We start from the raw sequence: 72,089 nt of genomic DNA, 5'->3' as shown, positions 1-72,089 counted from the left end.
CTTGAAGGGGGTTTACTTTTAAAACTTTCGAGTTGCACCCAAAAATCTTTATTTTTGGGGGACATTTACATTTTTTTATATCACGAAATTAAACTTCCTGCTAATATTGTACGACCACCAAAAGGATATATCTGTATAATTACTTATGGGGCGGGGGGTATTGGCCTTTTATTCACCTGTACAACGGTAACACCTATTCGTATAACAAAACTCAATACAAACCATTTTGGGAGCAATTTGTCAAAGTAACCCAACAATTTTCTAATGATCAGCTTAACAATGCTGTATTTATTTTTTTTTATTCTCCAATCGGTTAATTGTATGTCAAATTTACTCAAACTCGTGACAAATATAGCCACCTCGTCACCTAAGCCCATAGTACCAATGACAACTTATCTTCATGCACCAAGGTAAACACGCCATATTTTCTACTTGACGCTAGTAATCAGATGCATTGGGGATCGGTGCTTGAATGTGCGTTAGCGTGAAAAGCTCGGCGGCTGCGGTGGCGTCGTTATCGGTGCCTGATGGCGCCGACATCTCACCCCCCCCCCCCCCAACAACCCCCCCCACAACCCCCCACACTGACAACAACACCCGTCACTTGTCACTGAGACTCACGCCCCGAGCCTCACTCTGGGTCAAAACAACCCTCTATGCACGTTCTGTTGTCTGCAAAGTTGCGCAATAACATTGTTGACATTATTGCTTGGGAAATTAATTAAATAAAAAAGGTCTGTATGCAAATAGAACGGAAATTTAACTAGTTGTGTTGTAATAATAGTATATTTCATAACAAGAGTAGAAAGTGAGTAATTACATATTTGAGACCATGTTTGAATTGCGAAATTTATCGAGCACTTTTAAATGGTCGAGAATGCTATACCATTGACTATATGTTATACCCACTTGCACTCGTGTTTTGAACGTTACTTTTCGCTACAATGCAAAGAATAAATATTTTCTTGAACATTACACTACTCATAGCATTTTTCAGGTTATAACATAAATATTAAACAAACAGTTAATATTTACTTTGGTTGTACAGTTTTGGCTGTCGAAAATTAAACCAGTTGACAAAAAAAATCTTTGTCTACATCGGCATGCTGTTTTGTTTCTTATATTATACCCAACCTGTATAGCAATGTAATGCTGATCGGTTAATACATTGTAAAAAAATCCAAAAAATATAGTAAACATTATTTTTGCATAGTTAACATTATTTTGCCGTAGCAAACAATGTAATGATGAATTTCGCAGGTGTTAAACGTGTAACGAAAACTGGTAATTTCACAGTAGTGTAGCGAAAAAACATTTTACTGTATGGGAAATGTTATTCAAATCATTGGCCAGGTTATTCACTCGCCTTTAAATATGAAAGTCGCTGGTTTGATTCCAGCAAGCAAATTGATGGCTGAAACTTAATACCATTTGTCATAAGGCTAAAAACTTATTTAAGCTATACTAGCTGTTGTACCCGTGCTTTGCAACGGGAAGAGGACACAAAATAGAAAAATTTAATCTTTACATCTGTTGCATATAATAGTTACACACCCGCCATTGCTTTTAGAAAGAAAATTCAACTTTTATAGCCTTAATAGAAACGTTTAAGTTATGACTTTTATATCTGGTAAGTAGTGGATACCACCATTTTGGTTTTGATTAATTTTGAATCTTGTGTAGACTGATATGAGAAAAACTGAACAAATCTTCGAATAAAACTTTGACATACATGATTTACCTTCATCTCCCTTAATTACTTATCTTTTAATTTATTATTGACATTTTAAAATTTATTATTGACATTTTAAAATTCATTTTTGAAGTTGCAAAAATACTAATTATTGAATGTAAATGAACATTTTTTTTTCTTTCTTCTTTATATTAAACTAGCTGTAACCCGCGGGCTTTGCCCCGTTTAACTTCTTAATTTTCAAGATTATGTCGTTCGCATGGCTCAATCACGTCCTGGTTGAAGTTTGTTCGCTACGCTCACTCACCTTTAGGTTGGAGCTCTTTCTCTACGCTCACTCACCTTTAGGTTGGAGCTCGTTCGCTGCGCTCACTTGCCTTCAGGTTAGCTCGTTCGCTACGCTAACTCACCTCCAGGTTGAAGTTCGTTCGCTACGCTCACTCACCTTTTGGTTGCAAATTAGCTGTTGTCATAAATGTAAAAGAAATAATAGTGCTGCACCCTGTTGGTAATCCTTGTAACTTTAATGCTATTGAACATCATAGAACAGAACCAACTTGTTTAATTGAAACAGCTGTTAAGATTCAATAATTCCATTTCTCATAAGGTTAACATGGGAAACTCCAGAGCCACTGGGGCGGAGCCCGAAAGGATTTTTGAAATAAGAATATGCCTATATGTTAATCGGGAATGTGAGCTATCATCATGCCAAATTTCAGCCCAATCCGACCAGTATTTTTCGCGTTCACTTGTCACAAACATACATCCATACATCCAATTAAATCACAAATCCTTCTTCAGTTTCTTCACTCACAATAAATCATTAGCAAAACTAAGTCAGCTGTTATAAACTTTAGAAATATTGCTGTGCCTTATCAATACAGTCTTTTGAAATATTAAAGAAACTATATCTATAGGTACTATAAAAAATGTTAAACAAATAATTTAGCATTTAAGACAGCAGACAAAACTAATATGATTATCAAAGAATCAAGGAGTAAAAAATGTAATAGCAAATACAGTTATGTTTCATTGCATCTCTGATTCTACTCTACAAAAATATCAACAAACAACTTTATATACAAATCAGTTCTTTTAATCAGTTCCATCGTCCATTGCCATTAAATCTTCACACTTACCATTAAGTAAACATAGTAATAGATATTTCATTGATTTTAGAAACAAAAGAACACTGTGTACTGCTTAGTTTTATGATATTTTCCTTAGTTTAATTTAATCAGTGGTGTGGCAAAACACAAATAATAAATGTATCAAATAAAGGAAATGTGAACTGAAAGCTATGTTAAGATAAAATAAGAGTATTTTGTATTACCGTTTGATAATTAAATATAGTTACACATATACAACCGATTTTAGAAAACAAAAATCAACGACGTACAATTTAGTTATTGGTGATATTCTTTAGTTTAATTTAAGCATTAGGTTTAGCAAAACACAAAAACTTAATTTACCTAAATATACATAATATAAAACACAATGTGATGTGCAAGTTATGTTAAGTTAATCCAACACATGTTAAGCAGTTAGAATTTATTTAAAGTAGCCTCAAAATTCATACAAAACATCCATACATTGTAATTTTCATACTGTTTCCATGAAAACATATCAATAACATTATTTTCATAACTTAGACGCTTTAAAAAAATCCAAAGCAGAGCCGGAGTTGATACAGCAACGGTTATAGAATCTTTTTTTTCTATAACCATTGACATAGATATAGAATAAATAATCCATGATAAAAGGTTAGATTAAAATAAACCTACTTCATAGTGATGGAAAATATTATATTTAATTTCTTTGTATCAGCTGTCTGAAATTGTTAAATGTATGCAGTTTAGCAGTTCTTCTTGTTTACATTTAAATGTCAAAGCAAAGGTAAACAAACATTGTTAATGTTCTCATCGCAGCCATGGAGACCAATCAATATTTACTTTTAAAATCCTCACCTCTGAACTTTTAAAGCCAAAGGGGCAAAGCCTACGGTCAGTATCAAAATGTGAATAGTCCTATAATGGTCCTTGGTATGGTAGCTATATTTTTGTAAAATTTAAGCCCAGTTGGTTCAGTAGTTTTTGCACCTATTAGTAACACACATACAGACAGACACCATTAGATTTTTATATAATAGTATAGATATAGATTTATATCTAGGAAAAGATTGTTGGTAAATTATTAACATGACTAGGGTTTAAACAGTTCCCTTGCAAAAATAAGAAAATATTGCGTAAACATCCAAACAACTAATTGAATCACCAATGATGATTGGGGGTGTCAAGAAATCCATAGCAAGTAGGCCTTTCATGTATGATGATTTACGAGTCTCCGTGAATTTGACTCATTTTCTGTATAGGCCTGATCAGTTTATATTAATTTGTTTAATTGGAAAATTGTTTTATGACTATTATATCATTATAAAGGTTTATTTTAAAATATGAGTGAATAGGTTTTAGCATTGGTTTAGTAATGAACTTATAGAAATGTACCATATTGGGCTAGATCATACGGAGCGTTGAAACGTTCTAGTGGTCAATACTGACTTCAGTGACTCCTTTGCTGGCCACTCCACACATTACAATCCAACGAATAAAAAAATGGTACAGACTTTGAAAATTATCATGTCTAACTTTACTTTACTTATACTTTTATACTTTTCGATGAAATGGCAACCATACAAAGTAGGTATAATAAACCAAGTATGAATTGAGATGAGTGTAGGATGAGTGGCACGATCTTGTAGTCTTGTTAGTGACTAAGACTAAGGCCGACATATTCCTTAGACACAGCTGTTAATTAATAGCCCACACAGCTACCTACAGTTTATAGTGGAATCCGAACCACATTTTTGCCTTGGTATATACGAATTGGTCTAATTATCAGGAAAGTACTGCGGATAGTCGTAGTACTCACTAGTGCGGACGTTAATCCACACCAGAGAGTATCGCATCCACAGTGCATGCCTATAAAAATATCCACAATAACGTACCTTCAACAAAAAAAAATTACGTTTACGACATTTTTTGGAAATTTGCAAGCAATATCTGATTGCCTACAAAATGTATTTGGACAAGGTAGGTACGTATACTGCCATTGTAACAAAATTAGTAACAATTTCTTGAATTTGCATTCTTATACTATGGTAATTCCTACAATTCTCTGGGAAATCCCCTAACAATTGAATATTTCAGGCAAGATGCAATGAACTCAACTTCTCATACAAGGAAGACAGTACTGTACCGTGGTCTTTATTTCATATTTTTCGTTGTTTGCTTAAAATTTAGCATTATGTATTTACCATTATATAGGAGTAACCTAGGGCTGGTCTAAGGATAGAGCGCGGGAGCTATATCCAGAAGGCCCTGGTTCGAGTACAGCAAATCACCAATGACATGACTTTGAATTGTGTAAGCGTACTTCCAATTTTATTGTAAGATCTGAAGAATGTTTACCATGAATTACTTACATTTTGTGATCTATTTTTGGCCAAAATACCAGATAACCAGCGATATTTTATGTATAGATTTTATTTTTTATTAGAAATTGTTTAAAAGATGGCCGATTAACAAGAAACAATAGTAAACAACAACACGCTCTCTACGATGTACGAAAAACTTTACGAATAAATATTAAACTTCATTGTTATTTTGTTATATATATCCATTTTGTTATTATTATTATTATTGTTATTGTTATTACTGTTTGAATTTATGCTGTTATTTAGTCATCAATCATCAACTCAATAGTTGTATCACAAAAATTGTATTATGATCCTGTTATGTAATGGTTAGAGCTTGTTTGTCCGTTAAATAAATAAATAAACATATTAGCTCAAAACTTACAATAATATTATTAATTTATGATACATCAAGGGAGTACATTATGTTTTATAGGTTTGTCACCCTTGTAAGTTGTATAGTTTGTTCATACAAAGAATGCGCATACATGATACAAGTATTGAGATCTATCATAGCTCAATAGATAAATACAAACCTTGACCATTGGCCGTAGGTAGCCCCCATCCATGACTGCCTTAGTTATTTTAACAAACTATAGTACCTTTAGTTTGTTACCTATCTACAGAAACAGAACAGAATAGAACTTTGGGCGATGAAAGATTTTTCTTTGTTATAAATCTCTCTATAAAAATCTGTAAATTAATAAAGTGTCCGTCATGCAAAAATCCGTATTTGGGATGAGAAAAGAAAAAAAAATCCCAAGTGAAAACACTGCCAGCGGCAACGGCACGCGTCCACGTTGCTGGCAATATTGCTCTCACGGCTCCCACCCCCCCACTCACACCCTCACTCCCACCCTGTCTCTCTCTCTCTCTCTCTCTCACCCCCTTTCTCACCCTCCTGCGCTCATCTCGCATCTCTTCCCCCAACCTCCCTACTACAACTCCCTCGTTTCCACTCAAGCCACAGGTTTCCAGACTTCCTCGCTTTCCCAACTTTTTCTTAATTTTTCCTCTGGTACCCATAAACAATGTTTTTCAATGGAGCTTAAAATTCAACCTGAAAACACTACACTATTCTTACACTAGGTTGTCTTTGCAATTGACTATAGATTTACTGTAAAGAGTCAATAGTTAAGTTGATAAGAAGTAGAAACGTAATAGTAGTTATTGTACTTGTATAGACAATGGGGCTATAATAATATACTCCCGTTGCAAAATGTGTATAGGTACTGTAAGAAAACTTAGAGCTGTTTAGTAAAAAAATCCAACTAGGTTAAAAGGGAAATTGAATTTTCTTCTTCCTCTAACTTAACTAACATTTTGCTCAATGCGCACTTAGAATCACTGCTAAGAGGGAAAGAGAAAATAAATTTTGTTTTGTGGCTTAGATATTTTAGGGTTAGCGAAAAGCAGAGGCTAAAACGACCGGTGGAGCCTTTGATTAGAATACCTCCATTTTTAAGAGAGTCTGAAACTTAGAGGTGCCATGTAGTGCCTTCGGAATGGGTATTTTATTTTCAAAATTGGTTTTTATGCACGGTCCTAGCAACTAACATAAAATGAAAATTATTTGAAGGATTTAGATTTAACCGTAAATTGTATTAGTCTGAGAAAAATACAGTGGCAGCGACAGAATGAAATTAGCAATCAAGGGAGCAGTGGTGTTGAGAGGGGAGCTAATATGGAGTGCGGGTCAGAGTGGCGCGTGTCGCTTAAATCTTGCTGCTTACCCCTACTGCTTACCGCCTAGGCGTTTGGTGTAGGCCTACTGCTTTCTGCTTACTGCTTACTGCTTACTGCTTACATCTTTCTGCTTACCACTTACTGCTTATGCGTACTGTTTACCGAATACTGCTGATTGCTTAGCGCCTAAAAGCCTACTACCTACTGATTACTACTTATTCCTGCTTGCCGCTTGCCTCTTACTGCTTGCCTCTTTCCGCTTTACGATTTAACGACTTGCCAATTTACTTAAAATACTTCATCCCGTTACGCAATTCAAGTTCAAGATTATATCAAATGAAGATCTATCCCCTTCTTGTTTATGCAGTGTTAATCTATACTGAATTTGATACAATGTATTGAACTGTGTAGTGTGTAGCCTGTCTGTATTTTTTATTTCGACGTTTGATCGTTTGGTCTTTAGATCAACACCTTCCTTTATTGTCTTATACTTGGACAGTATTGAAAAACACTGTTAACCATTTTTAAAATTGTGAATTGCGAAATGTGAAATGTCTTGAGATTTCATTTCATTTATGGTCAAAGTAACGTGTCACCCTGGGACACTATTAAAATTAGACATTTTCGATGCGTCTATGTTGCACAATGTCCAATGAAGATTTTTCAGAGTGAGAACCTCTTTGCCGACTGTCGCTTGGACATACATCATGGTCACATCATTGGTACATCACTAGCAGATTTTGGACGCGTTGGAACATCAATAATCTGTACTGTCCTGGTTTTTGAGGGACAAGTTTTATCTGGAGAATATGAGAAGACTGAGTTTTAACAATAAACATTTTAGACATTGTGGTGGACGTCAAAAAACGCATTGGTATTTAATTTAGGATATTCTAACACGGATGTTTCACCGTTGAACCAAATTGGAAACTCAGACACTACAGCACTTTATTGAATCATTGAAACCCCACAATGCTCTGTCCTGTTTTATGAATCCAAGTTATATCCGGAGGACTAAAACACTTTCGGACATGTTTTAAGCGTTTCGAAATTTAATTTCGCAGATTGTAACACTGACTTTTCACCCTTGACTTGGCCTAACCACAAACCCCTCCACATTCGTAGATGTGGAGCGGGTCGCCGGAAGACTGCCCCCCCAACATCTACCCCCCCCCCAAGCAGGTTCCTACGTCATATTGACGTCATTGACCGTGGGGGGGGGGCAGTTTTCCAGTCACACTCAAGTTTAGTTGTCAAAAAATTCTAAACTAACCTAACCTAACCACTGTACTAACCTAAACAAACTTGCTGTAACATTAAATTCTGTTTTATATCCCCACATGCCTTTTCTATTATCCAACGGAATTACTCGAATTACAATACAATTACAATTACATTGAATGATTTGTCTAGGGGGGGGGGGTATTATTCTAGTCACGGGCAAGGTTTCCATATTGGTTAGTTGGCAGATTTTGTGACGTCACGTTTCACTTAGGGGGTGGTTTTCCGGGGGATAGTATTCCGCATCCCCTGTGGAGCGACTAAGCGGTAGATGGAGCGATGGAGCGATGTTGGAGGGTTGGAGGTGGCGAGCAATGTTAAATGAGGGACATTATGTCTCGGCATCAGAGGGAAGCTGTAACGGCTGTATAAAGGGACGCTCGATATTGAGCTGCCACGCCCGGACTTATCGTTGCATTCGACGAATCCTAGGTTCACTCCGGACTTCGGAGCCGGGTGTTTAGTTTATCTATAAACTATACTGTGTTCTTTATAGTTTAGTTGTAAAGTAATTGCTTTATTATGCTCCATGCGTGTTTGATTAATCCTGCGCTTAAGAATATCAATGGCTTTACTTATAAACTATACTGTAAGCTTTATAGTGTAACAAAATTATAAAGTGATTGCTTCATCATGATCCATAATGGGATCTATGTTACACTGGACCTAGACGTTCAGTTGATTTGTAAGCTATACCGTAAGCTTTGTAGTTTAAAAATATAAATCAATTTCATTAATCTTCCATTCTTGTTTGGTTGTTCAAAAGTATCAGTATGGGACAAATCCGTACTTTTGTATTCATAAATAACACTGTTGTTCTATATTAAAACTTTTATTCGTTGTGTTGAAATGACTAACTCGATATCTTCCGCGTCAGTACTACATACATGTAGTTTTTGTTACACAGTATACATGAAAACGACTCAGTGAACATTGTTTTTATTAAAACAAAGTGGTAAAATAGCTATCTATTACTAGAATCTTTAGTCAAAGAATTTTTTTAAATTTAAATAGTGTTGTGCCGATATCAATTTTTCAGCAACGTACAGTCTTTGCAGACGCAAAGTTAGACGACTATTCTGGTTTTTGAGAATGCCTTAAACCTCAACAATATAGACAGTCAATGGTTAGATGGCATTTTCGGATAGGGAGGGATTATTATATTGGCATGCAAAATTGAGTTACAAATCATTTCATCATTTAATTTTGATACTGTACTGTACAAAGATTCCATGAATATTTATTTTTGTAATAACTGACGTTTTGACGTTTCAAGTTCAGTTAAGTTTGAGCAGTTGTGGGGTAAAATATTCGTTATCTTAAACGAACTCTTAAATGAACTCCCGAACGGTCTCTTTAATAGGTCATAGTAAGCAAATAACTCAATTTCTTGAGTTAAAATAGTTCAAATCATGGATATTTTCGTTCTAATATCCATGGTTTGAAACTATAAAAAATATAAGGAATAAATAATAAACGTGAAACACACTCTACACCAAAAAGAGTGAAAGATAATTTAAAATTAGCTTATCTATACGGATAGCAAATTAGTAAGGCAGGATGTTTCGCATAAGGGTTGCTATCGTAGGTTTGATAGCGACTTTCAAAAATCAATTAAGCACAAAATGATGATATATTCTATAAGAATTACTTAAAACTGCATCGTAAATAATAACATATCTGACTTAAAACTTAAACACATAATCCAGTTAATACCTCATGAGAATGTAAATCCCTCGAAACAAGAAAACCACTCTTAATACTCTTTTACTCCATTGTTCAAAAGTTAGCGTTGTTATAATATTTACGTTCAGTAAATAATACCAAAGGTGTTATTTAGCAAGGTTTACCGAATACTTTTACAAGCCATAATTTACAAATAAAAGTGGAAAAGTGGACTGATTAAATTTAGATCTTTATGCTAATAATAAGTGAGTTTCATTCTTTCCTTTATGAAAATCGAAAGAATCAAAATTCCTGATGTGGTTTTATATGATGTAGTAGAAATAAATGGAAGCTGAGCCATCGAGCGTCATGATAGTACCAAAGACATTTTTCTAACTGTTCTGATACATCCTTCACAATTACATTCAGGCCAAAGTCCTCCTCTTTCCCCTTGTTATACACTTTTATTCTGTACGGTGGCGACGTCCTGTAATCCAGCAGCGACTCCAGAGGTATCCAGGTGTAATCCAGGAGGTCACGAATTGTGGATATTTATAGGCAAGCACTGTGGATATGATACTCCCTGGTGTGGATTAACGTCCGCACTAGTGAGTACTACGACTATCCACAGTACTATCCTGACAGACCAATTCGTTAATACCAAGGCAAAAATGTAGGTCGGATTCCACCATAAACTGTAGGTCCTTAGTTGCAATTAGCTATATGGGCTATTAATTAACAGCTTTGTATAAGGAATATGCCGGCCTTAGTCACAAACAAGACTACAAGATCGCGCCACTCCATCATACACTCATCTCCATTCATACTTGGCTTAAAATACCTACTTTGTATGGTCACCATTTCATTGAAAAGTATTAAACAATGATTTTTTTCCATTTAGATGCTGGCAAAGTCGATGTACTGACATGAGGCTATGTAGTCAAAGCAGTATTTTACGATTCTCAGTACAGAGCACAAGTCTTGGAGTCTGTCAGTAGGATGCTACCTTCATCTGTCTTAATAGCTTGAGTGGAGGTGCCGTGACAGTGCGGTGGAGGTAGGTGGAACGTTTACAGTCAATATTGTTTGGATTCGAGGCACCGTAACAATGTGGTGGTGATAGGTGGCAAGTTTACATTCGGTATTGTTTGGAGTTGCCATGACAATGTGGTGGAGGTAGATGGCAACTGTACAGTCAGTTTTGTGTGGAGATGCCGTGACAATGTGGTTGAGGTAGATGGCAAGTTCACAGTCAGTTTTGTGTGGAGATGCCGTGACAATGTGGTGGAGGTAGATGGCAACTGTACAGTCAGTTTTGTGTGGAGATGCCGTGACAATGTGGTGGAGGTACTGTAGATGGCAACTGTACAGTCAGTTTTGTGTGGAGATGCCATGACAATGTGGTGGAGGTAGATGGCAACTGTACAGTCAGGATTGAGTGGAGGTGCCGTGACGATGTAGTGGAGGTAGATGGCAACTGTACAGTCAGTTTTGTGTGGAGATGCCGTTACAATATGGTGGAGGTAGATTGCAACTGTACAGTCAGGATTGAGTGGAGGTGCCGTGACGATGTAGTGGAGGTAGATGGCAACTGTACAATCAGTATTGTGTGGAGTTGCCGTGACAATATGGTGGAGGTAGATGGCAACTGTACTGTCAGGATTGAGTGGAGGTGCCGTGACGATGTAGTGGAGGTAGATGGCAACTATACAGTAAGTTTTGTGTGGAGATGCCATGACAATATGGTGGAGGTAGATGGCAACTGTACAGTCAGTTTTGTGTGGAGATGCCGTTACAATGTGGTGGAGGTGGATGGCAACTGAAGAGTCAGTTTTGTGTGGAGATGCCGTTACAATGTGGTGGAGGTAGGCGGCAAGTTTCCAGTCAGTATTGTGTGGAGGTGCCGTGACAGTGCGGTAGAGGTAGGCGGCAAGTTCACAGTCAGGATTGTGGTGGCACGCGCGGCTCGATATCACCTCCCCCACCCTCTTTTTGCACCCATCCCCATGTCTCCCTCTTCAACATCCCCGCGCTCTCTATCTCAGCATGATTACAGCCATTAACTGATAACAAACGTCTGTCTGTTCGCTGCTGCTCATTTGCTCTCTTGGCGAAGACTGTGATCGTTCAACACCGTGGTTGATGTTTTAGTTGATTTAGAAGTTTCACTGCTATACTACTTTTTACTTTTCCCCTCTGTTCGTAGTATAAGGAGAAAGTATTGTCTTTGTCAAAACTTTTTCATTTGAGTTTTGGGGGATGTTGTACATTTTACATTCCCATAAACACAAAAAAGTAGTTTGTGAAGTAGTAGAAGTCATGTAGTAGTAGAAGTCATGTCTGTCGTCTGATTTTGATGAAATTAGGTATCTGGGTACTAAACTAACTCATATTGGTACCTCCAACTTTTTTGACATTTTGATTTAATGCCGATTTGATATCTTGGCTGTTTTGATTAAAATGTTGTATGTTATGAAGCTTTTAACTCTAAACTAAATTATACAGCCCCTAGTGCTGAATAAATTACGGATCATAAACTATTGCAATTGTTGTGATTTTACCCATATAATATCATTGTTACTCACACCGCTTACCCACGAAAGGGATGGTACAAGCTATTGAGAGGAATTATGTGTTAATTTGCTGATACTGTTTACGTCTTTATACTATACCTACATAAATATATTATCACGACAGTATAATCTACGATCAAGCTTTTATTAAATTGTATATTTTGTTAATAAAATGCATAGGCTTTTTGAAGGAAAACATTTCAATATTAGATCACACGTCTACAAAGATTATTTTTAATACTAATACATAATTCACGTCAAGCCTTTTCCTTTCTACTGTACTTCTTGGATTAACAATGAAGAAGGAGCTTCCTTCGATATCCAGTTAATTCAACGTAATTTAATTGTTTAAAATAAATATTTGTTTACACTATTTTATATCGAACTACAGTATCTTATAACTTTTGATTTAGCCTCTTTGGTGTTCAATTGTTAATTTTACTATTGAGTGTTCCGTAAGTTTGTAAATAAGTTACATTTTCAGTTTGATAACAGACAATGGTGACGATCTCATAGATACTTTACCGTCGAGTTAGTTGCATGCATACATTGTACAATGTACAGTATGCTGAACATTTCCATACAATGCAGTTGCCAAGCTCATAGTATAACCGGGCTCAAGCTGATATCTCTGTGGTCGAGCGGTTGTCAGTTACTACGCTGTCTCCCCCTCCACCTTACGGCAAACTCTCACAACCTCCCCCCCTCTCCCCCTCACAACAATCATCTGGTCGCAGGTTATCAGACACGTTGGACAACCAAGCTTTTGTTTTATCACCACAACTCTTAAATTTATAAACCGGTTGTCTCCCTAAGCTACATCAGACCATGAATAACCTGACGGGATTTTAAAATTGATAAAATATTTTTATTTAAACTCAAATTTTACAATTTTAAGACAAATATAATTCGTTGTAACAACTTGCATATTGCTTGTAATTAAGTAAAAAAGAATTTTAACTCGAAATATTTTTTTAAGCTTTTTACTACCTAGGCAGGTTTATAATGTTAATCTTTGAAGATTCTAGCTGAACCAAACTAGTAGGCTATACAAAATATGCAGCTTTGCAAAGTCTAGTAAAGTTAAGTAACATTGAACTTTTTTCTTTCCTTATTTTTATCGATAAATGAATGGTATATACAGTTGCAGGATGATTACGAAAATGTTGATAACTTATCATTGAATTTAAAAAAAATGATATAGTTTTAGAAAAATGTATAAAATACTCTCAATAGTATTTTTTAAATGGTGGATAACTTATAGGCTGTATTTCTTGAACAAAACCTTAGTACTTAAGCATCCAAATTTTCTAATAGCCAAAAACGTGTGTTATATCTATCAAGGAATATATTTACCTCTTCTTACGTTATGTCTCATAGAATTGATAAAACGTGTAGGCACTTATAATATAAAGTTTGGTATTTAAAGTGACTAAATATATTTCAAGAGCCAAACCAAAAATAAAAACAAACTTAAAAAAATATTTCTGTAATATAGATAATAAAATTTAAAAAAAAACCTCGAGATCATGAGATGACACAACCAAAAGACCTTATTGTAATTTTTGATTGACTCCATCAAACATGAAATATCTTAGTATTTGTTTATTGCAAAATACATCACCTACCGTAGCTGTAACTACCGTCGTGAAAACCAGGGCAGCATAAACGAAATTGGGATCGTGCCCTAGCGGTATAATAAAGGTGGTTTGCCGTTAACCCTTCCCATCCCTACGGCCTGTCCTACCATCCTGCTACCCAACTACCCTCGTCACCAGACCGAGTATAATCTTCCCTCTTACTCTACCCACCTTCCTTCACTACCTGCTCTACCATCCTGCTACCCAACTACCCTCGTCTCCTGACCAAGTATAATCTTCCCTCTCACTCTATCCACCTTCCTTCACTACCTGCTCTACCATCCTGCTACCCAACTACCCTCGTCTCCTGACCAAGTATAATCTTCCCTCTCACTCTATCCACCTTCCTTCACTACCTGCTCTACCATCCTGCTACCCAACTACCCTCGTCTCCTGACCAAGTATAATCTTCCCTCTCACTCTATCCACCTTCCTTCACTACCTGCTCTACCATCCTGCTACCCAACTACCCTCGTCTCCTGACCAAGTATACTCTTCCCTCTCTCTCTATCCACCTTTCTTCACTGACCCTATCCACCTTCCTTCACTGACTCTATCCACCTTCCTTCACTACCTGCTCTACCATCCTGCTACCCAACTACCCTCGTCTCCTGACCAAGTATACTCTTCCCTCTCCCTCTATCCACCTTCCTTCACTGACTCTATCCACCTTCCTTCACTACCTGCTCTACCATCCTGCTACCCAACTACCCTCGTCTCCTGACCAAGTATACTCTTCCCTCTCCCTCTATCCACCTTCCTTCACTGACTCTATCCACCTTCCTTCACTACCTGCTCTACCATCCTGCTACCCAACTACCCTCGTCTCCTGACCAAGTATACTCTTCCCTCTCCCTCTATCCACCTTCCTTCACTGACTCTATCCACCTTCCTTCACTACCTGCTCTACCATCCTGCTACCCAACTACCCTCGTCTCCTGACCAAGTATACTCTTCCCTCTCCCTCTATCCACCTTCCTTCACTGACTCTATCCACCTTCCTTCACTACCTGCTCTACCATCCTGCTTCCCAACTACCCTCGTCACCAGACCGAGTATAATCTTCCCTTTCACTCTACCCACCTTCCTTCACTACCTGCTCTACCATCCTGCTACCCAACTATCCTCGTCACCTGACCAAGTATGATATTCTCTCTCACTCTACTCTACCTCCTTCACCACCTGTTCTACAATCCTGGTACCCAACTACCCTCGTCACCTGACCAAGTATAATCTTCTCTCTCGCTCTACTCTATCTCCTTCACTACCTGGTCTAACATCCTGCTACTCAACTTCCCTCGTCACCTGACCAAGTATAATCTTCCCTCTCACTCTACCCACCTTCCTTCACTACCTGGTCTAACATCCTGCTACCCAACTACCCTCGTTATCTGACCAAGTATAATCTTCTCTCTCGGTCTACTCTACCTCCTTTACCACCTGTCCTACCATCCTGCTACTCAACTTCCCTCGTTACCTGGCCAAGTATGATCCTCCTTCTCACTCTACCCACCTTCCCACACCACCTGCTCTACCATCCTGATACCCAACTACTCACGTCACCTGACCTAGTATTATCTTCTCTCTCACTCTACTCTATCTCCTTCACTACCTGGTCTAACATCCTGCTACCCAACTACCCTCGTTATCTGACCAAGTATAATCTTCTCTCTCGGTCTACTCTACCTCCTTTACCACCTGTCCTACCATCCTGCTACTCAACTTCCCTCGTTACCTGGCCAAGTATGATCCTCCTTCTCACTCTACCCACCTTCCCACACCACCTGCTCTACCATCCTGCTACCCATCTACTCTTGTTACCTGACCGAGTTTGAAGTTTCTACCTATATAAACTACATATTTTGGAACCATCAATAACTGCCACTGATACCACAGTTTTTAAGTTTACAATATACCTACAAAATTTATCCATCTTGCTTAACAACTTGTCTCATCGTGAGGTATAATTCCTTAGTTATCTCAGGTTCTATTAATAAAATATCGAATACTTAATATGAACATTTTCGTATAGATTCCCCTCTTTTTATGTTGAGATAATACAAAACTGTTCGAAAATGAATTGAGTTATTGGAGTAACTGTATTGTTTTTTATAATTAAATTTTTGTTTTTGTGCAGTATTGTATTTTAACAGTTTTTAAACATGGTAAAAGTATTTTTCCCTTTTATTACATGGTTTTACCAACTATGCAAAGAAAATAACATTGTTTAAGCTATTTTTATCAATTTCCTTAATTGAGTTCATCAGTTTGAGTACATTAGATTAGAAAAAGTACGTGATGCGAAATCCTCTTGTTTTTGTAAAGGGAATTGAAGTGAAAAGTGATAAAGCGTGGTATCGAAGTTCGATCTGGACAATACAAGTCTGAAACTGACGCAGTCGTTGGTGACAGCCACAGAAATGTCTGAGCCTTTAAACAACAATGGCGTGTGCAGAAAAAGTACATGTCATAGGGAATTAAAAATAATTAATCCTTCATTACATTAAATATTGTATGTATAGGTTATGTACATACAACGTATACATACAAACTGATGTTATTTCCGTTACTGCAGGAGATATTCAAACGCTGTTCTTATTGAAGACTTTCTAAATTAAGTACTGATCAGTTTTCATCGAAAGATAATAAAATCTATCGTAGTACCTATTACTACAACAGCAACAGCAACAACAGCTATTACTGTGGTTGAGGGGGCAGATTCTAGGATTTGAGAGGACTGTGTCCAGATGATTATTTTAATTATTTAGTTTATCGTATGTTTTGTTTACATTTTTCTGTTACTATTTTTCTTTTGATTTATTGAAATATTTACTCTTGAATAAATTATGTTTTATTAAAATTGGAAGAGTTTTTGTTCTATGTTTTGAGTTAATCGAAGTAATTTTGCCATCCCTTTTAGATGAATCAGTTTTGCGTTCTAACAATTGCATTATTTTGCTTGTTTTGATTTCACAAATGTTGTCCATTTCACTATTCTAAACAGCTGATTACAAAAATAGATATTTTATTGAACCACGTACGTGTATTTATCATATGGAAAACTGTTGATATAATGGCGACGATATAATCATTAGCGCTCGTACAGCTGTTAAAAAATAGGTTTAAAAGACTATCTTTTCTTATCGTGATTATGGCTCAAACTAAAATTATTCCAGTGTAATATACATATATAACATGTAGTGGAAAAATATGTACTAATGACTAATCAGCTAAACTAGAATTACATATAGTTTAGAATTACACTAGATGTACGGTATTAGAATTACCACTAGAATTACAGCTAAACTAGCAATACAACATGGTTGTAAAATTGATTGAATAAAACAAAATGTTCCTATATCCAATTCTTTAAAAAATGTTCACACATAATCTCATATTCCAGTAAATGACGCAACCATGTTAATGAAGGTCTTTCATCGATATTGAACAAAGAACAGAGGATAGGATGCATGGCTTGAAAGTTTTTTTGTTTAAAACTAAACAAAATTTGATCTTAATATTTACAAATGTCGCGTACTCTTGTTATTTAATCACCAAAACACATACATCTTTTAGAATAAAAACATTTTAAATTATTAAAATACTAAACATTTGAAATTTGTATTTCTTGTTCAAACTGAACGCCATTTCCGTTAAAAGACTACCACTATAGGGTTTTCAGGTTGAAATTTTATTATTATCTCATCCTTATTACTCTTGCTTATTGTTATGTTAGGTTCAGTTTGGGAAAACCGAGACATAAATACATACAATACATAAATTGCTTATTTAAGCTATGTAGTAGTATTTAATATAAAGGAAAACGTCCTAAACAGTTATAAAATAGTTCCCATTCCATTATTTAATATTCCACCCTCTCTCTTAACTCTACTGAGCAAATGGTAATGTCAGCAATACGCAGTGGACGTTAAGTGTAAAGGGAATGTTAAAGTCAGCAAAACGCAGAGGACGTTAAGTGTAAAGGGAGTGTTAATATCAGCAATACGCAGTGGACGTCAAGTGTAAAGGGAGTGTTAATATCAGCAAAACGCATTGGACGTCAAGTGTCAAGGGAGTGTTAATATCAGCAATACGCAGTGGACGTCAAGTGTAAAGGGAGTGTTAATATCAGCAAAACGCATTGGACGTCAAGTGTCAAGGGAGCGTTAATATCAGCAATACGCAGTGGACGTCAAGTGTAAGGCCAGGCGCACACAGGCGATTTTGAGTCGCGCAACAGTTGCCCGACTAAAATGTTCAACATTGTTTTAAATTGGAGTGCGCACACGAAGGAAACAGTCTGGGGACAGTCGCGCAACTGTTGCAACCGATGTTCCCGGACCCAATTTGCCAGCGACTGCTCTGCGACTGAATTGTTGCGGGACTGTCGCTCCAGGTTTGGTATCCATTGAACCAAGTGTAGATGCGCACACATGCAACTAAATAGTCGCTGTGTCGCTCAGTCTCACCCCAGGAGTTCAGCTACTCGTGGCCAGAACTGCCACTAGTGTTTGCTCTCTTGTTGTGTGAAGATTTTAGAAAATTACAAGTATGAGTGTGCGTGATGAGGATGTCGAACAATTAATTGATGAAGTTGAGAAGAGGCCGACTATATTTAAAGTCATTGAAACTGTCCTTTCACAAGTCGCTCACTATATATATGGGATGAACCCAGTATCTTCTCTTTTTCTTTCGCGCGCGAAACTTCAGCAACAAAGCACATACTACGGCTGTATCATTGAAATCCATTCGGAACGCTGTAACGAATGTATTTCCAACACGTCTCAAGACTAGATCCGCGACTAAAAAGTTGCCTGTGTGCGCACTCCAGCTCAACTGTCGCTAGACTTCAGAGTCTCCGAGAGAGTTGCGCAACAGTCCCCCGATTAGTCGGGCAACTGTTGCGCAACTCAAAATCGCCTGTGTGCGCCTGGCCTAAAGGGAGTGTTAATATCAGCAAAACGCATTGGACGTCAAGTGTCAAGGGAGTGTTAATATCAGCAATACGCAGTGGACGTCAAGTGTAAAGGGAGTGTTAATATCAGCAAAACGCATTGGACGTCAAGTGTCAAGGGAGTGTTAATATCAGCAATACGCAGTGGACGTCAAGTGTAAAGGGAGTGTTAATATCAGCAAAACGCATTGGACGTCAAGTGTCAAGGGAGCGTTAATATCAGCAATACGCAGTGGACGTCAAGTGTAAAGGGAGTGATAACATCAGCAATACGCAGTGGACGTCAAGTGTAAAGGGAGCGTTGCTATCTCGTGACGACTGGCACAGATAAGCAGACGCGACGATCCCAACCCACCTACCCACCTACCCACTACCCAACCCTACCCACCCTCTCAACCTCCTACCCACCCTCCGCTCATCCCTCACCTCTCAATTACCCACATCACGCGCAGTAATTGCCCCACCGAGAGCGTGTCGCTGGTTTTGTGCCAAACGACCGCTGCTCCGCTTCAGCCCTTGTACCCGAGCGAACAAAACAGTACGTCGCACCTTTCTCTCTCTATAGGCCTACAGTATAGAGTATGCTATACTGTACGTATGGCTCTACATATAGCGTCAGTTTTGCCTCCAGCACGTCACACTTCAGATTGATCTCGAATCAGTTCGTCGCAATTCAGTTTGATCTCTACAGTACGTCGTGCTTTTGTCTCTATGTTATGTTCTATGTTCTATATAGCACACCAGTCAGTTTTGTCTTTATATGTATAGAACGTCGCTCTTCACTTTTATCTTTATTGTACATCGCTCTACATTTTTGTATCTTACAGTACGTCGTACTTCCATTTTGTCGTTATAATACGTCGCGTTTTTGTCTTTATGCAGTCAGTTGCATTTCAATTTGTCTCTAATGCATGCTACAGTTTGATTTATCACGTCGCACTTCAGTTTGATATCTAGTACGTCGTACTTCAGTTTTTGGGGGAGCGAGCTGGTCTAAGAGTGGGACTTCGGTTCAAATCCCGCCAAATTACCAATGGATTTTATCGTGATTTTATCTAAGTGGTAATGCCGCAACCCCTAGGTCTAGTATGAAGTAATGTGAAAAGCAATCCTGGGCTCGTGCCTAGCTTCCTAGGACAAAAAAGTACGTCGTACTACAGTTTTGTCTCTATAGTATGTCGTGCTTTTGTCTCTTTTAGAACGTTGTGCTTCAGTTTGATCTCGAATTAGTACGTTGCATTTCAGTTTGAGCTCTATGTAGTGTTTCGTCCTTGTGTTAACTCTATAGTACGTCACGTTTTTTTTTACTATAGAAGCACAGCAAACTTCATTTGTGTCTTTACGTCACTTTTCACTTATGTCTCTATAGTACGTCGTGCTTCAGTTTGATCACTAGGTAGTACGTCTCACCTTAGTTTTGTTTTTATATCCTGTAGTATGGCACACTACGGTTTTCTATAGTTTTATCTTTGTATATCACACATCAGCTTTTTTTTACAGTTCATCACCTTGGGTTTTCTCTCTTTATTGTTAGTTGTGCTTCAGTTTTGGCTCTAAATAGATCATGTACTTCAGTTATGTCTCTATACTGTACGTCAGACATAAATTTTGTAGTACGTCGCAAATTGGCTTTGTCGCACTCTGTTGTAATAAAATTCGGGTTGCATAAACAGTATGTTTGGGGATTTTCCCTCTCGATTAGAATCGTGGGCAAGCCTATTTTATAGATATCGTTTAGTACTGTAACCCAAATTCTAAATTTGGGTTGCATTGTACCATTCATTACCTCTATTATTTATTAAATACAATTGGTACATGTCTATAAAACTTAAAATTTATTCATCTAGCACACAAATAACCTAATCAAAATGTCTATCGTGAAAAAAAATTATACACCGTACTTTTACTGCACCTATTATCTTACCTGTTTGTACCAGACTTATTGCTTGAGGATATATAATTTTGCAACCAACCGGAATAAGGGTAGATGATTCCACTTTCCTGACCACAATGAAAGAGGTAGGAATCGGGAGGGCGTCAGACACGAAACTGATTAAAGCGTTGGCGTGTTTTAAAGTGACTTGGCGATGGATCACAATGGAGGGCTTGGGGCTGAGACCACGCACTAAGTACTGCAGAGAACAGCGAGTTACGTGTAAATAGCTTTCAAAAATCGGCTTTGCTTAAAATGAAGATTATGAACTAAGCTCAGATATCGCCACTGCGAAGAATGTAGGTATAGACGTTGGTATAAACTTAACTCCGATTTGACCGCTGTGTAAAATGAAGGTGTTAAACTGAGTTTAGATATCACATCTGAGTAAAATGAAGGCGTTATACTGAACTCAGAAAGCACCGCTGTGTAAAATTTAGATGTTGAACTGAGCTCAGATCACCGCTGTGTAAAGTGTAGGTGTTGAACTGAGCTCAGATATCGCCACTGTGTAAAATATAGGTGTTGAACGGAGCTCAGATATCACCGCTGTGTAAAATGTGGGTGTTGAACTGATCTCAGACATTTGACACTGTGTAAAATGAAGGTGTTGAACTGAGCTCAGATATCACTGCTGTGTAAAATGTGGGTGTTGAACTGAGCTCAGATATCGCCGCTGTGTAAAATGAAGGTGTTGAACTGAGCTCAGATATTGACACTGTGTAAAATGTAGGTGTTGAACTGAGCTCAGATATCGCTGCTTTGTAAAATGTAGATGTTGCACTGAGCTCATACATTGACGCTCTGTAAAATGTAGGTGTTGATCTGTGCTCATATATCACCCCTGTGTAAAATGAAGGTGTTGAACTGAGCTCAGATAGCACCGATGTGTAAAATGCAGGTTTTTAACTGAGCTCAGATATCACCTCAGTGTAAAATGGAGGTGTTGAACTGAGCTCAGATATCGCCACTGTGTGCATTGAAGGTGTTGAACTGAGCTCTGATATCGCCACTGTGTGCATTGAAGGTGTTGAACTGAGCTCAGATATCGCCATAGTGTAAAATGTAGATGTTGAACTGAGCTCAGATATCACCACTGTGTAAAATGTAGATGTTGAACTGAGCTCAGATATCGCCACTGTGTGCATTGAAGGTGTTGAACTGAGCTCTGATATCGCCACTGTGTGCATTGAAGGTGTTGAACTGAGCTCAGATATCGCCATAGTGTAAAATGTAGATGTTGAACTGAGCTCAGATATCACCACTGTGTAAAATGTAGGTGTTGAACTGAGCTCAGATATCGCTGCTTTGTAAAATGTAGATGTTGCACTGAGCTCATACATTGACGCTCTGTAAAATGTAGGTGTTGATCTGTGCTCATATATCACCCCTGTGTAAAATGAAGGTGTTGAACTGAGCTCAGATAGCACCGATGTGTAAAATGAAGGTTTTGAACTGAGCTCAGATATCGCCACTGGGTGCATTGAAGGTGTTGAACTGAGCTCTGATATCGCCACTGTGTGCATTGAAGGTGTTGAACTGAGCTCAGATATCGCCACTGTGTGCATTGAAGATGTTGAACTGAGCTCAGATATCGCCACTGTGTGCATTAAAGGTGTTGAACTGAGCTCAGATTATCACCTCAGTGTAAAATGTGGGTGTTGAACTGAGCTCAGATATCACCTCAGTGTAAAATGTGGGTGTTTAACTGAGCTCAGATATCACCTCAGTGTAAAATGTGGGTGTTGAACTGAGCTCAGATATCACCACTGTGTAAAATGTGGGTGTTGAACTGAGCTCAGATATCGCCTCAGTGTAAAATGTGGGTGTTGAACTGAGCTCAGATATCGCCTCAGTGTAAAATGTGGGTGTTGAACTGAGCTCAGATATCACCTCAGTGTAAAATGTGGGTGTTGAACTGAGCTCAGATATCACCTCAGTGTAAAATGTGGGTGTTGAACTGAGCTCAGATATCGCCATTGTGTAAAATGGAAGATGTTGAACTGAGCTCAGATATCGCCACTGTGTAAAATGTAGATGTTGAACTGAGCTCAGATATCGCCACTGTGTGCATTGAAGGTGTTGAACTGAGCTCAGATATCGCCATAGTGTAAAATGTAGATGTTGAACTGAGCTCAGATATCACCACTGTGTAAAATGTAGATGTTGAACTGAGCTCAGATATCGCCACTGTGTGCATTGAAGGTGTTGAACTGAGCTCTGATATCGCCACTGTGTGCATTGAAGGTGTTGAACTCAGCTCAGATATCGCCACTGTGTGCATTGAAGGCGTTGAACTAAGCTCAGATATCGCCGCTCAACCGGGCGATGGCTCGCTGGTCGATATCACTGATCCTCTCGCTCAGGCTGGGATACTTAGTAAATGCGATATTTTCTCCAGCATAACTCCCAGTCTCATGTACACGTTATCTAAACAGCAATAAAGGTTTCCACCTCATCGTTATGTCAATTTCTATTACTCGAAAACAAATTCTAACCGACGTTTTGGATTTTATTTATTCTTGTATGGAAACTCGAATAACTTAAATTTATTATTTTAAAGTCTACATGTTGGTTTTAGATCGTTATCTTAACATAACGATTAAATAGTGTACTTTAGTTCACCTACTAAAGCCATAAAGTTTTCACATATAAATCCTTACGCTCTTTAATTATCACATTCTGCATCGACGACTAACCTCCCAGTTAATGAAAATAAAATGTTCTCCAGAAACAGTTGGATTTACTAAGGACAGGTAATTATTACATCTTGGTATGCGACCCAACAGCGTAAGTAGGTAGAAATAACCTTCTTCGGAAGCAAGAGCTCAATAGTTTTCAAACCAGGTGTATTTTAAATTGGTATTAAGTGTAATGTTTGGAAATTTAAATGGGCACGGTCAGTTGATCAGTCTTGTAAGTGGAACTGAGTCTCAAACTTTGGAGCACATACTTGATGAGAGCTGTTTTACTGCTTCCCTAGAGATTTGACTGTTTGCAGTCACAAGCAACACAAGGGAAGCAGGGCTTTTGCTTGTAATGGCTGCCTCCTTAGGCGTGGCCCAGTAAAGGAAAGGTATTTTTTACACTATACCATTTTGCATTTTAAGCTAATTATATTTTTTCTCACTTGACGTTGGTACACAGTGTGACTAGTAGTCAGTTTTAAATTTAGAGTGAGAGACTGTAAATTTGAAGAGGTGTTAATCTGCCATTTTTATTTTATTTCAGCCCATATGAAATACAACACTACTCTATTTTCAAAGGTCCTCGATGAGCTATATAACATGTAAATATATTAGACAAGTGACAATTTTCGGGAAACGTGGCAGTAAAATACACCAATCTTATACGAGTATAAAAACAACTCTTCCCCTAAACAAACCACTATACGTGACAAAACGACAGGCAATGTTTATTTGCAGGACATTTAATTTTTAAATGTCCAGCCGACATCACACTTAATACGAGTGGATGTAGCGATGCGGAGATGCAGATAATGCGGCTGGTGGTAATGGTAATTGTCATCAGCGAACTCCGCCACCAGCTCCAGCAATTAATTGGCCCCGCAGCTAGTGGTGGTGGGGGGTAAGTGGAGGGGGGAGACGTAAGGGAGTGGGGGGTCGTCATCTGCCATCACGTAGTTAACACGGGGCCCTGAGAGAACGGAGTGTAGAATAAGGGGTTTTATCGTCAAAGACTGTTGTACCGTTTATGAATTAATTCATAGCAAAAGCTAATATTTATTTGTATATTGTATTGAATTTTTATGATAATTTTGATAATTTTTAAAATGATGATAATGTATGATAATTTTTATAGTGGCTATTCCTGTACTCATAATTAATAAGCCTAGAGAATAGCCTTACAAAATTACGAATAAAAGAGATAATTATAATGCTATTCAGTGTATTGCTTTCTTGAAACAATAATTAATAATCAAAGGGGAAAAATAAAAATGCCCGAACCATCCACAAAGAAAATAGATGCTTTTCAGCTCAGAATCTCAGATGAGACTTGACGCACGGCAACGCCCGCCAGCACGCGATGGCATCTACAACAAAGTCTTGCATGATACTATGTCGTCTGCTGGACATAGGGGATAGAGTAAACCCTAAAATGCATCAATGAGAACCTAAACAAGTTCGTGGATTCAATATTTGTTTGTGTAACTAGTGGTCGAAGTAGCAAAGGCAATTTGCACTCGTGTTATACATAGTATTTTTCCTACAGTTATTATAAAGCATAGAAAAAAATAGTCTTTCAAACAATAAACAACACTTTTTAGGTTAGGTTTAATCCAAGCGTTGAACGAAATGAGAAACGCTGCACCAGCTGATCGTAGTCTTTAAAATTAAATAAACGGTATCAGCATTCTGACACATACTTTCTCCCATAAGTTTGTCAACAACCTTTATCATGCGTAAGCGGTGAGATTAAATAAACGGAAATGGAATTTGTACAATTTTCTTCAGAATTTAAAGGACTATAACATACTAAATTTTTATCAAAATCGTTCGAGCCAATTTTGGGAAAATCTGATTTACCGTTATTTTATGGGGTTTTTATGGGAAAATAACATAATTTACAATAACTTTTGAACCGTAATTTTTACAGAGATAAGATTTGTACCATTTTGTTCAGAATATAAAGGACTATAACATACAAAATCTTTATCAAAATCGTTCGAACCATTTTAGGGAAAATCCTATTTTTCCGTTATTTTATGGGGTTTTATGGGAAAATCTCCATTAAAAATCAAAATTTCTAAAAAAAAAAAAAAAAAAAACTTTCAAAATTGTAAGAACTATAACATACTATGTTAAATCAAAACCGGATTTTTGTCTAAAATTCCATTTTTTGTTATTTTATGGGGTTTTTATGGGAAAATAACATAATTTACTATAACTTTTGAACCGTAATTTTTACAGAAATGGGATTTGTACCATTTTGTTCAGAATTTAAAGGGCTACAACATACTAAATTCTTATCAAAATCGTTCGAGCCATTTTTGAGAAAATCCAATTTTCCAGTTTTTTATGGGTTTTTATGGGGAAATCCCCATTAAAAATCAAAATTTCAAAAAAATGAAAAAAACGCCTGGAGATACCATGGATTAGAACCTACATACCAAATTTCATCGAAATCGGACCACAGGTGTAGTCTCTAGCTCTGTACACATCCAGACACACAGACACACAGACACACAGACACACAGACACACAGACACACACAAACACACAGACATCACTTCGAAAACCACTTTTTTGGGTCCAGGGGGACCCAAAACGAATATATCCACTCAAAACTCAAACTCGAAAATTTTGACGAAAACAATACTTTCTCCATATACTATGGTATAGGGGGAGAAAGTAAAAAGGGTTGCCAACCTATTTCCAAGCGTACACGGATTACGTTCCTAATAAAAGCACGCTAATTGGTGTTGTTTGGTTGGAATACTGGTGTGCGACAAAGTAAAAAGTGTGCGGCAAACTAAGCAAATGCAGCAGTTAGTAGTTTTATCTACTATAATCAGTGCAAGGAAATCCACTTTGTCTGGTGACTGTAGGACAAATATTTTACAGTCTTCTGGTTGTAAAAACAACAACAAAAATTAAGCTACAGCTTAAAATAAAATATTGGTTGCATAACCCAATATTTTATTTTTTTGCATGCTTCGCAAGAGTATGTTGATGCAAGTTTAAATAATGGGGGGTTCATGGAGTACACACTACACATGCCTTTTAGCAAGATTTTTGCCAGGTCTTCGGTTTAGTATTTTACATACATACACAAATATATTTTACTTAGCTTTGTTTAAATTTGCAAATTTTTCCACAGGTATGGTAATAAATTTATTTTAAGGAAATTTAAGAGACGTTTACGTTGATTTCTACCGCTTAACCTTACATTTTTTAGCAAGACAGTATCAAAATTGCACGTAAAGATAGAAAACACGAACATTTTCTCACCATGGAGCAAACACCACAGAGCCGATCATAATAGCAATCGATCGGCCTCACGACCAGACGGCTTCAACAATGCATTGGTGCTGATAGCAACCCCCCACACCCCCTCTACCGTCAGCAGCTGACTACTAATTGACTTCTGGCTTTTGTCACCTTCGTCTTCCCTTCATCATAATGTGCTTCTTGTGCTTCTGATGATGTAAGTGTTGTGGAGTGAGGGATGAAAATACGTTTTGGATAGATTGAGTACACCCTCATTATTTCAGACTATGGGCGAACCAAGTCGTCTGGATTAATTTGAATAATTATGAAATAAGCACCATTTAGGAATAGGGTCTTTGTAAAATAGTTTTGTATGTTTGTGTGTTTTGAATTCATGTACCCCTGAATGTCTAACAGACCTTATTACTTTTCAGGATATGAGTACATGTCTCAATGCCCGCCTTTTTCCAATTACTTAGGACGAGTCTTGTCAAGAAGACGACCACCAGTGACCACCACTATCATAATTCCACCAAACGAAAATTAGGTGAACCAGGTTAAGTTATATTTTATAGGTTAGGTTCTGTTACTTTAATGTTATAATGGCTTCGGTTAGGGTGCCTTCGGTTAGATTGTAAAGAAGTGGACTCTTGTAGCAGACAGTTCTACCACAGCTTATTGTGCATAATTGATGGGATTGGACACAGTTAAGGTTAGGTTAATATAAAACATGTAACAAAGCGCATAATTTTTGTTTAATACAATAAAACATAGACTATTTATTTCCCCCAGGTTCATTTGCGTAGGGCAAGTTAATGTGGCCTTCTACTTGAAAAAAAACTCCCTTACAGAGCGGCAAAATCAACGTTTGAGGTAAACCAACTCCTGATACTTCGTGCTGTCCTACACCACGCAGGGATTGCGTTCACCACACCACCCATACTGCATCACGCTCGCCAGTATGGTCAGGCCACGCAAAAACACGCAAGGTGCGATGATCATGTGTTTGTAATTTTTATTTGCCATTTTTTTTTTCAAAAATCTCCTGATTAAAAAACCCTTGCCAAAACTGAACCATGACAAGTTTTTAAACGCATGAAAACGTCAAAATCTATATCTATAATCATTGACTATACACTTCTACATTAATTAAGTAGAGGTGTATAGTCAATGCTATAATACAGTACATGAAGCCGTTTTTTTAACACTTATCCTCCCTTATTATTTGTGAACCAATTTCAACGTTTGAGATGTCAAAAAATTCGCCTCAATCTGTAGTGTTAAAAATTCTTAGCCGTAAGGGCGTGAAGCACTCTCGAAGGACAATTTTTCCTCATAAGAATTACTTAGAACAAAAAACAGCTGTTTATAAAAAGAAACACAGCAGCTTTTTTGGAAGTAAAATATTGATGTTTGTAATATTCAGGAGGCTAGACCAATGTAAACCGTTAATCAGCTTTGTTGATAGAACAGAAAATGACTCGGGTTCAAAGAGAAAATTTTGAAAACATTTTAGGAGGGGACAATTAATATGAGATCTATGCTTATGAGAAGAGAAGAATAGAAGAAGAGAGGCCTGGTCTAACAACAAGGAATCCAGATACCTCTCCACTTGGAGAGATGAATAATATTTGCCACTTCTGCTATGCAACTTACTTTGGAAGTGAAAAATACACAAAGAATATAAACTTTGGGTTATCAATGTCAAATCAAATGATTTAATGCTGTTAAGCTGTTACTGGTAACAGCTAAGGGGGCTTGGGAAACATTTGTAGAAAACACTAAAAAACAAGACTAGCTACTGAAAAATGATAAAATGTTTACAAGAAGTGTTTATTATATCAAACTAACATTAACAGCTTGAGTATTTCCATTAGTTACATAAGCTTTTAGATGAGTGTTTTAAACTAATCGGAAATTATGATTGTTTAGTTAATAACTCTTGTATAATACCAGTACTTGACAATTGCTCGATTTTGAGCAACAGGTACACTAGTACTTAATTAATATTTCATGTGGAACGTAGCGTTGTATTAAGTGTAAAGATGGATTCATTTCAATACGTCACGTCGTCAATGACAGTTAAATTGAAAGTAAAATATACATCTTTGACTTCATTAAAGCATCTCTAAAAATCGAAGGACTTGAAGGATTGTTATTAACAACTTATGCCGTGAAACAATATTTTAAGTGTTATTTACTTTTATTTTACAAGGTTATACAGTACTAGCTGAGCCCGGCAGACGTTGTCTTGCCTTTGACTATTTATAATCCCGCGGGCTTTGCCCCGTTTAACTTCTTAATTTTCAAGATGATCTCGTTCGCATGGCTCAATCACGTCCTGGTTGAAGTTCGTTCGCTACGCTCACTCACCTTTAGGTTGGAGCTCGTTCGCTACGCTCACTCACCTTTAGGTTGGAGCTCGTTCGCTGCGCTCACTTGCCTTCAGGTTAGCTCGTTCGCTACGCTCACTTGCCTTCAGGTTAGCTCGTTCGCTACGCTAACTCGCCTCCAGGTTGAAGTTCGTTCGCTACGCTCACTCACCTTTTGGTTGCAAATTAGCTGTTGTCATAAATGTAAAAGAAATAATAGTGCTGCACCCTGTTGGTAATCCTTGTAACTTTAATGCTATTGAACATCATAGAACAGAACCAACTTGTTTAATTGAAACAGCTGTTAAGATTCATTAATTCCATTTCTCATAAGGTTAACATGGGAAACTCCAGAGCCACTGGGGCCGATTGGACGGATCACGAAATTGATGGTGTATAAACCTATTCCATGACATTCTACACGTATGTACCGAGTTTCGTGGCAATCGGTTCAGCGGTGTCTGAGTTTATCACTGCCAAACAAACAAATATATATATATACAAACATCCTCTTTTATACTTATAGATAAATATTCTTTAATTGCAGTTTATTATTTTGTGAAACAATAGGTTTCCTTAGCTCTGTCTATATTTCAAATTTTCTTTAACAAAATGAGAGATTTAGTTACAAGGTACACCACAGCCACCTCTAATGGTACACTCAAAAGTCTTGAAGCCTATTCTGCTACAAGGAATTCGAATGGACTGTAACATTTGTGGTTATATTTTCTTGGTAATCAAAGATTAAAGTAGTCTTTATTCTGCGGTTTAAACATGTTGCTTCCGTTATAATCTCGAAAAGACATGTCACAATCTTACACTATTGACTTTTATATGCAATGTAAACTTACGAATAAAGATGGTTAAATTTCTATCTGAGTTTTAAGCAACATATTGTCAATATATTATCGAAAAACTTAGCAAAACTGTATAAAAAAGTGTGCAATATGTGATCTTAAATCTCAACGTGTCATGTGTCCAGTGTTGGTGGTGGGATTGGTGTTGTTGGTTAAAATAAATAATTTATGTTTTTTTCGTTATGTCGGTAAAACTTGTGACGCAAAAAGCTCAAAAATAAAATAACGAAAAGTTTCAAACTGCTACTTGCAACACGTTAGTGACACATAGGGCCAGATGTTTTAGTTACAAGAGGGTGGGACTTCGGTTCTGGAGATTCAGGATCAAATCTCGATAATCTCCAATGTCCTCCTGCGGTGTATCTCTGATAGGTAAAAGTACTGGGTTTCGGAGGGTTTCTCAACTATAAGTCATGTGATAACTACGTCGTGTTGTTGTGCAAAGGGTTGTTCTGCTCGCACGTTATCAATGCGGTTTGTAGCAGCGTGAAGCAGCGGAGAGTCTGATCAATATCTGATAACAGTCACGTTCGCCGCACCTCACCTACACTATCCACTGGCAGACATTGTATTGCCCATTTAGCTGCGCAGTCAGGTAAATTATTAAACCAAACGTAACCAATGTAACTTGCCTTAAACAAATACAGTGTGTGCTTCTATGTATTTATTCTCATAAGGCATTTAAAATGTGTCGATGCTGCGTTAATGTTTAGAAGAGACTGATAACAGCTGTAACAATATTACTTTAGAACTTAATCTTTATATCATATATATCATATATCGTGAAAGGAAGGGTGAAACTTCTCATACCGACAGCCAGAAAATTTGAGAGAAACACCAGGATATTATGCAGTTACATTACATTTATTACACCTTTCATTTCAATAAATACCGCCAAAGAATTGCAATATTGTAGATGACAGGTTTTTTAGACTTGATTATCCTAGACACTGTAATCAAAATATTGACATAAAGAATAGCATCAGGTATCACTGTTAGTGTCGTAGCGTTAGACGGGATTACTGTGCTTGGGTCTGAAATTACACTGGATACCAACAGTATTGGCAGAGAAGATAGCAGTAGTGTAGTGTAGTGGCGAAGCGTCGGGCGGGATTACTGTGCTCGGATCTGCAATTTCACTGGATGGCAACTGTATTAGAAGAGAGAATAGCAGTAGTGTAGTGTAGTGGCGAAGCGTCGGGTTGGATTACTGTGCTCGGATCTGCAATTACACTGGATACCAACTGTATTGCAGAGAGAATAGCAGTAGTGTAGTGTAGTGGCGAAGCGTCGGGTTGGATTACTGTGCTCGGATCTGCAATTACACTGGATACCAACTGTATTGTAGAGAGAATAGCAGCAGTGTAGTGTAGTGGCGAAGCGTCGGGTTGGATTACTGTGCTCGGATCTGCAATTACACTGGATACCAACTGTATTGCAGAGAGAATAGCAGTAGTGTAGTGTAGTGGCGTAGCGTCAGGTGGGATTACTGTGCACGGATCTGCGCCCTGGGATGCGGGGAACGATCCCAGACATAACCCTTGCATCTGAGTCCCTTTTGCCAAGGATCAGAGCCTGGAGAGTTCTGGAGGATTACACGGGCAGTGACCACCAGTACATTATTTTTGATGTCCTGGATGGTCATCAGAGACAAGTAGCCGCGTTTCGTCAAGTGCCCGTTCGATGGAATATTAAAAAATTGGACGTGGCAAAATTCAATGAAGCCATCTTACGAGGAACACCGGTGGTTCCCCCCGCAACTAGTGTGGCTCATGCAGAGGTGTTAGTTACATCCATGATGGGACTAATCGTCTCCGCTTGCGATGAGTCTATGCCTCGCGGAAGATCCCGGTGCAATAAGCGACCTGTGTACTGGTGGACTGCCGAGATTGCGGAATTGCGTCGGTCAGCATTGAGAGCCAGAAGACTTGCTACCAGGGCCAGAGAACCTGTAGACAGACGTCGTAAGTCGGATGCTTACAGAGTGGCTAGGAGGTCTCTTCGTCGAGCCATCAACCGGAGTAAACGTAGTTGCTGGGAGACATTAAGGGACGATATCGATTCCAATCCGTGGGGCTTGGGTTACAAACTGGTAACCAAGAAACTTGGCACCCGCTCTCCACCTTCCGTCATGGATGGGGCCACTATGGAGAGGATAGTCGAGTCCCTTTTCCCGGCTCACACGTTGCGCCCACTGCGGGATTTCGGAAGGGCGCCGGTGTTTCCCTCGTTGACGACAACGAGTCCGGCTCTGGCAGCAAAGTCCAGAATGTACTTGCCCCGGGAATTGGTGAGGGTCATTCCCCACTCGACAGCCCTAGCATTAAAATCCCCACCCACGACGACGTGTCCTGTGGTATTGCGCACGCTCTCTTCCAGGCGGTCTATCTTCTCACGAAATTCACGGATGGCCTCGTTGGGAGTGAGGTAGACACTAAAGTAAGTGACATCCCGGCACCGAACCCAAACGAAACCTCGGCCCTTCGCGTGACCCCGTACTTGTACTTTCGCTGCATTACGCGCCCAGAATGCAGCAGTACCAAGACTATCAGGGAACCAAAAAGATGGGTCCCTATCACGGTACTGGTACTGTTCGCTGACTAAGAGCGCGTCGACATCGTGTTCTAGGGCAAGCTGACATAGAAGTGCGTCAGCCGACCTGGATCGCTCAAGATTGCACTGAAGGATTCTTATCTTCGTGAAAGGACTTTCGCTTGCTGTAGTGCAGATTTGAATACACTACACTGTCCAGACCCAGCTATATGCTTCAAGTGTTTGTCAGCGAGCCCATTTTCTTTGCAAAGGAAACAGGACTCGACTTGGCAGTCCTTACGGACGTGACCGACCTCCCCGCACCGAAGGCAGTTCTTGCTTCGGTCGGGTCCCTTGCAGTTTCGGGAGGAATGGCCGAAACAGAGGCATTTAAAACACCTCTTCACTTCCACTCTCCGTCTGAGCCTGCAGTTGACCCAGCCGACTCTCAGATGCTGGAGTCCCAGCACTTTCGTGGCATGTGCGTCTGCCATTTCGGCGACCGCCATCCGCTGCTGACTCCTGTTCGGTTTTGTGAGCCACACCTTAAATAAAGCCGTTTGCCCGCCAAGCTCGGGGACAGCTTTCTTCAGGGCCTCAACAACATCAACCTCCGTCGACACACAATCAATGTCTCGAACCTCGACTGATGTCTTTGGTTCAAGAGCACGGACGGTGCCCTGGCCTTCAACAGCTGCCTTCAGTTCGGCAGTAAAGGCTGCTTTGTCTTTCGACTTACCCAGTTCAAGGAGAACGTCCCCGTCCCGGGTTCGTCTAATCGACCGTACAACCGTATCGGTCTGCTCTGGCTTAGCCTTGGCCTTAATTGCACCCAAGACCTCGGCGAAAGATCTCCCCCCTGAGGGCTTGACCAGGATTGCCTCCGTCCTGGGCTTTTTTGGCCGGGACTTTTTCGGAGCAGAGACCGAGCCGGGCCCAGTTTGGGCCACGCCGGTCGGCTGTGCCTTCACTGCCACATTCTTTATAGAGGCGACCTCAGCCCGCCTCAACTTCCTCTTCTCCTTTCGGGAACGACGTTTTTCCCACGCAGCCCCAGGTGTCTCTACGACTGACCCCTTTCGGGAACTTCCCTGAAGGGGGGTCGTAGGTAGCTGTGGTTGTTGGCTCTTTGCAGGAGCTGCAGCTATGTCCGAAAAGGATCTGGGCACAGCAGACAATAGATCAGTCTGAGTTGCCTTGGCCTTTACCGTGGTCCTTTTGGTTTGGACGCCTTCTTCTCTTTTTTGAGGACTGTCCGATGTGGAAGGCCTTTTACGTTTCTTAGAAGGCAGTGTTCTTTCGTCAGACAGAGACACAACCTTCTCGGCAATCTTCTCCATGGCTGCCTTACTCACCACCCGGCAGGCAAAAACGAAGCCAAGGTCAGAATGGACTCCAGTTTGGCCATGCCGTTTTTGACCACTTGATTTACGGCTTTCTGGGTCCGGAAGGTGTCCAGCATAGCCTTTATCGTAGCTTCCATGTCTTGGAGCCGGGTTTCAATGTCACTCTCTGCGTCAAGATATTCCTGACGCAGAAGCACCATCTCAGAGCCTTCCGACCTCAGCGGTGCTTTGAATGGCTCCTCCGGCATCCCTACAGCAGAACTGGCAGAGTGGGGGAGAGTTGCTGGCAACACCAGCTCGACACCTACATCTCCGACGCTTTCCGCACCGTTCCCAGCTCCACTTTCCGAAGGAGCTCCTAAATGGGGGAACTCCTTGGTGCATTTGAAGGTGGCAGGTGGGGGAGATGTCCTCACGTTTTTCGGTGGTGGCGACCGCTGCACCTTGGAGCTACGGACAAAAGCGTTCCGCTCCACTTCCAACGTCTTTTCTGGCTCATTTGAGCTCTTAATCAAAAATGTGTTATGAGGGGTTTTATTTAAATCCATCGTGTTTATTCCAGCGCATCGTGCGGCAAGGAGCGGCCCGGAATCAGTCAGGAACGGGTATACCCTCGGGGACAAAGACCCCTACCCCAGTTCCCCGGGGCCTGACCTCCGTTTGCCCAGCACCGGATACCTGACGTGCCGGGGGTCGCCCGTCGCAATGCAGAGCCCGACCTCTACATCCATGACGCACTGTGGCACTCCCAGGGACTCCCAGTGAGTTCGTCGGTCACCCTTTTAGTCGCCTCTTACGACAAGCCCGAGAAGGCTGCGGTAGTGGCACTCCCAGGGACTCCCAGTGAGTTCGTCGGTCACCCTATTAGTCGCCTCTTACGACAAGCCCGAGAAGGCTGTGGTGCTATTCTAACCCGGTACCGCACGGGGGAGTGTGGTGTAGTGGCGTAGCGTCAGGTGGGATTACTGTGCTCGGATCTGCAATTACACTGGATGGCAACTGTATTGCAGAGAGAATAGCAATAGTGTAGTGTAGTGGCGTAGCGTCAGGTGGGATTACTGTGCACGGATCTGCAATTACACTGGATGGCAACTGTATTGGCAGAGAGAATAGCAGTAGTGTAGTGTAGTTTTGTGGCGAAGCGTCAGGCGGGATTACTGTGCTCGGATCTTTAATTACACTGGATGGCAACTGTATTGGCAGAAAGAATAACGGTAGTGTAGTGTTGTGGCGAAGCGATGGACTGGATAACTGTGTTTGGAACTGCAATTTCACTGGATGGCAACTGTATTGGCAGAGATAATAGCGGCAGTGTAGTGTAGTGGCGAAGCGTCAGGTGGGATTACTGTGCTCGGATCTGCAATTACACTGGATGGCAACTGTATTGCAGAGAGAATAGCAGTAGTGTAGTGTAGTGGCGTAGCGTCAGGCGGGATTACTGTGCTCGGATCTGCAATTACACTGGATGGCAACTGTATTGCAGAGAGAATAGCAGTAGTGTAGTGTAGTGGCGTAGCGTCAGGGGGGATTACTGTGCTCGGATCTGCAATTACACTGGATGGCAACTGTATTGCAGAGAGAATAGCAGTAGTGTAGTGTAGTGGCGTAGCGTCAGGCGGGATTACTGTGCTCGGATCTGCAATTACACTGTATGACAACTGTATTGCAGAGAGAATAGCAGCAGTGTAGTGTAGTGGCGAAGCGTCAGGTGGGATTACTGTGCTCGGATCTGCAATTACACTGGATACCAACTGTATTGCAGAGAGAATAGCAGTAGTGAAGTGTAGTGGCGTAGCGTCAGGTGGAATTTCTGTGCTCGGATCTGCAATTACACTGGATACCAACTGTATTGCAGAGAGAATAGCAGTAGTGTAGTGTAGTGGCGTAGCGTCAGGTGGGATTACTGTGCTCGGATCTGCAATTAAACTGGATGGCAACTGTATTGCAGAGAGAATAGCAGTAGTGTAGTGTAGTGGCGTAGCGTCAGGCGGGATTACTGTGCTCGGATCTGCTATTAAACTGGATGGCAACTGTATTGCAGAGAGAATAGCAGTAGTGTAGTGTAGTGGCGTAGCGTCAGGCGGGATTACTGTGCTCGGATCTGCAATTACACTGGATAGCAACCGTATTGACAGAGGCATACCAGCAGTGTAGAGCGTGTAGAGTAGTGGAACTGCGTCAGGCTGGATTACAGTGCTATGTCCCTGCATTACACTAGACACTAGCCGCATACTATCTCTGTTTTTATGGAATTTGGAATTTATCGTGTTTTTCTTCTTTATATGACATGTAACCTTACTCAATATTTGCGATTTAGGATACATCCGATTTAGTCTCATTTTATATTTAAAACGTATTATTTTGTCTACACCTTGTCTTAGGGTCATTAATGTTTAATCCTCCTAGTACCGAACCTTGCGGCCGCGAGTGGAACTACACGCGTGTAGCTCCTCCATTGCCGCCTTCCTTCCCCTAATCCCCTGTTCATAATCTCAGCTGAAAGCTCTACCTACGACTCGTGGACGACTATGTATAAGATTTAAGCCGTAGTTTGGGATGCGGTTTGAAATTCATTACAGCTCGGAACCAATACTCGCTCATTTAAAATACACTGTCGTTAAAACATTACAGTTTATACATTGACTCTTTTTATTTGCAGATATAATAAGATATGTAACTAAAAATAAAATCAATTATGAAAGTATCGTAATGCATAAAATGGTTCTAATGCGTCAATTTAAATTTTAATTCTGTCATGACTTTTGGAGAATGTATTTTTATGTTTTTAACATAAAGTACTGCCGTAATCTAAATATATTGAGTAATTTTTACCCATCAAAAATAGTTTAAGTACAATTGGGCATAGTTCTCAATTAATTGGCTAAACCCCTAAATCAATAGCTCTTTATTAACAAACTTGTTCTTAAATAAATTCTCTCCGGGAGGAGGGGTCACTGATCAGGCAACCATATCTAGAGACAGTATTTAGACATATGATTTATGAGTTTAGGTATAAGAATATTATTGGATCAATAATCCCATAATTATTCAACAATTCGCTCAAAAATTGAAACCAAATTGAAAAAATAAAAATAAATACAATTAAAATTATTTAATTGTACCATTAGATTCCTGTATAGTCTTCGATAAAGAAAAAAACAGAGGGTAAGTACAGTAGAGCAATAATTATGACTGACTAACCAGACCAATATTTCTGCAGTTGACAACTGCCAGGGTGTGGTTAGTAGTGGTAAGAGTAGGCCTACAAGATTTTTTTGTGGAGTCCAAATCATCAATGCAATTTGCTAAGTGATAGTACTAGCTAGGACCAAGTAGTTTGTGTCAGTTATTTACTTCGATGATGTAAATACCACCGCCGCAGAAAGCTAATTTCCATTTGTCCAGTTAATTTATAACTTAACAAAACATTTTTCATCATAATGCAGCAATTACAGCCGTTTTAAACACATGCGTTGCGGGGCTAAAGTATATATTTTACTCCCTAGAAAGTAAATTGTACATTTCATCACTAGGGCCATTTTGAGACTCTTTTTGACCCGGCGGAAAATGAGCTAGGGTTGAAAATACACTTTTGTTCGTGTATTGTGATGAACTATATTTTCGTCATATTGCACCATTATTTGACCAACTATGTTTCAAAACTGAACTAGTTTTCATTTAAAGAGAACCCCTCAAAACTACTTCCATGTTTTCAATGCAATTTGCTAATGGAAACAACAAACAAGCAGTTGTTTAGTAAGTGATTCAATCGTTTCGTATACGTAATTACAATTGTGTTGGTGTACACTATACTATCGATATATGTCGAAATATTTATAATAAGGCAACAATTAACTACAATCGATTCATACTTTCGATGCATGTAATTGTTTACAATCTAAATATGCAACTGACAACAGCTATTTGGTCTCATTGGTTTATATTCAAAACGTATTATTTTGTCTTAAAGCTCCAATTAACCCGGTTTCCATATTTTTCATATTTTCCATAATTACATGTCCTTTTCGTTTGGACATTCTCAACTAAAAACACATTAATTTAATTTTTCTTGTTTTAAAAAAAGGTATGCTCCATCTAGGGTTATGTTAAACCCGAAATTCCAGCCAACAACTCTACATAGCTATTAAAATATTTTTTATAAATTTTTTAATAAGAACAAACATAGATTTGAGCATATTTATATCCATAACTAAACCAGGAGAAAAAAATGAAGAGATATTTGCCACGACAGATTGACAGTGTAGTGTGAAGTAAGAGGGAGATGATAGGGGGTCAGACGGCAGCAGTGGTGGTGGCGTGTAGCCTATATCTCGGTTGAGTGGGGGGGGGGTGCTAGGGGGCGCTGTGGGGGGGCACTCACCCCCTTCCCCCTTCACATTAGCGGCGACAGCTTCACTGTAGGCACGCGCCACCGCCTCGCCACCGATAACACTCTGTCCCCTAGAGGATGAACCTTCCCTATACTCGCTCCCGGGCCGTGTAGCGCTCTGAGCGCATCTTGACGTGTACCTGGTGTATTAATTACTGGTTATTTGCGCCACGTGCCGTCTCATCGCTTCCCGCCGAAATTTGGCACTGCCGCCCGCGCACGCCGACAGAAATAAAACTAAGTGCGGAGGTATAAACAGGTAGACCGCCGCGCCGCGGGAGATCCAACGCTGAAAGTTACAGGACAGATCTCACTTTTGGTTTATACGGTTTGGATTTTCGGGACAAGATTTTCTGTATGAAAGTCAAGTTTTTAATTAACCAATTACACCAATCGGCAAGTAATTGATGGATAACATTAAACAAATCGCAGACAATTTTTGTAGGTGAACATTTTAATTTACGTCATAAATTTACCTGCACGATTTAAATATTACAATGTTATACATAATATTCTCGGTATGATGACATTTCAACAACTTAAATTAAATGAATATATAAATTTGAAATTATAAATCTGTTGAATAATAATATACATACATAAATACCTATATTATGTAAATTGATACGCCCTAATAAATGCAGTAACTTTAACTCCCACAAAAATCATTTTCTATGATCGAATAGGTTTTATAGGGTAAAAGTAGGATTTTCTTATATTTTACCACAAAAACACAAAATTTTCCAATTTCTCTCTAGACCATCTTAAAGAGCTTAAAAAGAACAAATAATTAAAGTATTGAAGTGTTTTGTGTGGTGTGCGGTTATTGGTTATGAATAAAGTTTCGAAAAACGCAAATTTAAAATTCCCATGTTATTTTTAATATTTAAGTTTGCTTTTTTATGGATATATATTTTGATCAAACTTGGCAAATGTATTTATTTTATACTACGCTATTTGATCTGCAGCAGCAAACCTAGGTACTAATTTAAACTAATGTTATTTAAATAGATCTAATTGAATATACATTCATGCAAATTGAAATTAGCTTAGTCTGCAGGTATGCTGCGTCAGGGGTGTTTTAAATTTTTATTTATTAATACCGGAAATCATTATCTAAATGTTGATCCCGTGTGTGTGTACGTTTTTGTAAATAATCGGCACACTTAAATTGATGGGGATTTATTTTGAATTTCGTAATTTTGCTGAAGATGAATCATGTACTTACTTACATTTTACACCTCTGACAACAACGTAGGTGGTAGTCGTATGAGAATAAAAAAAAACAGTAATTTTGAACTAAAATTTTTTTATTATTTTAAAACTTAAATAATTAATTCGTGGGAAGAGTTTTAATTACCACCCATGTTGTGTATTTAATATTTTCAATAGTAAAATATTGCTATCCACGCTAAAACAACAGTCACGATCAAACAAAAGAGTCGAGAGAACAAGACAGGGGGAGAAGAGCGAGAGAGGAGAGGAGGGAGAGACATTATAAACTACCCAGAGCAGAGGCAGGAAGGTACGCGGCGAGGCTCTCCACGCTGTTCATATTTTATTTCCACCTCACCACAGTAAGATCGCTAGGATGATCTACCCTTCTTAGGATTTCAGTTGTAAATATTATGACACGTTTTAATGCATCAATCATTAATCAAGGTGGATGCCAACTTTGTAGTAAAATGGTTAGGATGTGGTTTGTGTACTACAGTACTACTGAAAAGATTATACCTTTCGTTAGTTGCACATTTAAATTTGAAGATACACTGGAAAATACGATGATGTATGCCATGAATATTTTTTGCTTGATTGATCGGTATCATATTCTCGTATTTCTTTTCTTTGCAAATAATTTGTATCTTAGTACCTGCGCCTTCAACTAACTCTATTTTATTATATAAATTAATTACTTTTTTAATTTATTCCACAATCCCACTTTTTTACTAATTTAATCTATTCAAGCTTATTGAAGTTTTAAAATCATTACACTTTAATAACAGACAATCGTAAAGTCTAAATTTGTCGAACCCTCTTGGAAATTTAAAAGTAAGGGTTCACAATATCTTAAACATTATAAAGGAACAAAACTAATAACGTAATCTTAAAACTATTATTATAAAGGAACAACAAAGACATCCCATAAACATATTAACACCAGCACACTCAGGCATGTAAAGCGAATATTTCAAAAGGATAATCAAACCTATGAAAATTAGATCGAACTTTTACAACTTAAAGGCGTTACGAAGCTAACATTGGCTTAAGATTGAGATAACGAATAGAAATAACGTTTTAAAAAGTTTGAACCTTGGGAAACATTTCAAACCGGCAATAGAGAAGCAACACCCAAAGCTTGACAAAAGCTACAGGCTGAGTGGCAGGATCATGCAGGATGAATGATCCTGTGGCGGTCCGGTATCGATCCGGTCACCCGCCACCCGGTCAACGTGTGTCAGTAGCTGTTGACACTGGCCACAATATACGCAGCCCTTGTACAGTGTACAGACGGGTACATGTACATGACCAGAGTACACACTAGTACATGTCTGTGTACGACGTAAACTCGAGTACATGTCCACCACACTTGGGACACCTCATGCACCATCCACCACAACTACTACTGTGCTGTAGCTAGTTAATGCTGACACATAACCAACCATACATGGGTAGCAGTGTGTGTCAATCAGGTGGACAATCTGTGTTTGACACGGACACCCACTTGGGACACCTCCTACAACACCCACCACAACTACTACTGTGCTGTAGCTGACACATAACCATACATGGGTAGCAGTGTGTGTCAATCAGGTGGACAATCTGTGTTTGACACGGACACCCATTGGGACACCTCCTACAACACCCACCACAACTACTACTGTGCTGTAGCTGACACATAACCATACATGGGTAGCAGTGTGTGTCAATCAGGAGGACAATCTGTGTTTGACACGGACACCCACTTGGGACACCTCCTACAACACCCGCCACAACTACTACTGTGCTGTAGCTGACACATAACCATACATGGGTAGCAGTGTGTGTCAATCAGGTGGACAATCTGTGTTTGACACGGACACCCACTTGGGACACCTCCTACAACACCCGCCACAACTACTACTGTGCTGTAGCTGACACATAACCATACATGGGTAGCAGTGTGTGTCAATCAGGTGGACAATCTGTGTTTGACACGGACACCCATTGGGACACCTCCTACAACACCCACCACAACTACTACTGTGCTGTAGCTGACACATAACCATACATGGGTAGCAGTGTGTGTCAATCAGGTGGACAATCTGTGTTTGACACGGACACCCACTTGGGACACCTCCTACAACACCCGCCACAACTACTACTGAGCTGTAACTACCACCATAGAATAAATATAGACACTGTCTGCTCTTTATTCTGTTTAACACCCAAACGCTTATTGCTTGAAATGTAATTTTAAATGTATAGCTCCATAAATATTGTAAACAACATCACATTCAAAGGTTTGTATTTTTAAATTTAGAAGAATTTAAATTGTCATCGATAGAGTTCCTTTTAATTGTGCGAGCGTGCTAAAATTGGCAAATACGTGTTTATTTTACCATTGCTTCTCAACCCATACCAAAGATAAAACATACTCGTACGTGTACACTCGTATCCTGTACGTTTTGGTGTCCACTATCTAAACTGTTACTACAACGCCAACCACCGATGATGCACCCATGAGTACGAAGAATTTGTATAAAAGTGTATTAGACTGGCTGAGTAGCTGAGTAGTAGTGATCGCCTAACAATAAAAAGGTTACCGGATTCATTTGTAGAAAATGCAGTAGCACAGACAATGGAATAAGTATTATATTGTCTGTGGCACTAGCTTTTTGATGGTTTGAACCTGGACCAAGCTGTCAGTGATCATTGGGCTTTCAATTAATGATCCTGACCTTATGATACAGATTATCTTAGTGAGTAAGTCTACACTAGTCATCTCACTCCATTCTACACTCATCCTTCACTCACATTTGGGCAAAAATACGTACATAGTTTTGTTTAGTAAAACAGCTTTTCATCTATTTTATATTTATGTAAAATGCATCGTACAGTAGTTATTTTCACATTCAGGTCAATTTATTAACATCCATTTCAACTAGTACAGCAATATTTTTCATATTCAGTGTATAACACATTTTTATACATATTTTATTTATGAGTGAGCCCATATTGTACTAAATGTTATCACCACAATCAGCAAGCCCCGCACCTACGATGCAACGCAGCGTCAATCATAGTTGTTCATATTTCATTTCCCCCGGCTTGGGATTTGAGGAGAAAAGCAGCGATGTCACTGGTTGTGGCACGGCTCTAATTGGCCCATTTCTGAAATGTCGATAATCCTACGAACTCAGTCTGTTATTTTACCGATCCTACACAGTAATTTCAAGGTAAACTACATATTTTGTATCAGTGAAATATAAGTGAAAGATAACTGAAATATAAGTGAAAGATGAGTGTGGAATGAAATTGTTAAAGATGTTAAGTTTTCGGGAGCTTTAATAATGATTAGGATTAGCTATTTCATTATACTAAGTTCGTTACACTAAGTTATCCGCTCCACGTCTTGATCCACTATTAAAAACAAAGCTCAACAGCAACAGCTGAGATTTGTCAAAACGTCAATCAGCTACAACATACATTAAGCAGACTAAAGTGGTGGGGGAACATCCCCCAAACCGTGGGAGTGGATAGAGGCACAGTGGCGTGTCAACATGAAGTGTGTCAAACACACATCGGAGCGTGCTGTCGTGTAGTAGGTGGGTAGGCACGGAGGTACAGTGGCGTATCAACATGAAGTGTGTCAAACAGACATCGGAGCGTGCTGTCGTGTAGTAGGTGGGTAGGCACGGAGGTACAGTGGCGTATCAACATGAAGTGTGTCAAACAGACATCGGAGCGTGCTGTCGTGTAGTAAGTGGGAAAGTGGAGGGAGGCACGGAGGTACAGCGGCGTATCAACATGAAGTGTGTCAAACAGACATCGGAGCGTGCTGTCGTGTAGTAAGTGGGGGAGTGGAGGGAGGCACTGAGGTACAGCAGCGTGCCAACATGAAGTGTGTCAAACACACATCGGAGCCCGGAGCGTGCTGTCGTGTAGTAAGTGGGGGAGTGGAGGGAGGCACGGAGGCACAGCGGCGTGACAACATGAAGTGTGTCAAACACTCATCGGAGCGTGCAGCTGTGTATTAAGTGGGAGGGTGGAGGGAGGCACGCAGGTACAGCAATGTGTCAACATCTAGTGTGTCAAACAGACATCGGAGCGTGCTGTCATGTAGTAAGTGGGATGGTGGAGTGAGGCACGGAGGCACAGCGGGGTGTCTACATGAAGTGTGTCAAACACTCAGCAGAGCGTGCTGTCGTGTAGTAAGTGGGAGAGTGGAGGGAGGCACGGAGGCACAGCGGCGTGTCTACATGAAGTTTGTCAACACTCCTCGGAGCGTGCTGTCGTGTAGTAAGTGGGGGAGTGGAGGGAGGGAGGCACGGAGGTACAGCGGCGTGCCAACATGAAGTGTGTCAAACACTCATCGGAGCGTGCTGTCGTGTAGTAAGTGGGGGAGTGGATGGTGGCACGGAGGCACAGCAGCACATCAACATGAAGTGTGTCAAACCCACATCGGAGCGTGCTGTCGTGTAGTAAGTGGGGGAGTGGATGGTGTCACGGAGGCACAGCAGCGTGTCAACATGAAGTGTGTCAAACAGATATCGGAGCGTGCCGTCCTGTAAGTGGGAGAGTGGAGGGAGGCACGGAGGAACAGCAGCGCGTCAACATGAAGTGTGTCAAACAGATATCGGAGCGTGCTGTCCTGTAAGTGGGAGAGTGGAGGGAGGCACGGAGGAACAGCAGCGCGTCAACATGAAGTGTGTCAAACAGATATCGGAGCGTGCTGTCCTGTAAGTGGGAGAGTGGAGGGAGGCACGGAGGAACAGCAGCGCGTCAACATAAAGTGTGTCAAACAGACATCGGAGCGTGCTGTCGTGTATAGTCCGCGCGCGATAACTTTTCACTTGGGATTTTTGGTGTTCCGTGTGAATTTTGTATCGGCAACGTCGCACCGCCGAGGCGAGCGCCCGCTTCTTGTCGCTTTGGCTCGACATGTGACAGGTATAAGATAGGGTAGCGAGCCCTGCAGCATTGCCAAGTTGTGCAAGTCCCAAGTGAAAAGTTATCGCGCGCGGAGTATAGTAAGTAGGAGAGTGGAGGGAGGCACGGAGGTACAGCAGCGTGCCAACATGAAGTGTGTCAAACAGACATCGGAGCGTGCTGTCGTGTAGTAAGTGGGAGAGTGGAGGGAGGCACGGAGGCACAGCAGCGTGTCAACATGAAGTGTGTCAAACAGACATCGGAGCGTGCTGTCGTGTAGTAAGTGGGAGAGTGGAGGGAGGCACGGAGGCACAGCGGTGTGTATAATGCCGCACCCGAGCGCGGTTATTTCCGCAGTCGCCGCCGGCGCTTCATCGCCAAATTACGAGGGAGGAGCGAGCGTGTCTGTCGCCTCGCCAGTTAACTGAATTATTCAGCGTTTTATAGTTCGCAGCGCGTGGGGTGTTGGTGGGGTGGTGGTGGCACGCCTGACAGCAGTCCAGTGCCGCCACAACTTCGCAGTGCATCGCTCCATATCTCTCTTCCTCACACAACACCTCGTTATCAGTAGCCGCCCTCGGGGATCTCGTTCGCTTAAGGTACTTCAAAATATTTATTTTATTGTTCCATTTTTATGATTGTAAACAAACCATGATATGTAGATAGAAGTAGAATGTTTACTTAGAAATATATCCTAATATTAATTACCCGCTTTTACTTTGTTGATTTTGATCTCCGTAATTTTCTTTTTTTGGAAAATTAATTGTATTACAATATTGTTTTTAAATATTTTATCATACAACTTAATATTGGTACATCGATAACAAAAATCTAAATCTAAATATTTAGTGTACGTATGTCTACTTTGTATCTGGCTCCAAAACGGCACTTTTAAAATTATTTTATTATTTTAAATAAACTTTTATTATTTCTATTATTTTAGTTTTATTTTTATTTTATTATCCTAATATACATATTTTTATTGTTTATTTTTATTTTTCAAACATTTTTAAATTTTACATTTAACTTTTATTTAAGTTTACTTTACACCAGATGCCGGTAGGTAAACATTTTGGACTCCTTCAAATTTTGTCAAAATGTAAGGACACTACGCTGTAATTTTTATCAATTTATTATTAAAATTAATCAGTCGGTCACAAAACTTACTGACAATTTGTACCAATCACATAATTAAGAGTAAATTTTCAATTTTGTACAAGTGCCTTAAAACTGATGACACTGTGCCGGTTTCAACCTTAGTTGGTTTAAAAGATTAAGAACCAAATACCAGTAAGATCCAGAAGAAAGTATTAAAGTTCTACTAGATTTTACTGGTATTTGGTTGAACGGCTACATGCAGAATTTATAGATTACTGATATCAGTGATATAAAGAGCCAGCCTAGTGCTACAGCCTATTTGGCGGACTCAACGTGTCATGGAATGCCGCATAGAACTCCGGTTAGCTATACTGTATGCCAAATTAAAGTCGATGAGATATATTTTGAAGGGATACGACATTTATAGCCATGTTGTACAATGCGTGGCACATTCATCGTGACATGCTGGCGACGGGTAGTACTTCACAGTTCTTCTGTTGGCTACATGCCACATGGAGGCAGATACGACATCGATAAGCCACAAGCCAGGCTAACCCTAATCCTCCTAGGGCTAACCGCACTTCATACTGTGTGACGTGACATGCTAGTAAAGTATAGTTCTTCGCAGTTCTTCTGTTGGCTACATGCCACATGTTGACAGACTTCCTAGAGTGATACAGGTAGGCCTATAGCCAGGTTAACCGTATTTTATACTGTGTGACATGTCCGCCGTGACATGCTAGCGACGTATAGTGCTGTACTGTGGTCTGGTCGGTTATATGCCGTATGTAGAGATACATCCTAGAGTGATACGGCATCGATAGACAGACTAACCGCACTTTATACTGTGTGACATACTCGCCGTGACATGTTAGAGACGTATAGTGCTGTACTGTGGTCTGGTTGGTTACATGCCACATGTAGAGCGAAATCCTAGAGTGATAATACATTTATAACCAGGTTAACCGTATTTTATACTGTGTGGCATGTCCGCCGTGACATGCTAACAAAATGTAGTGCTGTACTGTGGTCTGGTCGGTTATATGCCGTATGTAGAGATACATCCTAGAGTGATACGGCATCGATAGACAGACAAACCGCGACCGCACTTTATACTGTGTGACATACTCGCCGTGACACGCTAGCAACATGTAGTGCTTTACTGTGGTCTGGTAGGTTACATACCGGCACTCTATACTGTGTGACATATTCGCCGTGACTGTGGTCTGGTCGGTTACATGCCACATGTAGAGAGACATCCTAGAGTGATACGACATCGATAGCCAGACTAACCGCACTTTATACTGTGTGGCATGTTCGCCGTGACATGCTAACAAAATGTAGTGCTGTACTGTGGTCTGGTCGGTTATATGCCGTATGTAGAGATACATCCTAGAGTGATACGGCATCGATAGACAGACAAACCGCGACCGCACTTTATACTGTGTGACATACTCGCCGTGACACGCTAGCAACATGTAGTGCTTTACTGTGGTCTGGTAGGTTACATACCGGCACTCTATACTGTGTGACATATTCGCCGTGACTGTGGTCTGGTCGGTTACATGCCACATGTAGAGAGACATCCTAGAGTGATACGGCATCGATAGCCAGACTAACCGCACTTTATACTGTGTGACATGTTCGCCGTGACATGCTAACAACATGTAGTGCTGTACTGTGGTCTGGTCGGTTACGTTACATGCCGCATGTAGAGAGACATCTTAGAGTGATACGACATCGATAGCCAGACTAACCGCACTTTATACTGTGTGGCATGTTCCCCGTGACATGCTAACAACCTATAGTGCTGTACTGTGGTCTGGTCGGTTACATGCCGTATGTAGAGATACATCCTGGAGTGATACGACATCTATAGCCAGGCTAACCGTACTTTATACTATTGACATGTTCCCCGTGACATGCTAACAACCTATAGTGCTGTACTGTGGTCTGGTCGGTTACATGCCGTATGTAGAGATACATCCTAGAGTGATACGATATCTATAGCCAGACTAACCGCACTTTATACTGTGTGGCATGTTCCCCGTGACATGCTAACAACCTATAGTGCTGTACTGTGGTCTGGTCGGTTACATGCCGTATGTAGAGAGACATCCTAGGGTGATACGACATCTATAGCCAGACTAACCGCACTTTATACTGTGTGACATGTTCGTCGGGACATAACATACATAGTGCTGTACTGTGGTCTGGTCGGTTACATGCCGCATGTAGAGAGACATCCTAGAGTGATATTATATCGATAAATATACTAAACGTACCTGGCTATATGAGTGATACATCCGCTAATATGTATTGCGTTCGGCTGTAGTTTGCTTCATGCCTCATACAGAGATATGTGCTGTCCTGCGTATCTAGATAATTGTTCTACCCATAAGTTTTCTACGATAACATTAGTAGGTTTTGCACTTCATGTAGGAATTCCCCAAAATTTGAAAATGAAAATCTGAGCTATGTGTATAAATTATAAAATTGGAGCTCTTTTCGATGCCAACTGATATTCTAGGACTAAAGCAATGTAACATAGTGTACAATAAAATGTAAAAGGGAAATTAAAAGTATGGTCGTGGGTGAAGTGCATTGCGATATGCGATGCGGATGCGACAGGCTGGGCTGTGACAGCGACACAGCGACATAGCAACATAGCGGCTCTCGCTGGATGTTTCCCTCGTTCATTTGAATAAAGCCTCGGCCTGAGTCTGTGTACTCGGCTGGCGATAATCTGGCGAGGGGATGCTTTACTTCCACTAACTTCACCCCCCCCCCACCATTCCACATCATTCCACTATCAGTACAAGTACCATCGCATATGCAGGAGTTATCGAAAACATCCTTATCATGTTTTTATTGAACTAACGTAAACTCCAATTCACTAGCACTGGCCGTTCGTCAGTCAACATAACCTCCACCGCATCTACTGACAGTCACAAAAAATATTTTCACCATTATCCAATCACTCACAACTCCTTACCACTCTGTACCTCTTTACTGCCCATGCTAAAATAAATTATGACTGTCGCAACTTTTTTAGAAATTTATAATAACTACCCTCAAAATGCTGTTGTTAAATATACTTCCAACAATACCCTTTATTTCTGTTTTATTCCTATTGCCTCCACTGACAGTCACGAATCCTCCTCACCACTGCTTTAACACTAACTCCACTTTTCATTACCTTTAATCACTATCACCTCAACTATTATCGCCTCTTCTGGTAGAACTGAAACAGTTGTTACCATTGTTCTTGGTAACAATCTTACTAATCTTACCAACTCCATCTCTAACACTCTACTCCAGTCCTTTTCACACTACCACTGTCACTTCCACCGACTCTATTAACAGTATCAAAAACAGTTTTACAATTCCATCATTAACCTCGACTCACTTCGCCACCACTACTACGAGTCAAAAGCACCTCCTTTAACTCGACCTCCAGTTGAATAACAATTCTTCATCCTCTATCGCCTTTTCGAGCATCACCTCATTCCCTTCCATCATATCAACTCCTTCGCCAACTCATTTATCATCAGATTCACGTCACCAACATTTCCATGATCACATTCGTCCTCTCAACAACAATCACGAAACCTCTAACACTAAACGCATACACTTCCATCTACACAATCACTATTATTTCTACCCCACAAACACTTTCCCAACAACACATAGCTGTCCCAATCGTTTCAACGCCTGCCTTAATATACAACAATGTTGGGTTTCTTGGCTATCTCATTAATCCGTTGTCCTTATCCTTATCGTTATCCTTTAACACTCATCCTTTATTCATCTTCGATTAAGAATCAATACGCACCCTGTACGTACACTAGGTACATATTTTGCAAGCTGGTATGCCTAATTTTATGGTAAAACCCAAAGCACGAAACGGAGTAAAGTCAACAAACCGCAGGCTCGTGGCGAGGGACGGGGTGGAGGCGGCGGAGGCGGCGGACAAGGGCGGCGGAGGCGGCAGTGGTGTTGATAAGAGCTCTGCGGGGTGTTATAAATTAGTTGTCACCGGCGCCGCGTCGCGCGCTGCTGTAATAGCTGTAATTTGTACGGCAGCGACAGAGGAAAGTTGAAGTTGTACGTCGCATTGTGCCGAGCCTAGAGGGCACCATTATGTTTGCGTTAAAAATACGTACGTCTCTCATTGTGTTTTTGTTTTTATACTGCGGCTGTTTGTATGCAGTTTGACACTGAAACATATTTATGTCAGCAAAAACACGCATAAAAGTATTACACGGTCTAACGTAATATGACATTATTGTATATCTTTCAAAGGCTATATATTTCACTGAAAATTCTATATGCGCTGAAGCTCCCATAATCAACCGGTAGTTTTATTTGTGCCAGAGTTTTTAGTGAATATAGTTGCACTTACTAGATATAAATGTTCATAAAACGGGAGTTGAATGGCGAATGCATTTTAGTTGGGAGAAAAATCAAAAGTATAATTTATGTAAAAAGCCTAAATTTTAAAACAATGCGAGTTAGAGGTTGCATCATTACGATTCAAGGAACTACAACTGTAGAAGAGTAGATACTACACACAGCACTCCCTCTAGACAAAATAATGATTCCTTTGTTCTTTTATTTCTTCCTTGGTGAGAATAATTCTCATAATGTTCATCTATCTAGGTAAGAATCCTTAAGGGTAAGAATCTTTAAATTCTAAAACCTTATTGCAAAACTACAAATTGAGAAAAAGTTTTCGGTACCTCAAATGTTGAGGTCATGGAACAGGTTAGTGAAAAGGGTTAGCTATGTTCTGTTCTACCTGTTCAGTCCTGAAATCAGACCATACAGAATTTATTTGACAATCATTTGGAAAAATTACTTCGTCTAATAATTCACTTTTCCATAGTTTATACAATTTGATGTGAATCCCGACGGAAAAATGTATAGTTCACAATATATTTTAACAAGTATTAAGTATCAATGGGTTAAGTAACTTGGTGCCGATACTCGTTTGATTGGTAAGTTATACATATATTACAATCTCGTACAAAATAAGAATTAATTCGCAAACAAACATTTGATTACGTCCAAAATAGTATTACTTAATTTTTGGGACCGTAAAGATCAATAGTTGATTGTTGTGACTAGCTTTTTGCTAACAAATCATCATTTAAGTCCACAGTTCAATAGCAATCCCCAACTCTTTTAAATTCTGATTCTTATTCAGACGACTCTACTGTGCGGATTTTTTTTTTTAACTTTTTGAAATGATAAAAATGAAACCGGATCATCATCATGGTAGTCACCGTGATAGGTGTAGGTTTATTTCACAGAGTAAGGAACTCCTTGCTTCCCAGTGGTATATTCCTATTCTAAGGGTCGAGTGTACTGCACTAGTGCGTGTGTGGGCACTATACGACGCTGCCCCCACGTTGCCACCCCCTGCCCCCTATCTACCGCCCCCGCTGTGCCCACTGCCCCCGCCGTCAGTCGCACCCATCCCTGCTCGTAAATAAACCATTCGCCTCTTCCCACCTTCCGATCCTCTCTACTCTCTACGTGCTTTACGAGGCTCATGCTTCACTGCTGCTGGTCCACTGGCGATTTTGATCCCGAAAACGGGATAAATTCCCTATACAAAGATTAAAATTTGTTTAAATTTGCATTGATCTGAAGAGTATCCGTATATTTTTAACAATCAGGATCGATGCTGAAAAATTCAAATACATATGCCATTTTTTCGGGATATAAAATAGTGATGATATCTAACAAAATGTGTGAGTCATAACAAGACTATGTTAGTATGATTTGGACCATTTCTTCACATACCACCGAAAAAAGCCAAAATAAATAAAACAGACAGAAAACCTAAATTATAACAATTTTGATCGACAAGCGATATATAGGGACAGTTTTAGGAAATTTAAAAATCGGATTTATATTTTCTATAATTTGGTGATCTTACTATGGATTAATTTTATCTGTCTATTTATGTATTCGCCTAACATTCCATCTATTTAACTATCCATCAATCTAGCTAGCTATTTGTATTTATTTATTTTAAAGTAGTCTAATACTTCACCTAATTCGTGGAATTCTTTGTTGTAAATTAATATTTTTTGTTTGTTTGTTTATTTGTTGAAATATTGTTATTAGTTTATCATATATTTATTTTTGTTGATTATTATTTTGTTTGTTTATTGTTGTTAGCTATAAATGTTATCATGGTTATTATAACCCCGCCCTCCGCCATTTATGTAATCATTAACACAATGGTGTTGACCACCTCGATATGTTCTGGTATATTTCTGTGGTAGACATTATGTGAACAGTATTTCCATGGATTGATAATATGTGATTACGTAAACTGCAGTATTCAAGCCTAAAGTCAGTTTTTTATAAATAATTTACCTCCAGAAACTTTTTTAAAGTTAGATTGATAATTCAATACATTACCTTGTGTTGTATTCGACAGTATATTAAATGAAACTTATGACAACAACTTAACTAAAACATAAAACATTTTTTAAATGTCCCATACGGTAGGGCACAAAACAACTTTCGGCAGTGAACTTTCGATAAAGTAGGGTGGAAATATAGCCCAGAGTTGTAAGGGTGGATAGGGATGGATGGTCGGGAAGCCACGACCGCAGGGTTGTGGGGGCTTTGGGGGGTAGAAGGAAATGTGGGGGGTCCAGGGGGGGGTAGTGGAAGGGGGGATAGGGGGGCTACTCAACTCTCAAACAGAGCGACGCGTCGCACAGTCACATCTACCATCCACCTTAACTTGACAAGTGCTTTGTGATAACGTACAATAGCGTCATACCGCAAAACATTCATTTGGTCAATGTTATCGATGGTAAATGAAACCAATTATGTTTGCGAGTTTTATTTTGGAAAAAAGAATAAATACTTGGAAGCTTAAAAAAGATGTATTTTAACGTAGAGTATTGTAGTGTTAAAATGTTAAATTTATATTGTACAATGTTTCTATCCTACTATATCTTTATCGGTAGCATTGAATAGATTTATAATCATCACTTGTATTGTTAAACTGTTAAAACTGGTAGGCTTAATGTTGAAGCATAATAACTAATTGTAATTTGTATAATTTTATTATTGTATGATTAATTTGTATTATTTTGCATTATTTTACACTTTAAGGTTCAACAATTTTGGAAAACATTTAATTAGTTAGCAGGCCTAGGTTTTTTTGTTTGTTTTTGTTTTTTTTAGTACTGTACCTACAAGAATTTGAACCCTAAACCCATGTCTCGATGGTTTGAATTGTGACAAAAACTGCTGCATAACGACGAGGATATCGATGAAGTGAATTTTACAACTAGCTGATTAACAATTTTGACGACTTGGTTTTTAAAATTTTTTCAAGACAAAAAATTTTTTGTTAAAAATCTGCCATTAAACCCATAAAAAATAAATTCTTTATTCATTTAAAAACAACTAAATTGATCGAAAACATTAAAGGCATAAACTAATTTTTTATGGGGTGGGATAAGTATAACAGATAATATTTTATGACAAAAGGCGCCTAGATTTTATAGCGTAGTCGCTGTATCTATGAGGCATCCGTTTGTTTCATACCAAACATAACACTTTATCGGCTCGATCACCACAATAATAAAATCCACAATACAATTCTTTTAGTCATAAATGAAGGTGGGCTTACGGAACTGCAACCAACCAACATAATTCGAGTATTTTTTATTTGAATTGCTTCGTTTTGACTCTATGTTTTGAAAAAAAGACTATTTGACATGAACTTATTGGGTGGAAATGATTTGAGCCCTGGCTCAAACATAATTATTAACTGTTTACAAATTATTTTAGGATTTTTGAAATTATTAGAACTTTTATCTGGAATACTTAGGAGTCTTTAGACTTACCACAGGGTTGTGCAAAAAAAGATTTCCATCTGAGTAGTGTCAATCATCGTATGTTTAACATTGTAAAACAAATTTGAAAAATATAAACAAGGAATATAAATACGCTATTCTCGTAATCTTTAACTCAATAGATTTGACTATTGAAACAGCTAATAGCTACCACACGAGGACAGAGTTCTGAGGGATTAGATAAGACTGAAAACTTTCCCAAACATGAACAATTTTCTTATGTTTGACGGCATTTTCGTATAATGTCTACAGGAAAAGCACGTGTATACGAAGTCATGAACGTATATAAATGTTTAAGAAAAAAGTTGTGCGAAATAGTAAAAATGTGGCTGTGTTCAATGACACAATTACCTGGCAAAAATAAATACTAAAAATTGACTAAATTGATTCCTTGTTGTCTTCCGATTAATTTCAAATGCGACTATTTTTTTATAGCAATCTTTTAGGTCTAGCTCGAGCAGAGCAGCTAGTGGAGCAGCGGTACCGCAATTTAGACCTTTTGGCTACGAACCAACGACTAGTCTTGTAAATAAACAGTGACCACCCATACAAAACCAGCAAAACTTAGGGCATTCCGCGTATAGTGGTCAAGACTGATAACCTCCCACGGGAAAAGTTACAAGCTCGACTTTGAAACATCGTTTTGTATAAAGTTGGATTAGAATATGTGAGATGGGTTAGTTACTTCACCTGAGTTTGTACACTTTATTTACCACCCTTTCTTCATAGTTGAAAAGTGTCGTCCATTTCATTCTCAGGGTTTGGTAAACAATTTTCTGCAATTTATTGCCATTTTCTGACTCTTAGGGGCGGTTCACGAGCTCGGGACTATCGTAGTCCGAGCCCAGAATCCGGAAATAACCGGTATTTGGGCCGCGACTTAAAAAATCGGGTTCACGAGCTCGAGACCATATAAGCCGCGGACCAAACTGATAGGCGGCACACAATTAGTGCAGGGATAAAACCCGGTTTTAAAAGTTGGGTTCACGAGTCCAATTACAGATAGTCCCGGCTCTGATCATTAGTCCCGGTGGGTTCACGAGTCAAGTCCGAGCCCAAATGAGATGGTTCGGGCCCAAAAGAACAATGGTGTTTGGTCTCCAACTCAGACCTGGTAGGAGGCAGGTTTAACGTGACATGATGCCGGTTTTATCTAATTAGCTCCTTTATTTTTATTATTTGTTAAAAACTAATGTTTAAATATGGTTCCTCATTAAATTCCGAACAGTTTCATTACCCACAACACCATATTGAAAAAATATGTAAAAATGGTAAAAAGGCTCACAAAACATGAAAAAATCATCAAACAACTTAAAACGACAGATAAATTATGCACGTAACAAAGTAGTATCATAACAAAGATATTTTACTGATAAACCCCATGTTATTACAATTTTAACGACAAAATTATGCGTAGAATATAAATATAACTAATCAGCCACAGTTCCAACATAATATTATCAGAAATAGTTTTTTGCCGTGGGAAACATCAAGCAAACCGGCAGTCGTTGAGTACGGTTCGCGGTGATATCACCGTCTTGTGTTGTACTCACTGGTCGCCGTGTGTATTGAATATGACTTTGAAATATCTATACTGTATTATGTTAACAATTATGTACAATCACTCCACTTCCTCGCATAAGACCAGCTCGTTATCATGACTAAAACCCTTTTATGACTTGATGAATTTAAAAATAGATTAAAATGTTCCAAAGATACCGTCAATGAGTCATTTGAGGCGTTCACTCCAAGGCACGGATTTCCCGACAGCAAAATCCATTACAGTATTCTAAATTGAAAAAAAATGTCAGTTGCACTAATATTTTTGGCTGATGGAACTTTTAATCGAGAAACTGGTGATTTATTGGATGTTAGTAAAGTTTGGATAGTAGCTATTTGTTTGGTAATGAAAGCAGAACAAATCAAATTTTCAGTTCGAAACTATACCAAAAGAAAAAAAACTATGTTTTCCTACTAGTAAATATAATATAATACTAGTAAATCCTTCCTACCTAGTAAATATAAACGCATTGTAATGAAACTGATTTTAAAAATCGCAACAACACAAAATGTAAATTAAAAACCATAGCTGTTAACATAAATAATATTACGAGCTAATTGCAGAATATTATTTTCAACATTTTACAGTTAGATTATTATAGAGTGGAAGAATAACGGAAAGAATATTCTTTGTTTACAGCCACGATTAAATCCAGCACACACATACGATTTTTATATCTAATAATCAGTACCTCTAAATACATTTTAGTTTCAATAATTGTACCATTTAAATAAGTTTAGTTAAAATTATCCTATCCAAAAATCACCATCCCTAATTATCGGGCATTTATGCAAAATAGGCATTCATCCCGTTATAAATAGGCCTACCCGGTTATTTTATGTCATGCATCTTAATTGAATTATAATAATGCACACAGAAAAATATATTTCACTAAAGACTTCCATTTTCTGATTTCATACAAACGTGGATTGTTGTGTTTATAAATCAATAAACTTAGATAGATTATCATAGGCGAGCATTGGGACAATGAAATACGGGAAAAATAATCGTTTTGGACGTTTTGGTTCAGCCTTTTTTCACGATCATCCTATGGTATGGAAGTGCGTATGTCAGCAGCAGTGGCTTCACATGTGTTTCCAGACTGTTGTTACTGGTTGTTACCAACGTCTCAACAGAAATTCCCTGCGAATCCCTGTCATTAGGCTCCGCTACGGATTTGGTCTCGACCTACAATGGGCCCGGCTTTCACATCATTAGGCTCTGACTCGTGAACCCATTTTTTGGTCGTCGCTTATATAGTCCGGGACCAGCGTCTGGTCGCGGACTATGAAGTCCCGAGCTCGTGAACCGCCCCTTATAATTTAGTTTTGGATCGTTGTCGAGTTCATAACCATTTCCGATTCTTATAAACCTTAGTCTCGACGTCAAACACTACAAATTAAGTCATGCAAAGGTGCTTAGAACTAGTTGAAATAATAGGTAGATGAATGAGTTGTCTGCTCTCCTAATATGTCTTATCAGAAGGTATCATGTTTGATCTTGAGAGGAGTCGGTCGCATTTTTACTATACGAAACTGGACCCTGGTATCCTTGACGTTGGACCTTTCATAACCATAAAACAGGCGATCTTGTCAGTACCATTTTTGTACATAATCACACTCTACTTAAATTCGTATTTTGGCTAAAACAGTTTGATCGTAAATTACAATAAAGTGATATAACTGTTCCATCTCTATATGGAACATGGTATGGAAATAGATGTCAACCAATTTTCAATGTAATGCAATTGAAGCCAATTCATAAAAGTCTCAAAATAATTCGATGAAAATAATAAAGATATTAAACCTGAGATAATAATACAACAACAACAAAGAGATAACAGACAAGAATTTTTACAATTTACATAAAAAAACTTCTTTGCACAGAAATAGGGTACACACGTAAAAATTATTAAATTATATGACATTTTAGCTGAACAACTTATTTAATAACAGCAGACACCTTCGCACCCTCAGAAAAAAACCCCTTCTCACTTTATTTTGGAGGGAAACGTTGCCAACAGCTGGCTGATAAGAGCTGTTATCAATGTTGGCTGTTCTACTACTTGGCACGACTAGGTCGCCTGTGTCAGTAGGTATCGCTGCTGCGTCTTATAGGCTTACTGCGCTTTACTGCATAGTCTATACTGCATTGGCCGAGTGCCTTACATACCATTAACATCTAGCGGTCTATATAATAATAGTCCTAGATCGTGTCCTCGCCAATGTTCTGGTAGAAAGTTTACACCATGTGCTTTAAAAAATCAAAAATAAACTAGAAAGTGCATAGGAAGGATATAGTTTTGGATGGGCAGGACCGTTAGTTGCTCCTATTCATTTATATTTCTCACAATCACATAAGAAATCTAATACAGTATCTTATTTATTGTTCACTTATCTTCAGGCTTGGCAGGATGCAACGTAGCATTTTATATAGGCCTAAACCTAAATACAGTATAATAGTCAATAAACAATACCTAGTTGTTTAAACGTAAATTCAATCTAAATGTTTGATAAAGGGAAGAGTTTAACATTTATCAATGACTATTTAACAGAATGCAATGTAATCAAAACCAAGAGTTAATGTTTTTCCCTTATCGACCGATTTAGTTTCATATTAAAATCTGAGTAATAAACTTGATAAAAAAGGAGGTGCGTTACAGGATTTCAATTTGACATCAAGATTAGCTTTGAGAGTGGGGATAATGTACCACTCACTTTAACACTGTATTTCTACGCACCAAACTGTTAAAAAAACTGTTTTATATGTATAATTTCAAGCTAAATCAAACCTTTCTTCCAGGTTACCTCAAGAAGTTTCTCTATGCCCGTCGCCCCGCGTGGTACCCAATGTCTGGTGATGCAGTGATCGGCGCTACCACGCTGCAGGGCCAACTATGACGGCCAAACTGTCCTCACCAAGTGACAGGAACAACAACAGCCAATCAGAGGCTCTCGTTGGACAAGAGGCGAGCTCTTCGACCAATAGGAGTGCGACGAGGAAGTCTACGAGCACAGCCTGTAAGAGTTCTGCAGGAAAGAAGTCTTCTGGTAAAGTGGGATCTTCCCTGCCTCTAGTGGCAGCTGTTGGCATCTCCAAGGACGGCCGCAGGGTAAGTGTATCCTTGAATATTTTAGAGCTTTTGCGGTTGAAGTGTAGTGAAAGTAGGAGTTCCTTAATTTGACTCAAACTCTTATTCTATTTGCTCTTCCAGTAAAATGGTCTTGTCCATGTTTAAAAGTGTACAATCAAAAACACTAAAAATTCGCAGCACAATTCACATTGCCATGAGTTTGTATGGCTTTAAGAGGCGATGATCAGTGATCATGTCTACACGATTGCGGGAGATGTTCAAGATTTGGCCGCAACCGTGGAAAACAATGACGATGTTACCGCGACGTGGGAGACAATGATGATGTCTACAGGACCATGGGATATATTTAAATTTTGCCACGATAACGGAAGACAATGATGATGTTTCCGTAACTGCGGAAGGCATTTATGACGTTTCGTGACTGTGAACGCAGGAGACGATGACGAGTTTTCAGGAGTTTTGGATTTTGCTGCGATCACGGCTTGTGCCTTCTTTAATAATGATTCTTGTGTTTTTTTTTTATTCTTTCTGTAAGTGATTCGTATTATCAGCTATTCGGATAGTTGGAGTTCGGATAGTTGAGTTCGGATAATTCGTGTAGTACTACTATACAACTGCATTTTAATCTAAAAAAACTACCACTCGTCTATATAGATGGACAACTGATCCCAATAGTTGGGTTGGTATCCAAAAGTTATTGGTAAACGTACTCAATACCACATCCTAATCATTTGTAGCCCAGAGTTTAAACGGACGAGAGTGAGAAGTGAGAACTGTGAAAGTGAGCGTGAGCGCTGAACGTCGCTGCGTGCTGACGTAGACCCGGCGATACTCAGCACATAATTGGACTCGTTGCTGCTGATAGCCACCGCCTCAGCACATCCTACTCCAATCACACTCTTTATCCACTAACGAACTACAGTAGACCTGAAGTGAGCGTTGAACATCGCTGCGTGCTGACGTAGACCCGGCGATACTCAGCACATAATTGGACTCGTTGCTGCTGATAGCCCCCGCCTCAGCACATCCTTCTCCAATCACACTCTTTATCCACTAACGAACTACAGTAGACCTGAAGTGAGCGTTGAACATCGCTGCGTGCTGCGTAGACCCGGCGATACTCAGCACATAATTGGACTCGTTGCTGCTGATAGCCACCGCCTCAGCACATCCTACTCCAATCACACTCTTTATCCACTAACGAACTACAGTAGACCTGAAGTGAGCGTTGAACATCGCTGCGTGCTGACGTAGACCCGGCGATACTCAGCACATAATTGGACTCGTTGCTGCTGATAGCCACCGCCTCAGCACATCCTGCTCCAATCACACTCTTTATCCTCTATCGAACTACAGTAGACCTGAAGTGAGCGCTGAACATCGCTGCGTGCTGACGTAGACCCGGCGATACTCAGCACATAATTGGACTCGTTGCTGCTGATAGCCACCGCCTCAGCACATCCTGCTCCAATCACACTCTTTATCCACTAACGAACTACAGTAGACCTGAAGTGAGCGTTGAACATCGCTGCGTGCTGCGTAGACCCGGCGATACTCAGCACATAATTGGACTCGTTGCTGCTGATAGCCACCGCCTCAGCACATCCTACTCCAATCACACTCTTTATCCACTAACGAACTACAGTAGACCTGAAGTGAGCGTTGAACATCGCTGCGTGCTGACGTAGACCCGGCGATACTCAGCACATAATTGGACTCGTTGCTGCTGATAGCCACCGCCTCAGCACATCCTGCTCCAATCACACTCTTTATCCACTAACGAACTACAGTAGACCTGAAGTGAGCGTTGAACATCGCTGCGTGCTGCGTAGACCCGGCGATACTCAGCACATAATTGGACTCGTTGCTGCTGATAGCCACCGCCTCAGCACATCCTACTCCAATCACACTCTTTATCCACTAACGAACTACAGTAGACCTGAAGTGAGCGTTGAACATCGCTGCGTGCTGACGTAGACCCGGCGATACTCAGCACATAATTGGACTCGTTGCTGCTGATAGCCCCCGCCTCAGCACATCCTTCTCCAATCACACTCTTTATCCACTAACGAACTACAGTAGACCTGAAGTGAGCGTTGAACATCGCTGCGTGCTGACGTAGACCCGGCGATACTCAGCACATAATTGGACTCGTTGCTGCTGATAGCCACCGCCTCAGCACATCCTGCTCCAATCACACTCTTTATCCACTAACGAACTACAGTAGACCTGAAGTGAGCGTTGAACATCGCTGCGTGCTGCGTAGACCCGGCGATACTCAGCACATAATTGGACTCGTTGCTGCTGATAGCCACCGCCTCAGCACATCCTACTCCAATCACACTCTTTATCCACTAACGAACTACAGTAGACCTGAAGTGAGCGTTGAACATCGCTGCGTGCTGACGTAGACCCGGCGATACTCAGCACATAATTGGACTCGTTGCTGCTGATAGCCCCCGCCTCAGCACATCCTTCTCCAATCACACTCTTTATCCACTAACGAACTACAGTAGACCTGAAGTGAGCGTTGAACATCGCTGCGTGCTGCGTAGACCCGGCGATACTCAGCACATAATTGGACTCGTTGCTGCTGATAGCCACCGCCTCAGCACATCCTGCTCCAATCACACTCTTTATCCACTAACGAACTACAGTAGACCTGAAGTGAGCGCTGAACATCGCTGCGTGCTGCGTAGACCCGGCGATACTCAGCACATAATTGGACTCGTTGCTGCTGATAGCCACCGCCTCAGCACATCCTGCTCCAATCACACTCTTTATCCACTAACGAACTACAGTAGACCTGAAGTGAGCGCTGAACATCGCTGCGTGCTGACGTAGACCCGGCGATACTCAGCACATAATTGGACTCGTTGCTGCTGATAGCCACCGCCTCAGCACATCCTACTCCAATCACACTCTTTATCCACTAACGAACTACAGTAGACCTGAAGTGAGCGTTGAACATCGCTGCGTGCTGACGTAGACCCGGCGATACTCAGCACATAATTGGACTCGTTGCTGCTGATAGCCACCGCCTCAGCACATCCTACTCCAATCACACTCTTTATCCACTAACGAACTACAGTAGACCTGAAGTGAGCGTTGAACATCGCTGCGTGCTGACGTAGACCCGGCGATACTCAGCACATAATTGGACTCGTTGCTGCTGATAGCCACCGCCTCAGCACATCCTACTCCAATCACACTCTTTATCCACTAACGAACTACAGTAGACCTGAAGTGAGCGCTGAACATCGCTGCGTGCTGACGTAGACCCGGCGATACTCAGCACATAATTGGACTCGTTGCTGCTGATAGCCACCGCCTCAGCACATCCTGCTCCAATCACACTCTTTATCCACTAACGAACTACAGTAGACCTGAAGTGAGCGCTGAACATCGCTGCGTGCTGACGTAGACCCGGCGATACTCAGCACATAATTGGACTCGTTGCTGCTGATAGCCACCGCCTCAGCACATCCTGCTCCAATCACACTCTTTATCCACTAACGAACTACAGTAGACCTGAAGTGAGCGCTGAACATCGCTGCGTGCTGACGTAGACCCGGCGATACTCAGCACATAATTGGACTCGTTGCTGCTGATAGCCACCGCCTCAGCACATCCTACTCCAATCACACTCTTTATCCACTAACGAACTACAGTAGACCTGAAGTGAGCGTTGAACATCGCTGCGTGCTGACGTAGACCCGGCGATACTCAGCACATAATTGGACTCGTTGCTGCTGATAGCCCCCGCCTCAGCACATCCTTCTCCAATCACACTCTTTATCCTCTATCGAACTACAGTAGACCTGAAGTGAGCGCTGAACGTTGCTGCGTGCTGACGTAGACCCGGCGATACTCAGCACATAATTGGACTCGTTGCTGCTGATGGCCACCGCCTCAGCACATCCTACTCCAATCTCACTCTTTATCCACTAATGAACTACAACCTTACACTGACTTTTTTTTATTTCAAACGTAAATCACCAATGTACATTCATTTGTACATTGAAGTACGTTCGTGATTGCGAATTCATTGTATTTTTTGTACTACCCTGAACACATAAATAAACTGTATTTATTAGTGTTTTCTCATGTTTCAGATCAAATTGAAACCTTTTGACAAAGTACTATTCTTTTAAAGAACAGAGTAGTTTTATCTAGATCATCAGCCATTGTAATTCGATACTTTAGTACAGTACTAAAATTAGAACTACAAAGGGTAAATTTGATAAACGTCAAAGTCTGAACATAAAAACGTGTTGTTCAGTTTGAATGTACTGTTGAACAGTTTGTACGGATGAACTAGTTAAATGTCGCAAAAAGTTTAGAATTTAGAAACTACAGTCGGGTACTATTAGTATTTTACCAATTGATATGGTGACGTCACATAGGTGAAATCATAGATAAAACATACTCCCTTAGTAGATTTCTCATCCTTATGGAACAGCTGAAGACAATTTTATTGTTAGTTCTGTACGGTTTATGTAGAGGTCGTGTTTTGTTTACAATTTGTTTCCCGTTATTACAGCCATTTAAAACCTCGTTCAACCAAATAATACGATCTAATCATAAACAATAACTTGTCCCCTAGTTATATAACCAAACAGTAAAGCACGAATCAAGAAATTAACACTAAAATAATATAAACTAAGTTTCGTCGACACTAGCGCCTTTGTGTCACGTACATGAACTAGACGCGAAAAACGTGCTTCAAAATTTACAATGGGATGAGAAGTCTACTTGTGTTGGTTAGTCTATGGTGAAATGAAATGAAATGAAAAATTATTTATTTACCCAGGCAAAGTTAGGGCCACATGGCCCTTTCTTACACTTAACTTGTAAAACTGTAGGTGCGTGTTTGGACTTATAGAATGAAGTGAGCATATACACGAATATCAATCACTACGAAGGTTCGAATAAGGCCCTAACTACATTTTGAGTATCGCAAATTAACTGATTGAACATCCACAAACCGCTATGATATCATGAAGTCAGTGTTAGTCGAACTACGGTTAGAAACTCTATAAACCACTGTTTGAATACATCCACAGTGATTTTTTCAATGTCAAGAAAATATGGTTTAAATGTTAGTGTAACCTCAATTTGAATATCCTAAAACTACCCTAGATATCACTATGTCAGAGTTTGAATATCGCTAAACAGCTGTTCGAATATCACCAAGTCAGAGTTGGAATATCGCTAAACAGGTGTTTAAATATCACTAAGTCAGAGTTTGAATATTGCTAAACAGCTGTTTGAATATCACCAGGTCAGAGTTTAAATATTGCTAAACAGCTGTTTGAATATAGCAAAACAGCTGTTTGAATATCACTAAGTCAGAGTTTTAATATTGCTAAACAGCTGTTTGAATATCACTAAGTCTGAGTTTGAATATAGCTAAACAGCTGTTTGAATACCACTAAGTCAGAGTTTTAATATTGCTAAACAGGTGTTTGAATATCGCTAAGTCAGAGTTTGAATATCGTTAAACAGGTGTTTGAATATCACTAAGTCAGAGTTTGAATATTGCTAAACAGCTGTTTGAATATCACTAAGTCAGAGTTTGAATACCAGCCATACGTTGGCCGCCCTATGTTGGTGTTTACGTTCAGTAGTGTAGTGCAGTGTGCATGCGGGTCGTATCAACACAGCAGCTAGCCGTAGGTGGTTAAGGGATGAAGGGGGTGGAGGGGGCGGAGGGGGGTACAAAGCTAATCCGTCCGGATAACTAGCGTTTAATGACCAACACACTGGCTATCGGTAAACTCCCACCCCCATACACCGCAAACACTATACCATGAGCCAGAGATAGAGCTGTGTTAAAGCCTGGGTTGAAACTTGGCATTTGTATCATGCTTGTTTTTAATTTAGTTTTAAAATCTTTGAATTTGTTTGTATGATATGCTTATTTTTAAAATCCGTGTACCTGGACTATTTAGAGTTTATTGTGCACTATTGTTTATCATTACCGGTAAGTCTATTGTATATTTTTATTGAATGTGTTCGTGCATTAACACACACCAATCCAAACGATTTTTTTCAACTCGCAAATGCATTTATCGTAATAGAATATTTTCAGATATTATGTCTACCCTCTGGAAACACAATAAAAGTCCCTGAAATGAAATGGCGGACGAATTGAGTAAAAAAGCAAAAACTGCAGCAAAGTTTTTAGTATCTTTTATAAGGCTTTAACAAAATACATTAATTATTTACATAACGATTTTATTAATACATTTCATTATGTAATGAAATCACATACGATGTTCATACGGTTTACGTTTTGCGCCTTCCGGTACTCAACGCAATATGAGTACTGCTACTAAATTGCCTACGCCCTTGATGAAGGCGTCCAGTAATCAAATCAATCAGTAATCACCTTGTTAATCAAAAATTTATGATTTTTCAAATATATTATTCGTGTTTATCTCTCGTGTGCCTTTGGCATTTTATCGTTTTTAGCGAATTTCCCATATAGGGAATAAGCTATTACCGTAGTACTCATGGTAAAACCTGGACCCGGGACCGATTTACTTTTACGTTTTGAGGTCCATACAGGCCGATTTTGATGAAATTTGGTACAAACGTGTAAATCTACATTTATTCTAACGAGTTCGCGAACCAGCATGATCGGACTATGGGAACGGGGGTTTATGGGATTTTTTATGGGGTAAAAATCTGTTTTTCCCATTGTTGGCCCTAAGAAAATAACATTTTGCAATTTATTTCCAAACCATTTTGTAGACCTCAAATAACAAATAATTTAGTATGATGAAGCGTCGTTATGCTCTTAATAGTTACGGAGAAAATTCCAAAAAATTGTAAATTTAAAATACCCATGTTATTCTTATGGAGAATAAGTAAACTAATGTAGTTTGCTTGTTTATGAACATATTTTAATCAAATTTGGAAAATTTATTTATTTCATACTATACTATTGACATTTTATAAAAAACACTTTTTACCCTCCCTGTTGCAGCAAACCTTAGTACTCCGTTAAACTAATGCTATTTAAATAAATGTAATCGTATCTGGGTCCGAAAACCATCATGCTTGGATTCTAACCAGGTTTGAAAGCATTGGTATAACTATCTGGCTTAACAGATATGTCAATGAATTAATGTGTTTTCAATTATAAAACAACTACTTATTGGGAAAACTCGCTGTGAACAGCAGGGCAGAATAAGACTATGTGCTAAATGACGGCTTAACGTTGTCAAGGAGGTTGGTATAGCTCTCATACAGTCAAACCTTAGTTCAATTTCAAATTTAAGTTACTAGAACATGTTTTACTTTTATCAGCGTAAACATATGGGGATAGTTACTTTAGTAGATAAATATGTTTACATTTTATACAATATAAAACCATTATAGACACAAATAAATGTTAGTATCAACAATATTATTTTCTGTCTGAATTATTTTATTTGTCAAATTCAGCGGGCAAAGTTAACAAATGAAATAATATACAGCTGGTGTCCTTATGATTCTGATAAAAAGAACTTTTTTTGCCGCACATCACATGTTTTTAAAACAGCTGATTTTGATGCAGGAATTGTATAATTGATATTTATGAATTAAGTTTGGCAATTGACACATTTCTCACAGCAGGAAACTAGCTGCAATGTCACTAGCATGTCTCTACTCCGACATTTGCTGATGTATTCCCTCAACACCCACTGTACACTGCACTGTTCACTGCAGTCCTTACTGTAGCATTAGTATAGTGCTATTTTGTCTCTTGAGTTATATTTATTGTAATGTTTGAAGTAAGAAGGCATCTTTTAGTTTAGCTTCAAATATTCTTAAAGGTAAATTATGTAACAACCATTAACTAGAACAATGTCATCATTTTGTTTGACATGTTTATTAAACACAGTAAATAAACTGCTTGGTTAAAATAATAAACCACACGTTGATCCACTCTCTAACACCTCTGCAACCATTCATATCAGTGAAGCTATACTGGACTGAATAAATAGAATACAGACTGTACCACAGTACTGAATGGTTGAGTGGCAGTTTTATTATGGCATGCCATAGTGAATGGTTTACCAGACAAGATAGGGAGTTAATTGGCAACAAATGACATGATTGGTTTTATTCAAGGGTAAACTTGTCAGCAGGGCTGGGTTAATTGGGCGGGGGAAAATATTGCAGATATTTGCTCGTTTTATAACCACAACGTAATTGCACTATGCGTTAATGACGCAGTGTGGCTTTCATCGCCTGATTTGTATGACGTGCATATTAGAATAGTAATAATCTGCATTTTGTAAGTAAAGTACAACTATTGACTTTGCATCCTATATCTGAAACCTTTTTTGACGAGTTTCATCTCCGATGTCCACTATGTCTATCTTATTTTAGAGTATTTTGGGTTGGCCTTCATTTATAATTCCAAAGGATAAACTATGCTTCAGAATAGATCAAAAATGTGTATAAATGTATAATATTTCTGGAGTAAGAATTAACAAATAATAAAACTACTTTTTTTGGGTGTGCTAGGTTTCTTCCTATTTTTGATCAAGGTATGAAATAAAATATTACGTCTTGTTATGCAGATGATAATACAGTGTACACATTATTTAATGAATCAGCTGTAATTAAATCAACATAATTTCTGGTTTTGGGTGACGGCTGCATAGAAGAGGACAATGATGTAGTTGCTGACGATTGGGACACAATGGAACAGTCCATTTTCAAGGCACAAGCACTCTTTTGTGTTTGCAACTACATCTTCGAAGAAACCGTCACCTGAAAACCAGGATTTATGAGGAATCAACAGTGGAAACCAATCATAAAGAAATAAATATTTTCAGCTGTTAGGCTAAATCTTGTGTTTTCTTACAGGCCAACAAGCCCCTAATGGAGAAGCGACGCAGAGCTCGTATCAACCAATCACTGGCAGTGCTCAAAGCCCTCATTCTGGACTCTGCCAAGATGGAGGTAAGTTTTTATTATTTTTTCAAACTTAAGTGAAGTGATATACTCCTGTTCATTTGACAACAGAATGAGAATGAGATAAAGTTTGGCTTGCTTAAAGTATATACAATAGTTTCTAGTATTGATTTCAAATGTTGTAGTTTTTATTTACAGCTACCATGATACTGATATGTGATATTCAAACTTCCATTAGACACCACTAAATGTGTTTAATGTTATTTTGGTCAATTTTAGGTTCTTGATTTCCTTTTCAAGTGTGATTACTTTTGTAAATATCTATACAGAAACTTGTTAGATACATCAGAAACAACTTCTTGACTTCGTTTATGTGTGTTGAATCCGGTTGAATCACCTGTGTGGTGTACTGGACTCTTTATCCATATGGATCGTTTACACCAAATTATCAATGTTGCAGAACACAAAACACTCTAAGCTGGAGAAAGCAGACATCTTGGAGTTGACTGTTCGCCATCTTCAGCGGCAAAAGACACTTAGCTGTGGGACGCTGGACAAGTATAAGGCTATACAGAAACTTGTTAGATACATCAGAAACAACTTCTTGACTTCGTTTATGTGTGTTGAATCCGGTTGAATCACCTGTGTGGTGTACTGGACTCTTTATCCATATGGATCGTTTACACCAAATTATCAATGTTGCAGAACACAAAACACTCTAAGCTGGAGAAAGCAGACATCTTGGAGTTGACTGTTCGCCATCTTCAGCGGCAAAAGACACTTAGCTGTGGGACGCTGGACAAGTATAAGGCCGGGTTCCAGGAGTGTGCTCGTGAGGTAATGCATCTCAAGAGAAAGTTCTAAACTGTTACAAAATTAAGTGTCAAGTATTTAGACAGTTCTGTCAAAATTAGCCTTAGATGTTGCTTTTTTGGCTGGTAGTTACATCCACTGTAAAGAAAATGCAAATGGTAGCATTAACATTTTTAATTAAGCTATATTTTCAGCAAGTACACATAACTAGAGTATTGAACCTTATGCACACTAGGAAGGTACGAACATTTCAACCATGTATTATGGAAGTGTTGGAAATATCATAATTCTTATGTTAGGATAAGTTGTAATATTGTTATGATCTGGCAGGTGACAAGGTTTCTGGATACACCGGAACTACAGCTGGGCCCCACAGCCCCGCTAGCCCCAGGGCCCCCGCTGATAGACACCGGCATCAAACAGAGACTGTTGCGACACATGGACTCTTGTTTGTCAGAAATTGACCTGGACTTCAGCCTAGCGACCATGAGAACTTCCCTGGACTCTGAAACAGACCAGAGGCTAGACAGGCTGGAGGAAATGCTCATGGGAGGACCAAAAGTTCAGGTTAGAAGAATCGTTTGTCTGAAGTCGCTTATAGACGGGGAAAGTAGATGCGGCATGTTGCTGGCTGCAAATACTTGACCGGTTTCACTCACCTGGACTTACCAACAAAAGTACCCATACAGAGAAGGGGAAATGTGTGGTAAGTGCAACTGGCAAGTACTTGCAGCCAGCCTTGCTACCTATACTTTCCCCGGCAATAAGTCACTATAATTTTATTTAGACAGCTATTCCTAATTTGATATAAATTAATATTTTTTGGTTTATTTTATTGATTAAACGTTTTAGTGCAGTTCACACTCGAATACTTCCCTTATTCTGTATTCTGACATATTTTCTAAGTGAAAACCACAGGTTTTATTAAATGGTTTTATCTTATTAAATGACTCTGGTTATGATGTTGTATTTGTATTACTAATAGGGCTAAAGCCCCTCTCACTAACTTTTACAGTACTTGTACATTGTAGACTCCCTCTCGCTCCCACTACAGATTGATTGAACGGCCACATCTGTGTATGACTCCCACCCTTGCATAGACAGAAGGTTTTGTACATAGTATAACTCCCAACCTGTTTGTCTAACTGTTTAACAAAAACATAATATTTTATTCCTGTTCCCTCTTATTGTTAGTATTGTACTACATTGTACACGCAGTATGTAGTTTTGAAACATATAAATTGGTTTCTGGGATCTCGAGGTGTCCGAACAAAAGGGATTCCACTGTATACCTCAAGTTCTTTATACACACACACAGTAGCTTTTACGATTTTCTAAAAAATCTTTGAAAACTTGGAGGACAATTTTTTACTTAGTCACTAAAACAAGAATTTTTTGAACAGACTCCAGTAGACAACGAAGAAATGACAAAGCCTGACAGCAGCACAACCTCGCCTGGAGATGAGAACAACAACAGCCACAACAAGGCTCGACGGAAGCCACCGACAGCGACGCGGCTACGCAAACCTGACAAGAAACCTGTTGTCACCTCGACCAAGGCAAATGAACCTGCCTCAACCTCCTCTAGTCAACCTAACCTCTCAGTGGTGCAGGTAAGCAGCTGTATATCTTATCTTGTATATAATATGCAAACAGCTGACTTTTATACCACTGTTAAGTTGTTGTTGAAAAGCATATTGTTTGAAATCGAAACAAAATTTTAAGAGTTGCTTATGTCAATATATGATATTTTTCAAAGTTAAGCTGGTCAAACTGACTGTAATACCATTTTAAAATTGTTGTTGAAAAAAATGTCATTTTTGGAAATCAAACAAAATTCTAATGATGAGTTGCTTATGTCAATATAATATCTTTCAAAGCTGTCCTGGTTTAAATTTCTAATTAAATTTCTGTTTCTGGGCAGTTTTGTTTAGGTGTCATAGACTCTAACTTTTTTCTACCAAAGAGTAGTTTTGTAGTACATTAGTGTAGGAGTTTTCTATAGTAGTGAAGAGGCCTCTGTTGACCCAAGGATGTCTCAAAATAGGTTGTGTTCACTAAGCCTTTATTACAGCCACTCGACTGAGTTCACACCGAAGGGGACTAAGTAAGAGTTCACACCAAAGGGTAAACAATAAGGCAAAGTAAAGTAAAGGGCAATGATGAAGGAGGGGGGGGGGGGCTGTAAGGGCAAGAGTGTTTATTTATTTTGTGTGAGGGCATGAGTTTTTTTATATTATAAATACAACTAAAACTATGCAACATTTTGGCTACTCTACTAATTTCACCAATGTGCACATATTTGTATTCAAAACAACAACAAAAAATGTACATGAATTAAAACATGAATTAAAAGAAATTATCTCTAATCTATAATACAATCGTTAGTTTTAAGAGGACATGCTAAACGGTTATAAATCTCTCATAAACGTATCCTTGTAATCAATAAAGTGATGTGTGTGCAGGTCATACCCTCCAGACTACCAGATGGCCAGGTAGTGTTCCTGTTGCCAAGCACCTACGTCGCCACAAAGACCGACCAAGACTGCCCGCTAGACTTCAGCGTCAAGAGAGAAGACGAACCCATCACCATCAAACAGGAGGTCCAAGCCAAAGACGAAGATGTCTGGAGGCCATGGTAGATGGACTGTAGTCATCGTTGTGTAAGCTACCAGTAAATGTAAACGCATAAAACTCCCCGTAAAATAATCATTCTTCAAACCAATATTTGACTTTGGAAACTGTCAGTTTTGTGAATAATAAAAAAAATTGTTTACAACAAAATGTTTAACACATTTTCTGACAGGTGTCCTCAACAAAAAATTTAAACATTTTCTTGCCAACTCTGGTGTAAATGTGGCTTTAAAAAATATTGTAACGGTTTACCTCGTAGAAAGCAAAATTTCTGTTGCAAACACTGAAAAACTGTTGAAAAACATTTTTACCAAACTAACGTTCATCGGATTGTTGTAAATACAACTTGGCTAGAATTATGAATTTTTCTAAATAAGAACATCAATAATTGAATGAATATAACTGTGAATGTCTTTGATTTAGAAACACAAAAATTGTTGCTTGAATTTATTGATTTGAAGTTTGAAAGTAGTTTTTGATCCTTGAAGTGTAATATAACTATCAGTAAGTTGGATAATTCTCTACAATTTAATTCATAAATCTCTAAACTTTGCATATGAAGCTTTGTTCTGACTAAGATAAACAGGTTTTTAGCAATTTCCATTAAATACCTGATGAACATTAAACAAGGACAGCCAAATCCAGTTTTGAAGCATTAAAATGAGCTAATGACATCTCAGGATTGAATTGGCAAAACTTGGATTATTATGTGAATTATAATCTGTCAGTTATTTGTAATCCAAACAATAATAGTAGAAATAATCACAAAGGGGAGTTTTAGCAGGGTAAATAAATCATGTTAGGGTTACAAAACAACCCAAATCATTTCAAAAACTCAATGAACAACTTAATTAGGTAACAGTTTTCCAAAGTCAAAGAGTGAAAATTTAAAAACGTACGTTTTCATGTCCCTGGCCTTTTACTTCGTAGATACTGGATTTGTAGTTTATTATTATGTGTTTTAATATTTTTTGGGATGGGGGCAACATGTTACACACATTTATTTGGTTTTAAATAGGTTCTAGGTATTTTTTTCGTATTTTTAAAGTCTCGAAATTCACGACCATGACGTGTCCCTAGGGTACATTCTCCAACTTTCACGCTGTTTTTAGACTAATTATTCATGCCAAAATATATAATGCCATATTTTTATGTCATCAATGGTTATTAAACTTACAAAAAAGGAGCATATTATAATTTTATTGTCATTACAAACTGACTACCATGACAAAATAAGTCTGTCCCTCGATTTGGCGTCACGACCATTTGGGAAAAATTTTCAACTTTGGAGCACGACAGTGGCAAGCCTGGCGTCGATGGAGTCAGTTGGTTTTAGAGACTAGTTCGGGGTGTACGTCAGGATTGTAGTGCCGGTCGTTTCGAGTTGAAAGGAGGAATTACAAGATTAATAAAGGAAAGATTGTGTTTTTTGTAATTTTGGTGTGTCCATGACCGTACGTAGTCATTCGATAAAGTAGACATGGTGTTAATTTTTGTTTATAAGATATTTCAATTGCTAGAATAACCTAGAAGTCCACTTTGTATCCTCGAACATGAGGTGCAGGCCTACCGCCAGAACAGAGCCAAATAACACGTAATTTCAC

General features: G+C 39.3%; 1 protein-coding gene across 1 annotated transcript; it reads left to right on the top strand.

Moving 5' to 3' along the window:
- The first annotated feature begins 44,693 nt into the window (after positions 1–44,693).
- LOC128983156 (transcription factor HES-1-like) lies at positions 44,694–70,591 on the top strand. The gene is made up of 7 exons (XM_054402332.1): positions 44,694–45,073; positions 57,831–58,140; positions 66,991–67,086; positions 67,744–67,875; positions 68,182–68,418; positions 69,255–69,464; positions 70,317–70,591. The coding sequence occupies exons 2-7, from the start codon at positions 57,925–57,927 to the stop codon at positions 70,491–70,493; spliced, it is 1,068 nt and encodes a 355-aa protein (XP_054258307.1). The 5' UTR covers positions 44,694–45,073; positions 57,831–57,924; the 3' UTR covers positions 70,494–70,591.
- Positions 70,592–72,089: the final 1,498 nt, after the last annotated feature.

Source organism: Macrosteles quadrilineatus, unplaced genomic scaffold (genome assembly GCF_028750875.1).
Source record: "Macrosteles quadrilineatus isolate MER2022 unplaced genomic scaffold, UCM_ALF_1.0 Scaffold_1__1_contigs__length_201487025, whole genome shotgun sequence".
NCBI classification, from domain to species: domain Eukaryota; kingdom Metazoa; phylum Arthropoda; class Insecta; order Hemiptera; family Cicadellidae; genus Macrosteles; species Macrosteles quadrilineatus.
This window is presented reverse-complemented; position numbering and strand designations above follow the sequence as displayed.

Excerpts from the sequence above, each read along its gene's own strand:
- LOC128983156 (XM_054402332.1), top strand. The coding sequence starts at position 57,925 with ATGACGGCCAAACTGTCCTCACCAAGTGACAGGAACAACAACAGCCAA. Across the intron at positions 58,141-66,990 it reads TCTCCAAGGACGGCCGCAGG|GCCAACAAGCCCCTAATGGA; the intron begins GTAAGTGTATCC and ends GTTTTCTTACAG. Across the intron at positions 67,876-68,181 it reads TCCAGGAGTGTGCTCGTGAG|GTGACAAGGTTTCTGGATAC; the intron begins GTAATGCATCTC and ends ATGATCTGGCAG.